The sequence below is a fragment of the Styela clava genome, chromosome 4 (assembly GCF_964204865.1).
Source record: "Styela clava chromosome 4, kaStyClav1.hap1.2, whole genome shotgun sequence".
Classification (NCBI taxonomy): domain Eukaryota; kingdom Metazoa; phylum Chordata; class Ascidiacea; order Stolidobranchia; family Styelidae; genus Styela; species Styela clava.
Genome location: NC_135253.1, coordinates 5525822 through 5597910, shown reverse-complemented (window position 1 = coordinate 5597910; position 72089 = coordinate 5525822). Strand labels below are relative to the sequence as shown.

The window sequence follows — 72089 nt, the reverse complement described above, 5'->3', positions numbered from 1 at the left end:
GCATGCCGCCATTAGTTACATCCATCAACTTTTATCAACTATTTTCTTGACACAATGATCAGTTCAAATATGAACAGTTTAGCATAGCAATGAAACAACAAAAAAAATTATAGGAAGGTTCTGTGCTCTGGAAAATATTCAGAACCTCTGGCCTGAACAAATTAAATCAGCTTCATAAGTTGTACACATTATATCTTGCATATGTTTTATTAAGAGGTTAATTCCAAAGGTTGATTTTTCAAAGTATGATTTCCAAGGTTGATTTTTCCCAGTAATCTTTTCAGCAGTTAAGAATGTATGCATTTTGATACATTTATGAGTAACACAGCCCCTCTTTCCAATTTGTGTAAGCATTCATGCACTATTCTCCACGAAGAGCAATCATTTTACTCTGGAAGAACTCTGACCGTAGGATAGATGATACATTCCATCAAGATATATCACCATCATTATCCTTGAGAGCTACAGCACCCTTCCGACTTGGAATCGCTCTGAGCAAAGCTGACTTCCAGTCTTCAAGCTCGCAGTATGCTACAATAATGTCAAACACTGAAAGAGATAAAACACTTTAAAAATTGGGTGGTTTTTCAAATCAGATATATGTGTTACCTAAAATCCAAGGACTGTCATCTGAACAGAGCTTCACAAAGTTGAAATAAATATGATACATGGGCAACACATAAGCATGTTTTCAATGAATAATAAGTTTTGAAAAATGTAAGTAATTAGTTATTCATATTATTAATTATCAAATTTCTTGATATGGCAATCATTTCCTACCATGGTTTACTGTCAGAACTTTCCTTGTTTTCATGTCAATATGTTCCTCAAGTGGCAAACGTCCAGTTTCTAAACCATTTTCAATGGCTAACTTATTGGTCAAACCCTGCAAAACAATAAAGCCCATAACATACCAATGTAAATTTACTTTTATTGGACATATTAGTTACCTATCTATTACCAATGTATTCATACAAGGTTACGTTTTATATGTCATAAGAATATTTCAGTTACCTTGTGTTTGTTATGGTCCACGAGACCACCTATAACATATACTCCTCCCGCTTTTATTTCTGATATAACATTAGGAGAGTCAGATGTTAAATATACCATGTCCGCCTTACTGAATCGTTTATAAATATTGTCATCAAAGTGAACCTGAAAATAGTTTAAAATTGGGAATTATTATTAGATATTCAAATATGAAATAAGGTCAGAGGAAGAGCATAAACAGTCTTCAAATATTACAATAAAAGAGTCACATTTATATTCTAACAAGCGGGAGTGGGAGAGTAGAGTGGGATTGTATTTGCAAAAGCACTTTCTCAGTTATAAACAAATTCATACAACTTAAATTTTAAAAATGACAAAATTGACCAATCCTACTTACATCCCAATTAACATAAGACTGATCCATGCCTTCCTTCATCCTTTCCGTCAATCCACAGATGTGATACTGGATAGAAAGAATTTCAGAATAATGGGAAGTACCAGAAAAAGCATACGAGTGGTAAGATATACATATTTCTTTTTCAGTCATTAGTTGCTTGCAAATAAATCTTCTGATGGTGAGATCTTCACTGATAGCTCGTAACTTGGCCTCGAGCTGCCTTGCATGAAAAAATCCCACTTGCCAAATTGACACCATACATTTAAATGTTAATCACAAAGATATTGATTACAAATTTTCTCGAGCTCTTTTATATGACGTTTATTTATGTCATTCGCTCCAAACTAGGCCATGCACAAGCATCCACTGACACAATAATTATTGGAAGGATCTGAATCTTTCTTGTTCTGCATACTCAATTTATTACAGCTTGAGTGAGGCGATTGGCAAGGAAGTTGAACTCAACATAGTCAAGTCTATCGCTTTAACCACTTGGCCATCGCACCCATCAAATTACTGGAAAGACTGAATAATTAAACCCTACCTGCACAGGATGGGTGGATCTTCTATTCTCTTTATAACACCAAGAAACTTGTTTTCGCAACTTTGATAAATCAAGATTTGTCATGTAATCATCGAAAGACAAATCAACAGCAACATGAACATGTTTTTCAAAGTTATCATTTGTTGTTATCTTTTCCTTTCTGGCCTTTTTGAATTTACTAGCATGATTTGCTGTATCACTAGAGTTATCAGGTGTATCATCAGTTTTGATTTTGCGTTTGAAAGCCTTTTCTTTCTTCTTCTCTTTACGTCTCTCTCTGAAACAGGTTGAGTTTGAGAATATATACCCAATTAATCTCTAAAAATGCAATAGCACAATTCTTATGTTACTGAGGGTGTTCCGTTATTAGAATATTAAAGTGTGGATTTAGAGCATATGATTCCGATGAATTGGTTGTGTAACGTTACGGTTTGTTGCTACCACATCACTGATTACCTTGCACATGGGTTCATGTTTTGTGGAGAATGGTTCATGAAACAAGGGGTGGGCTAACACATTTTCTATCATTTATATTTATGCATCTGGAAAAATTGATTGGTTGTATACGATACGGTACTTATTTTAAAGCCCGAACAAACTGGTATATTGTTTATGGTGGGATAAACATGAAATCCATCTCTTGTATTCATGCAGAATAATAGAATAGTAAATAATTGAATTTCATATTAAAGTGATTAACCTTCTATCTTGAACATTTTGCAACCACTTTATTTGTTTATTTATTTTTTTCTTCTGATTTTTGGAAATATTTGAATCATCCATTAATGCTTTCAAGTCTTCCAGTTTCATGCCTAATAAAATATTTGTAGACATAAAAAACAAGTTCAAAATTTTGGCTTGAGGGAGTTTGTTTATACGACTATGGATCTGAAGAAAACATGCTGAACATGAACTATTGTATCATTTTTCTGACTATGAATAAATTGAATTTAAAGAATTATTGAATGATAGAAATCAAGACCGCTGAGATGGGAAAATCTTCAATTTGATTGTGAAAAATTCAAAATTATTGACTTCCCATTTTTTGATGCTTTTAGTTCAATAGTTTTGAGTAAACAAAAATCAAAAATGTAAGATTTCAGCACTTCAAGCAGTCAAGTCTCAATAGAATTGAAAATATGATCTTGGTCATAATACCATTAAAAGGCACTTCACAACGATCAGCATCAACTGTCAACCAATGCGATAAGTTATTTGAAAATAGGTAAGTGTAGGTCTACAACAGCGTACATGCTACATATAGTCAAAAGTAACCCCAAACTAGTTCATGGCGCAGCGGTGTGGCTCAACGGGCTAAGCGTTGGGAATACGCTCGCCACCGCACCTCTAATTACTCTGCGTGGGTTCGCAGGTTCAAATCCCATGCAGGGATGGTTATGTGCGAGAGGATTGCTGGACTCCTCGCCGTCGTTGGGTGGTTCACGTAACCCAGTAACCGCTGGTCGGTTACGGCTTCCTCCACCACCAAGTCCATGCTTCCGAAAACAAACAATACAGTAAAAACTAATCCCATACCCGACTTGGAATGGTAACCGGACGAGAGGCCGTGGTTCGCCATATGGATAAGCCGTCTTATCGGCTTTCCTCTCCCCCGGGATAAATATGTAAATCCTATCCTATCCTAACTGGCAAACAGTACCGGTACCGGTACCGTATGTAATAAGCTACCGTATGTCAAGTAACACTCACTTCGATATTGGTGTTTTAAAGAATCCTGAATATCGGATGAATCTGCCATGTTGTTTAACGATTCCCCACTGTACAGTATAGGCTACGTAGAATCGCTAAAAATCAAACCCAGTTTCGTGACCTCTGGTAAACTCTACAATCTGCATTGTCAAACGTGACCCGAAGTAATCTATTCAGGACCTTTGACCCAGATTGCCATTGGACTTCTAACGATCGAGTACTCAAGGATGTAATTAATTCAAAACCGTTATCTTATCAATAAACCTTTTACGGAATTAGTGAATTCATTATAAGTAATGATTCGCGGGATAATATGCATACATATAAATGTGTTTTCTCATTAAAAAATTAAACATCATTGCAATAAATTTCGATTGATTTGATAATATCAATACACATGTAAAATTTATCAATCAAATTCGTGCAATCAAGTTTTCCAATCAATTTCTGATGTGTCTATTGCAGAGTAGTATTCAATGGGTATCGTGATATAAATACAACTTTACTTTATAAGTATAAGTTTATATCGAATCCATAATCAGCATAATGGACGATAAAATAATTGATAAAAACAAAATAAATAAAAATGATTTATAGAATCGAGAGAGCAAACGAAACCTCAAGTAGAGTTTGGAGTGTACAGATTTTAGATGGGAAGGTTTGATAAAAGAAGTAGTACGTGTTCGCTCACTTTACTTCTCAAGGTTGAAAATTTGAAACAGATGTGTTGTAAAGAGAAATGATATTTGTGTCTATTGTTCATAAATTAGTATTCAAGGTGCGTAATATACTCGCTCTTCGGCTACAAAGATCAGGATTGCTTTTCGAATAGTCGTGTTTGTGTAGTCGTGTATGAAGTTGACGATTTGTTTTCAAGATTGCTTTTATCTGGACCAATGAGGTTATATATTCCCATTGCCCAGACGCAAAATTAAAGTGAAAAAAAAAACTTCAGCTAACTGGTGTCACAGAGGGTGCTTAAACCAAAGCCCGGATAGCCTCCGAAAGTAGGGTAGGATTTTCATAATTCGGGGAGGGAGAAGCCGATGAAATAACTCATCTATAACGAACCACGGTGTCTCATCCCATACCAGTCGAGGTCGATGAATAGCTAATCGGTCAATCATCCCGGATACACGAATTAGAGTGCTAGAGAAACCCTGAATAATCATGGGTTACAATACGCGCTATGCAAGATTCGTTTTATTTCAGTCATCACAGAATACCTTGGTGCGCTATACCGATTGAATCACTAAAGAAAAATATATATATATATCAAATTTATGCCTGTGTCTAAATTTCACAGGTTGTGTTAAACATATCTTCTAATTGAAAACACAATGAAATCTTTGTTCTGGACAGCACTCATGTATGTGTGTCTTGCACTTCTCACCATGAAGCATTTTGTCGTAACTCAACGTGCAGTCAGACCCAACGATGTCACTGTCACCAGCGACGATGAGCCTAGCGAGAGGGATGGGAATGAATACATCGGAGTTGTGTAATTATACATTAGTTATTTTTTAGCATACTTTGAAGGAAGTTAGTTGGTGGCAATGAGAATATAATCAGAGCCGAATTTAGACGATAGCAGGCTATGCCATTTGTCAAACCCCTCTTTAACAATGAAATTTGACGTCATAAATAAACTATTAAAATTGCGCGAAATACGAAATTCTAGATGCGGGCAATGTACGTAAGCTGATCACACAAGTATATTGGATAGTAGGCTGAATTTAACGTCATAAACTTAAGCCTGTAACGTCATGGCACCAGACAACCTGATGTTTAATACCTGTTAGTCGCGGTTAGGGGCATGATCCCAATTATGGACGAATAAAACATAAGTAATTACGGTAATGATACTATCGTTGCATGGCTACGATAAAAATCGAAAATAGTAAAAAAAAAAATTTTCTAGATGCGTTGTTGCTTAGATAAATTAGTATAGCTATATATCGATATTTTTATTTTTAAATAAAGGCATTATTGGGGTAAATACTGTCTGTTCATTTAATTCAAATAATTTAGCTTATCATTTTTCGTTTTGAAGGGTAATGGTGCATTCTGTTTCAAAATTAGACGAATTCATTAATATATATTCAAATTCATATTTTCTGTTATTACAGTCAAACAACGGAGAATCAAAATAGTGGGTACTGGGGGCGAAAGAAAAGATCTTTTAAATCGGATGGGGATGATGACATGATGAGTGAGTATAGGCTATTATACCAGTGTTTTCAACCCATGGGTCGGGTCGCAAACCAAAACTGGATAGCGTAAAAATTTTCTTGGGTTGCTTATTTTATCAACAAAAACCTAAAAGTTACGTATTTTATTTCCTATATTCATTTTCATTGTATATTTCATATTCGGTATTGAAGTGTTGCACAATAGTAGTTATATATACGTGGAAAGTGTCACAGCGTAAAAACTTGTATTCATTTTGCTCAAGTAAAGACACACCATGATTTCAAACCCTCGCTCAGGGCAAACAAGCGTAGCTTTCTCACTTATAGATAATTTACAGGGAAATAATGTTATGTAAAAATGATTGTTTTATATTATTCATTTAATTTTGCGGCCATAAAAGTATTACATGCCATTTGGTATTTAATAATATACTTGGGTCGCGAGATTTTACAAAATTTATTTTTTTAGAAAATTTGGGTCGCTTGAAAAAAGTTAAAACCACGGGCTATTTGACGGTATAATATATTTACCATATATATATATATTTTTTTAATGTTATAAAAGCTTGTGGCGATTTACAATCACGTTTATGAATGATTAGCACTTTATTATTTTGTTTTTCAGATAAAAAAACTGCAGCATCTTTTGACATATATTGAAATATTTTGCTTGTGCTCAAAAACACTACAAATGTGATTGTTTGTACGTCTTTGCTTATATTTATTTTTTCATTCAACAATTAGGTTTATTGCGAGGAAAACATTTCGACATTCTTATGTTTACTACATGAAGGGAATCTCCACAACTATGTGAAAAACATCACATTTTGGCATTGAAATATGATAATGACTCTAAAATCTTCAAACTCTTTATTATTTACTCGAACGCTGGTAGATGAATTTCCTGTCACTTCCTATCAGAAGATAGTCAATATCTGGAAGAATCCTTATTTCGACGACAGTACAACAAGAGAGTGCAATAAACTTTAATTTCACAGAAAGGACAATTTCCAGTTATTTAAAATTATCGTTTCATTTTTAAAATAACGAGAATACCATAAAAGAGATCCGAAATTTTTAGATTCGTTAAATTAGTATCTGCAGTTGTATACCGCTATTTCCTTATATTTTTCCTTTCAAGAAATAAAGGCATTATTACGGTAAAAGCTATTCCATTAATTTAAATCGCCATATTTTATTTTTGAGATTAAAGATTAAGAGTTTTTAAGATTGATTCAGTTATTCGATCGTATTTAACTTTTCAACTGATACATATTTGGATAAAAAATTATTAAACTGATCGAAAATTAAACAAATATCACATTTATATAATTCCAAAACTTTTTTATTCTGAAAAAGCCCTCACAATTTAAAAATTCAAATACGAATTGAACATGTCTCGTCTAAAATGAATATTAGTTGAAATTAATCCTCGTCGTCTCAATAAAATGTTGTTTACCAAACCGAACGTGCGAGGATATATATTTGATTGAGAACTAGATATAGGCGGTAATATTGATTGCTAATGATATATGATGTCAAAATGCCTTTTTATTCATAAAATTAGACTTGATTACTTTACGTGAATGAGTGACGCAAATTGGCTATGAAATTTATTTGAAAAACAGTTTTATATTAATTAATGTAAACATAAAACCAATCACCCCGAATTTTGAATTAAAATGCGTGAATTGATGTTTTAATTAAAGCAAAACTTTATCGTAATATCGTATTGTAAATAATATAAGGACAAAAACACCGGTTATCCGATAAGTGGCGGCCCCCCTTAACGTGGTTGGAAAATAAGTCTTCAAAAGTACTTATAGTTGATGAGTAATTAAGGGATTAGAGAGAATATAATAACGTGACAAAATTTTTCAGTCAAAATAAAATGCGATAAAATACATTTAGTTCCCACTTCCCAGTGGGACCAATATTAACTTAAAACAGAAAACAACAGCAATAATACCTATATATACAAACTAAATGTAAAGCATGTTTGAAATACAAAATATTGGCAAAATTTCAATGCCTGGGAAAATTCTTTTATTCCCACGTAGGGGATGGGATGCCTATTCCCCAGTAACAACTAGACTTTAAGGGTTAATGGTAATGTAGTTCAAAAGGGAAAAATGGGCTTTTACTATCCAGGCCTAATTGAAACATTCGAGTCGCGACAACATGATAAATTTCTGTCAAAGCTTGATGAAAATTCGTAATCCTGTTGAATCGATAATTTTGCATAACCCAAAAAAATATCATGTCAATCACAACTATAACCAATACATACATCTATTAAACAAGTGAAATTAATTTAGAAAGACTTTTGACAGTGAACATAAAATATTTAACCATCTTACTGAAAGGATATATAAAAAAATAACGTGATTTATATAGATTATTCATGAATAGTCTTTCGGGCAGTGGTGGGATCAGGGGGTTCTGGAATGTCTTGGTTATCAGCGAACCTGTTCCAGTTTTTTGTTTTAGAGTTAGACGTTAGACAACCCCAGCAAGTTGGTAACGTGCATCGCAGCTAATGACTAGCGGTATATTTAGCGCTACGAAACTTATGTATTAGATTTGTGTAAAGCGTGTCATTTTAGTGTGGCTTACGTAGTGACGTACGTACATTTTCTGAAGTGTGCGATCCTGTTGTTGGTAAGTTCAATATGAAAGAGAACCTTTTCTAAAAAATTGAATCCCATCGCTGGTGTCAGGTGAAGTATTATGTCATGTCAATGTAAAATCGTGGGTACTCCAGTAGTGTTTACTAGGTTAGGGTTAGGCCATAATTTTATTCTGGTTTCTTATTTTAGTTCTATTACGAGTTAGGGGACTGTTTGTGTTAGCCAAGTAAATATACATACTCCTTGTCCATATGCTTCCTTCCCTTAACAAAACTTGATGTAAAGTAGGCGAACAAAATTAGTTACCTCCATATTGGTACACACACTTCTGGGGCGCCAAATCTTATAAACTAATCTTTTTGAATTAAAAGCAGCATTTATCTTGAGCTGACCATGTAATAAATACCACGCTACTTTAAATTTATTAAACTATTTCTCAATCGAATCTGTTGTTTACACGATTTATTCTAATGATAATAATTACGCCAAATGATTGACTGTCTGATTGAAGTGATTTGTAATAAAGTTGAACATTAATATCTAAGAAGGAAATTAAACTAAGCAAAACACTTCGAATTTACGTCATATTATACCGTCCACAGGATACGCTATCTCCGTACGAACTGTATTATTTCAGTTTTTATCTATTAAGTAAATGACGCTATAATTTGGGCCAGTTGTCCAATATTCTCAAGTGCATGATTGGCAATGAGCCATTTCTTTTAATGAAAGTAATTCCTTATTATTATTGCAGCTGAATAGTACATATAAGTACAAAATTATTGAGTATTGTTAAAACCAAATTCTAGTACTCGTGACTTGTTTTAAGGATTGCAGAGAGCAGAAAGTCAAGACAAGACTTTTGGTTCTTGATAGTCTTGTTGTTATTGAGATAATTGTTGTTGCTGATAAAAAATAGCTTTTCATTCGCTAACAAATTTGAATTGAATTGATTGAAACGGCTAGACGGCTTATGCAGCCGACTATTTTATCCCAAAATTTCTGTTTTTGATTGAACTAAAGGGGAACAGTTTTTCATTCCATGGTGTACAACGGACTTCGATGTAAGTTACTTACTTCCGTCCTATCCTCAGTCGTTTGACCTTCGTGCTTTACATCAAGTTGTGTAAAGACTATAGAGACTGAAACCCATGTGCAGGTGTTTGTTTATTCAGGTGGCTAACACAGACATTCCCCGAACTCGTAATAGAACTAAAATGAGAAAAATCGGAATAAAAGTATGCCCTAACCCTAACCTGGTACACATACTACGGGAGTACCTCTTCGTGTCCATATATTTCAATATTGATTCCTTTTTTATTACTATATTTATTGTCACAGATTTAATAAAATTCTATTAGTATTCTACAACTGAATTATGAAGTTGTTCAATCTCACCGTTATATTTATATGCTGTCTAATTCTCTTGATGCATACCTTGACCGGAGAAGCAGCCACTGATCCCCCACCTGATTCGGGAGACCACGAGTAAGTGTATTGAAGCTTTAGACTTGGAAAAATGCATTTTTTTGCATTCCACAAGAAATAACGTCCTCAATTTACATCGCCTAATTTTAGAGTCATGTCAATTTATTATTTTTGTTCACTAGTTTATTGATTGCCAATTTGTGTCGGTGTAGGGTCTTGTAGCTATGATAGCTGTTTGTATTACAAGATATGAAGGTTACTCAGTATAGTTTTCAGTCGAATTCAGAAAATCTCCATGCAAAATTATTGATAACACTGATTCCGACATAACGTGTTCGTGGTAACAAAACAGAGAAAATACATCTTTTCAAAAAACATATTTTCAATATTTAAAGCATGACTACACATAAAGGCAACGGAGGCAATTGGGGACGAAAGAAGCGAGCTATATTGAGACAACTCGATATTTTAAGTAAGTACTTCTAAACTTTAATATCGTGGTGATATATTTTGCCATAATTGCTTTCATCTAAATTGCAAATATTTTCAGGAGAAGATGTCAGAATGTTTGACCAACATAGCGAACATAGGAAGAAATAATGAAGTTTGCATGGTCGCGGATGCAAACAATGACGTGGCAGTATATACCTTATTGCCAAGACGCAAAGTTACTTCTCTTAATATATATTTTTTTTTTTTTATAAAACATAATTTGTATTTTTCACATTAAAAACAAATAAATATTATTACGCATATTTACTTTTGTGTAGTTATAGCTGGATAATGTCAGAGACTCGTTTTGGCTGAGGGAGGGAATTCAGAGTGGATTAGTAGATTGAACTTGCTTGTCCCCTATTCTCGTATGGAATCTGATAAAAATGTTAATATGATCTCATTTCATTTAGAATTGACATCAATCGTTCAAAAATAGGGAGTTTTGAATTTTAATTAAGATCGAATGAAATAAGAAATTTACTAAAATCGATTGTAAACAACGCTTTGTCGTTCTAGTTACTTTACGACTGCTGACAACATTAGTTGAAGAATATACCTTATTTATGCGTAGTAATCAGAGCTGAAGTGTAAATTAGAATCGTAATTGAGAAGAGTCGACTGGTCTCCTATAGACTAAGTTTATAGATAATTAATTAATCGATATGACCTCCGATACGTATATGGCACAATACTGAAGTATATAATTGGTCCATCCGTACAGTATCTTTTATACACGAAGAGAGAGATATTGAAATCTTCAATAAAAAGAACATTAAATTTGTTCAAATCGAAAAAAAGACGATTAATTTTTTTTTTAAACTCAAAGGTTACCAACAGAGTCACTCATATAATACAGGTTCAATACGCAAATTCATATTTGCGACTGAATATATTATCAGTAGCATGTGAAATCATTAGCGTTGGTGCTCAGTTCTACTGACTTTACTCTAAATTGCTACTAAAGCATTTTGCAAAACGAGGTGCTGTTGCTTAATTTTTACTATGTCGTTGTTGTAGTCCAGCCCAACCACCAATCCATCATCGTTATACCGTGAACAAAATATGCCATTGATCTTCGTGTTTTAGGCATATTATTTGCATCGGTAGGCATTATCACGTGGTGCACCAGATATTTCTACGGCCGGCCAGCCTAAAAACACACCGTTTTTACAATATTCATCAATATTGTACCATCGCTGATTACACGTCTCAAAAATTCCGTTAATACCAAATGAAAGCGAAAGATGTGAATCAGGGTCGTATAAAGAAAAGATACAAGAATACGACATGTCCAAAATCCTGTCCAATTCTGATGTTTATGTCCAATTAACTCTGGTAAAAAGTCTCATTTTCCAAAGTCTACTATAGGAAAACTAATAATACAGATATGCAGAATGTGTAGTACTGAATGGATTACATGAAACATCGACTCGTTCTGTTTTAAGAATGTTTAAGTTATTTAAATTGAGAAATTAACTATAAAAACAATATTAGACAGTACTGATATACAGAGCAAAAAGATTGTGATTTTCAACTCTTTACTCAGAGAAATTAATCACTAATGAACATGTATATCTGAGGTGATCTCTGAATCAGTAACACTTACGAAAATCATGCTTTGTAACCCCTATAGTATCTAAAATTACGTTGTTTACACGATTTATAATAATAATAGTAATTATGCCAAATGATGGATTCGGATTAATTTAAGCTTTAGTCCGGCAGAATCGGGCCTTAACATTGTTTTGGGACATAAAGTTTTTTTTATTGTTCAGATATAATGTATATGACATATATAATGATACCCAGGTGGGTGTGGAGTATATAATGTTGAGCAATTTTTTTTAAGTGGATTTAAAGTATTCGGTCCAAGATGACGCACATCCTGAACCCTAACCTGGTAAACATACAATGTTCAGGTTGTGCGCCATCTCGATACGAATACTTCAGGAGCGCCTTTTTGTTAAAAACAATTATTTCATAACTACATGGTTTAATTTTGCATACATAGTAACATTGAATCTCCTTACAATGTCAGAAATTTAATTTCAGTAGAATAAATGGTAGTTTATTTCACTAATACAAGCCAAGATCCATCGACAGCATCTAGCCACTTTCTATTGCGCTCTTCAAACTACATTTGCGTTGCCGCGCGCATTTCGTTTTCCTAGTTTAAGCTTAGGGACTTGGAAAATATTTAATTAGTTGAATTGGATTGGAATATTTGACCTCGTTTTTCACTCCGAACAAGGCCATGTAAAACCATCCACTGGTATCTAAAGATGTGTAACGTGTTTTCTTTTGGAAGAACCGCAACCTTTCAGTGCTGCATTGACTTTGGCAAAATTAATATATCCTTGTGGAGATAGAAGGTATGCGTATGCGAAACCGAGATGTGCACCTGTTATGCCAATATAGTTGAGTCGAACGTTTTGAATACTAGTATATCACACACATTTTCCTGCGTGCTTCGGTTGTACGTAGTAACGCGCACATGCATCAAATTTCACTTGATTATTGAGCTATAGGTTTTTGACGAACTTTTGTGTATGGTTCCATTCCAAAGAATTTGTATGCTGTTCTAAAGAATACTAGTTTCAGCTTTTTCATTCCTTCAAACCGCGTGTTGAAAGTAAGTTTTGTGATATTGCGTGTTGGTTTCCAACATCCTTAAATCGGGGATGCCAGTAAATCTTTAATACAAAAAGATCAGTAACATCTGCAATAAAAACAGCAGTACCCACTCAAATGACAGCTGGGGGATGGATACTCTTAGTATCTGCTCCATCGCGTGTCTATTTAACCAGTTTACATGAGTGCCAATTGGTATCTAAGCTCAGCCATATAGACAAAAAGTTTCGGACTGCAGTTGGCGTGACGAAATGTTTTTAAATATATATTCTACAATAAGATTATTTAATTGCATACTACTGAAGTCTGAAAGTTCCGCCTTATATGTGTTTTCCCATTGTACTATTCCTTTACTGATATTCAATAATATGACGCTCATCTGACATAGTTCAAGTGTGTAGATGGGTATATTCTTTCCCACGCTGCTCAGATGGTAATGCGCGAATATATATAAGAATTGCTAATATTGGGTTTCAATGCGATGAAATCCCATCTTGGCATTTCTGCCTCTCGCAATTGCTGCGTATACTTATCGAGGAAGTTCTGTGGCGTGGTTATCAAATGAAAAAAAAACATGGAAGTATTTGTTCTACTTCTCTACTACTATCAAACCTTGTCATTTTGTGAAAACTTTTTTCCATGCAATCTTTTTTTTGAAACATCCCCAACAACCACAATTAATTCTGTTATTAAACTTCCAAAACAAACACATAAAATCATCAACAGATGCATATCACCAAGTAGATATTGCTGAATTGATCTTTATTTTATCATTTTTCGTATAATTCTTTTTGGTAAACCTGTTATCTATCGTAAATACAGCACTTTTGACAATGTTGTAGTGTGACTTTTTTGGCCTCTCATTTTTGATATTTGTAGTTAGAGCTCTTTGGGCTCTGTCAAACAAAGTTACATACAAAATATTGGTTGTAAATTGCAAAACATGATCATGTTGTTGGAATAACTTGGCATTTTACCACCCGTATATCATTCATTGTTGAGAATATTAATAGAATTATAAAATTTAAAAATCCGTTTTCGTGAAATTTTTGTTGTAGCTGAATTCCAGGGACAGCATGGCAACAGGCAAGAGAAGCACGGTCGCCTCTTTTAGTTTATGACAGGGTTTCTTAAAAGGGGACCCCGTCCTCCTTGGAGGCCGCTGATCGGTTATCTGGGAGCACGAACAAACAGATGGAAATGCGAATATATAATAACAATGTATTTTTATAGAAGAGAAGGAGCAAAAGTGTTGAAAGTCTTTGGTAATTTGAAAAGCATTGGCATGGAACATAAGAATGAACTACATTCTTTCCCATGGATATACTATAAAATGTAGCAATTTTCTCATTCTTGTTCTCGTGATATCATTATTTTTCCCTGCGTCGTCGTGATCATCCCGCTGCATAACAATTCTCACTAAAAAATAATTGACTGTCCTCCACCGGGTGTATATCCACTTGAACCACTGGCGACTGCATTAGCAAGCTTGTATTGATAATTGCAACAAAAACGGGTTTTTTGAAATAGTACTCTTTATTTTACGCGTATGTTTCGACAGTATTTCCATATACTGTATATGGGTCGCGACCCAAAGCTGGGCTCAACAAATACCTAAAAGTTATTGATTTTATTTCTTAGTAAATTTGGTGTTTGCGTAGTTTGTGCACAACCTGAACATAGTATTGCAACAGGGTATGGTTCAGGTTGTGCGTCATTATGATGCACATGTTTGACGGAAAACACTAATACAAATATCTCAATAAATACCTAAAAGTTATTGATTTTATTTCCTAGTAAATTTGGTGCTTGCGTAGTTTGTGCACCAAGATTGCGCACAACCTGAACATAGTATTGTAACAGGTTATGGTTCAGGTTGTGCGTCATTATGATGCACAGGTTCGACGAAAAACACTAATACAAATATCGAGCCGTAAAAAAAATTGCTCAAGGCTGCAAACTCCACACTCATGTAGAAATGATGGGCAATGACCCTAAGATGAATAATCACAAATAAAAAAAACTCTATGTCTGAAATTAAGCTTGGGCTAAAAAGGTCCCCTTATCTGCCGGACTACTTGTAATAAAATAAAGTATCGACTTAAGAATAGGAAATGAATAAAAAAAATGTCGAAGATTTAGAGATGTTTCAGGAGAATGAGTGGTGAATGTTCTTTTATCTTTGTTGTTTAAAGGTTCAAGTACAGGTTCGTTATTTGTCAGATTTTGCAATTCATTTTTTAATTCCCAGTTTAAGTTATTGCTTTTGCAATCTTACAAAATATCATCAATCCTTTAAATTTTGATTTGTCTCGGAATTTATATTTGGTAATATTCCTCAGTGTACAAAAGACTCACACATACACAGCGGCGGAGGTTACCGATGAATCAATAATCTTTAATAACTTTTATTTACTTCAAGAATGCAAACGAAATTTAACGTTTAGACAAGTAGTCTAAAATATGGTGTATCTGAGTAAACTTCATATTTGTGTCGCGTGATAGACATGTACGTCGTGATAACAAAAACACCTATATATAGCAGCGTCACACATTCTATATTCAAACGGCCCCAGCATTAAATCCACTGCTGCATTTTTATTTTAGTATTTATGCTCGTATTGTTCCTCAAGCCGTCGAGGACTTCAGAAGTCTTTCAGCTAAACGTTTCAGAGTTTAGAAACAGCACGTTCTGAAAATATTTCACACGCCACAAATAATGCAACCATGCGTGGTAATGATTCTGTGGAAAATATGGCGCTTTATAGATGCAAAATCAGTTATTTCGCATATAGCGTGTGTTTACCCGTTATATAATATGGCGTCACTCAGACATGGCGTGTCCAACTGTCCACCACATTATCGAAGTTGGACCCCTTCCACCTCTACGTGTTGCTGGTGATATTAAGCTTTGTTCGAATGTTGAAAAACTTCAATCGTAATTCGTGACATGTCAGATCAATGACGATGAGATTTAAACTGATTAATAATAAAATTAAACGAATTGATCAGAATTTCGTTTATATAAGTGGGTAATTTGAGGAAATGTTAGACGCACGATTTCTCGAGAAATTTAATGAAACACCCCTCGGACAATGAAAAGAAAAATCGTATAATTACAACACTAATCTCAAAGTTTAATTAAAGTGTCAGATTGTAAACAGAAAAATTAGGTACAAGTTCACGAAAAGCAATATCAAGAAAGTGAAAGCTAATTACAAAGTAAAATTAATGTTGATCGCGTCAAAAACATTTTTGTTTATCAATCCACCTTAATTGAATAAGGATTACAATTAGTAGGTTGCAAAAAGGATTGCTTTGTCGAATAATGTCGATCTATAATTTGGACAAGTGTATGTGACAGTAGCAACGATTGAGAATGTTTCCCACAAATTAATCAAAGATTAAGTTTTGACACGATTTTGTAATTTTGCACTAATGATAACAATTATCTGAAATGATGGACATACAGTTTAAGTGAGATTGTGGGAAACAAAGTTGTCTATTTACACCAAATCCGGAAATTAATAAAGTATACCCATCTTAACGTCCTCGATATACGTCATGAAATGACGCTCATAAATGAAAGAATTTCCATGTAAGTTGATTGCCAGTTAGCCATCAAGCCGCCCCCAGTTTTTATCAAGATGCCATAGGTACTGCAGAATAACACTTTTGGTGGACTTGTTGAATACATTGATTTGTTTCAAATTGCGCATTTAACATTCTTAACAAGGCTATTTATCCTGCCATAGCAAGTCAAGTTATATTTCAACAACATGTTTTTACAAATTACTTATTTTATGTACGGAATTAAATTTATTTGCTCATTGTTGTAAACAAGATATGCTTGGGATTCAAAAGCCATGCCCACAATTTCTTCCATAGGATGTAACAAATTGAATCTGTTATTAGGGACATGCCCTAACAATGTGAAATCAATTGTTCCATTAATTCCGGAGTAGCGGATTTTTCGCAGAAACAACAATAATCACCCGAATAGTGATATGAAAAACCAGAATTTCACAAAGCGATTCATATGTTGGGGAAGGTGGGGCACGTTGGGACATGGGGCACAGTGGAAAATCAGCTGTCACACTGATACTATATCCGCAATCCTGCCCGCGGTTTGATGTTTCAATCCGCCCTTCGGCGAGTTACAACGTCCCCACGAACGGACAACGGACGGGTAGAGCGGCGCAAGCTATGAGGTGAAAATGGTTTTGGGAGGTTGAAACTAAAATTTCACCGTTTCAGTTTTTTCTTTTTTCTACTTTAGCCTTTCCAACATGACAAACCACCGTATGATATTTTTCAGCTTTAGTCTACTGTAAAATATTCATGAGGTTGGCGAGTGGATGTGCGCTCCGAATTTCGCCGTGGGATGGTCTGAAAATATATGTGTTTCCTATGAGAAACAATGGACCGGGGTTCAGCGGGACATGCCCTACAGGGCACAATTCGAGAGTGTTCGATACAATAAGTGCTTAGAGACCTAGAGATGCGTTATATTTTGTGTAAGATTATGGTTTCTTTCGACCCATGGCCCAATATGGAATATATTCGAGAATCAATAATATTTCCAGATTTAGATTCGAGGAAGGAAGTAATCAAATTTGTTTGCGAAATTTTTTGTCGAAATATCTGAACTATTTCAGTTGAACATTTATTTGAAAATAATAAATCTTCAAATTTAAAGTCTCCCTGTTCATTAGATGATTATGCCTATTAATTGCTTATTTTTAAGGGCACACTTCGTTGAATTTTGACAGACTGACCCATTGTGCCCCAGGGTCTGTCCGAATGTGCCCCACAAGTGAAGTACAGTGGGACACTTGACAGACGTTTCTCAAAGCATTTTGGTAGTAAGATGTGTGTCGCAATAGAATTTCTTAGTCGCTGAATATAAACTACATTTACCCTCTCTGCATTAGTCCCTCCAAGTCAAGTGAATATGCAAAATTAACGGCTCAAAATATGCAAAAGAAAAAAGTGTCCCAACTATCCCCACTTTCCCCTACATTTCGTGTCCATATATGCTAATGATTTATGACTTGTTCACGTAGCTCATTCAGGACGTCAACAGGGCACCTAAACAGTACTTCTAGTAACCTTACACTACAGCGTCATTGGTAGAACGGGTAGTCAATGTGGTAGTCATATATGTTTAATTTATACGAAAACTTTGTTCGCTCATTTAACACGCAAATGCGGAACTCGCGCTTCCGATATTAAAAGCCTAATCCCCTCACACGATAAATGCTCCTATATGACATCATACTTTAATCATTTTTGTTCATTTTATTCAACTAATTGCCATTTCTCTTTATTGATAGTTCAAGTAAGCAAGAAAGGAACTGTAATTAATTAATCTTTTTTAAAAGCAAGATTCAATTCTTTTTGCATTATGGCATCAACCGACAAACAGACTTTTGAAGTGACCCAATCTGGTGCAAAAGGTTGGGTATACAAACGTTCTAAGGTGTTTTTAGAATCTTTTCTGCCTTCTTCTGATATCCTTTACGAGACAAATGACACAATAAATTTTTATTTGCAACTAGTGTATTCATTCTAATTTTGTCAACAAAGTAAAAATGTAAAATTGTATAAAAGATGATACAAAATTGTGTAATTTTCAAATTTGTTTCAAAGCACAAAAACATAAATATATTTACACCATTGATTTAATTCAGAAAAAAAATTGTGTTGAAATGCATCAGGCGCAGTAACAATGAAAATAATAACTAACATTTGAGAAAAAAACTAATAATTCAAACGTCCAATTTCTTCCGCGTCTAGAAATCTCAATATTTCTTCAAATTCATCATCTGAAAAAAATAATGAGAATATAAAAAGTCTGACTTATTCGTATTGAAAACTCTCAAAAGAGCACATTATATTTCTTCAAAAAAAGTTCCATAAAGTAAAGTCACAATACAAAAACTATAATTCATATTTATGTAAACTCATGTATCGTATTTCTCCATATGATTGCTTAATAAAGCTTACAGACCGTCCACCAATATATGGGCTTTTTTTATTCGTTCATAAAATAAGTTAAGAGCACAACCAATGCGACCCGATAGATGAGTGATTATTGGCAAATGAAATAAGTTTACCGGTATGATTCTCCTCTTTGAATTGTGAACGCTTCTTCCTCCCCCAATTTCCGTTGCCGGGAAAACTTGTTGATTGACTAAATATGTAAAAATATTGTTTTATCACTAGAACATTATGCTAACTATATATTCTAATATAGGTAATAATAATAAAAAGAATATCTGTTTCTATAAATACGTGGAGTCAAGTGTGCTACGTTTCATCCAAATAAATATTGTATGTATACCTGTTACCATTATATACAAGGTGGCCCAATACTAGGTTCGCAGTTATTAATAACCAATATCCACTTTATTCAATTAGTTTAGAAACTGTCAACCTATTTTGGACCGGTATATGATTTTTATATCCACCACAATTTTATCGTCTTTCAATTCCACCGCATAGTAAATAGTAGTTCTAAAACTGGGCTTCAAATTATATAAATCTCTCAAGTTGGAGACTACGGCTCCAAATACCATACCCCTTACTTTCATTAGGTGTAATAAATTAGGTTCGTTATGTCCAATTGGAGAATTTATTTTTGTTAGCTCCGTATATAATATTAGTTGATTAATGTTTGCTTGCCCGGAAAGAATATGTGAAACATTTTTTATGAAAATTGTGGCCCGAAAGTCATCACACTTTTTTCTCTTCACCCATATTGAATTTTTCAAAGATGGAGTAAAAAATTATACTCACTTATCATCAGTTGGATCTTGTGATTCTTGTGCAGTGATGAGGCATGTTTCAGAAATAAGGATGACACACATCAAAGCAACTAACAAACCACGCATTGTCATGTCGTCTATATATCAAACGTTTAGATACAGAAGCAGTTTTTATATTGCAATTTATATATTTACGTTTTACTTATTCTACCCGATGAATGCTTGTGTAATACTGAAATAATCTGAAATCAACCTCTTTAATATAGCAATTCGATCAAATTTAATTACATCTTCCACTTAATTCATATCCTTATCGCTCAATTTAATTGCAGACATTAACTGTTGTAGTGAAGGATGATTACCAAAAGATATTTAATTTAGTTTTGAAAACATCACAGTTGGTGACAATTTCATTTAATACTCTTGAACGTTCTGATGTCATTAAATCTTTACTTTTAATGCGTAAGTTGATCACGTTGGTGTAACATTGTATATTTAATATTTATATTATGTAAATAGCTGTTTCAATCTTATTTTATTGAAATAAATAGTATGAAACTCAGGTTCCTTCCATTCTACAGTAAAATATATTTATGCAATGAAATCTTAGTTACATTACTATGAATATAAAGCTCTAATATCTGGGTCATTTTCCTAATTTCAATATCCCGGCAAATCCATGGAATTTATGATAAAATAGCAAATGATTTCATAATTTGTTCTAAATAAAGAATCAGGAATGTGTGATGAAAAGGGATTCTAGGAAATCAACAAGCTGAAAGTTATTACTGAATACGATATTTTATTCTCCCAGAATAACAATAATGTTCTGGTAGTTATTTATAGTGGAATATTTTAGGACAAAATCGTTTTTCCCAGTGCTGAGAAACTGTGTGAGACACGGAGGACATAGTTTTAGGAATAAAACAATCAGGTATTATCAAAATCATGCCACAGGGGGTGATGTGTACAAGTTAACAGTAAAATATTACAAAATATATGAAGCTGGTGATAAAAGTTATATGTTAGAGCGTATCAATAAATCAAAAACGTGTAAAAAATAATCTAATTAATAAGAAACATAAGATTCACGTCCGAAGGCCAAACCATAATATATATTTTATCCACAATTTCACCAAAACCTTACCCTGAACGAAGCTGGAACTATGAAACGGCGATCGTTCCTGTGGGTCGAATGTAGTTTAGTACCACAAGTAGGGGGTGTGGCGTGACAATTTTTGTTTATGTCATTACTGACAGAATATGGGAAATTAAACGTAAAAGATTTCATTTCAGCCTTCATGACCATTTTTGTTAGCATTGCTCTCTTGTATTTGCCGGTAATCTTTGTTCGTATCCGCCGATTTTTCCAGCAAACTCAACTACGTCCAAGACAGGTACCGCACCAGTGCCAATACCAAAATACTCAACAACTTCATATATCTGTTCGTTGAAAAGCAGACAGCTTCTGGCTCGTGTTATACAAACGACCACAGCCATCCATTTCATTAGACCGGTTAACAATAGAACAAAACATACTGTACCGATAATAATCTCAATTCAAATCTTTGTCATTTTAGTCTCTTCAACCACCGTAACCAAGCACCAATTATATGCTAATCATGCTCTCAACTCCTATTCTATATATGATCCATGTATGGCAGATGGTACCGGTGCTTCATAGATTAAAGACATCAATTTAATCATTTTATCACTTAAAATGTGACAGGTTACCATTTATCACATCTCAAATAAAGAAGATATTTTGACATATTCTTTATTTGTGTTCGAATGTAACACAATGTACAAAAGAAGGGTGTGTCCAGCTTTGGAAAGGTTTCAAGTGTTAATCTGTAGGTTTACATTCGCGATGACAAAAAAGAAAGAAAACTTATGTGGTTTCATTTTTCATTTCACAAACCAAGCAAACGCAATTTTTAATAATATTATTTATCACAGATAATAGAAGTTGAAAGCTCCATCAGCGATCACTCCACAAAGTACACTATTCTTTGCCTTAGCAGATAACGAGTTTGGTTGAAGTTATTTATTTATGGTTATCCCGATATTAATTAACAGAGCGGGGGGAAATCACATGAAAGTGGAACATCTGGAATTTATCTGCTTGGCAGTATAAGCTCAAACTATGCGCAAAAACAGATGTACATTTATCAAGTCTCAATGAAAAATTCATTCTTATAGATAAGGGCGTTAACGCATATTGACAGGAATACCTCCTTCGTAAAAAAAGAGTTACACTTAATGAAAATGAAATATTTTGTCCATTGCAATTTTTTTTAAAACTTTTATACTCATGATCAGCAAAAAAACTGGAGCGGGTGGGAGTAAGCTATAAAAAAGTTTCACTAGAAGCTATTGGAAGTGCGACTACATGCGAAACAATTTGGGATATCATATGCAGAAGTAGAGTATATATATATATATATATAAAGAATTAAGGGAAATATGAAAATGTAACTGGCTCGAAACTGTTTATTAGGTTACGAAAAGAAATTGATTTTAGATTCCAATGTAATAGATATTTTAATCTAGATACATAAAGTTGAGTACCGTGTCGGACTCGTGTTGAAACTCGAAGCCAAATTTAATATCAAATTCAAAATTAAAGTACACACTTGAAAAGGGAACAAGGGGTGATTTGTGAAGATTATTATTAGTTTTCTCACTGTTCTGCTTCATCTTGTGGTTTTGTGAATCATTGTTGGTTGGCTTCTATCGAGAGCTATATTAGAAGAGTTAAAACAAGTGGATTTCAATGCTTAAAGCTATAGGCATCACTTAATTAAAATAGTGAACATGGATTGGCGTGATTTTTGTATTGTGCAAATCACGAAAACTGTTGGGGCTGACGAGTATTTAACTATAATCGATTATTGTTGTTGCTGAATTAAAATTCGAAACAAAGATGAGAAAAACGCAACACCTTCTGAACCGAAAGATTAGGTTCTTTGATTGAGAAAAAGTGTCGTCGACCAATTGTGTAGGATAGAAAGCTTTGTGGCGTATGACCTTAATGGCACGGATATCCCGCACCTGTCGTAGGAAAGTATCTAATTTCGCCGGATTTTTAAAGCAGATAGGCGAAGCTGACGAGTAGTCTTAAACAACATTTTTATCTTTATTATTTTCTTTGGGATATCGTAGAAGCGTTGATGTACAAACATAGCCAAACTAAATTTACTCACATATGCAGATTTATGATACTTCCGTTATCTGCTTAAACTTATACATGAAATATTTAATGCATTTTTAAAATAATAATGTTCGGTCGCCATGGCTCATAACTCACTTGGCGTATCTAGGCCAAGACACGTAATATTCAGTAAATTCTGTATTCAGTATACAACAATATTCAGTTAATCATTCTTGTTACAACTGAAAATCAAACAATAGTGAGGAAATAAAACTGAAGTGTTTTGTTTTGATTAAATATTGTGGTCACATGTCTGAATTTCGGTCAGAGGTTGACGAAAGGCAAAACAAACATTTCAATTTTGGCGTAACAGAAGTGTAACTCTAAACAAATAGTACTTTAGTCACTAGGTATTTCTTGTTGAAAGTTAACACTCACAAATGATAACCAACTTATTCAATTCCGTTTGCGAGCTTGCAAAATTTGAAATATCGTTTTTACATGATACATATCCTGGACTTGTCCTAATTCATTGTTCATATTTGAGAATGTATGGACTATAGGCAATGTTTATAAATAATCAATTTATTTCGCCTTTCGCCTAGTCGCTCCCAGTTAGTAACGTAAACCTCTATGGCCTCAACAAAGCCTGATTACGTCGAGTTGGTCATTCTGTCAGAAGACAGAATAAACTTTACTCAATTTGTTGTTTTAGTATTTTGGCAAAGTTATCTATATTTCCTCAAAGCATAATAGTACCATACATGAGTAGTGATAACTCGTGAGTCTGTACAGATAGATAAAAGTTTGATTCTATTAAATCGGCACAAGCTGTAAACATGTTTTCTATTTGAAAAGCAAACGCAGTTACATAATGAAAGCGTGTCTTGGAATAAAGATTCAGATTGTGGACGGCAACGAGTTCAGTTAGACTCGAACGCATGCAGTATTGGCGTACTGGTGGGTCTTTACTTATAGTTGGATAATTTTCCTCGCTAAACTAAAACATTTTGAATATTTTTTGATCCCGCTCTGTGTTTAACCGGAAAAAGTAACGAAGTAAAAGTAAGAAAATGAGTTATGGAAAGAATGAATATAGCAACGGCGCTTCCTGTATAGATAGACTCTATGTCGCTGTGTGCTCAGTGGACAGATAGCAATAGAATAATTGTAATAGATCTAGATCGGCGACCTACTTCGGCTAGTTCCTTCACCCTATCTGGTATTCGCCAAACCAAAAAACAGCTACTACACGGTGTTTGCAGTAGTAGTTTTGAAGGCGCTCGGGAAGTATTCGTACCAAGATGACGCACAACCTGAACAATCCTAACCTGGTACACTACTACGCGCCATATTGGTACAAATACTTTGGGAGCACCGTTTTGAATGTGTATCGTAGCTATAAATAATTACTTCTGATTTTCTATTGTAGTCGGATCCAGTTACTACTCGGTGTTTAATAGTCTGAAAAATGTTTGCCAGAGCAAATACGAAGTCATATTATTGTAATGAACCGCTTTACGAGAAAATTAAACATCCATTGAGCCAATTTTTCGTCTCTGAAAATACCGCATTTGTGAGATAGAAATTCGGGAGCTGGCATCTCATCTTTATTTCTTTGCGTTGTTTTGATTGCACGCAGAGGTGGTCGTTTTACCATCAGTGTCTACGCAGATGTTTTGTACTGTGTGGTAAATTTCAATTAGTTTGAAGTGATTTAAATTTAAGGCTTGCTTAAGTAAATAATATTATTGGATAAAACGTTGCATGGTAGAAGAATGATTTATATAAAGTCGAAAGAGGTTAAGTCGCCATATATACTTCTACTTGCTAGCGAAGTCGCTTGTATACAGATAGATAAAGTATCTTGAACCTCAACTGTTATGTGCACTGTGTAAAAAAACATCTTCCAAGTATTATAACTTTGAATTCCAATGTTTCGAAACGTTAAATATATATTTAAAAAAAATATACTGTATATTTTCGTATAATGTTTTTACTGGAAAATGCTGCGTGGCAGTATTGCCGACACTATAAAAGAACTATTTTCGGATATTTTGTACACAAAAGAAGCCAGCGCGTAAAATAAGAAAATTAGTAATTATCCAGTCAGAGTTAGTGTTAGGAATGCAGATTGTGCTGGAAATTCTAATTTTCAAATCATTCGCAACCCTAGCTTGATAATTGCTAAGTTGTTATTTTAAAACTTGACGTGTGTCTTTTTCTTAAATCTTACATTTTTGCATTAGTGGCGGGAGCGTTGTACGAAAGATCCTTATTTTCATGTTATTGTTTTAACAAAGTTTTACGATAATCCCTGGCCTTATTCAGTTGGTACACATTGTCGGTCGGTCGCTTGTTATCATTTGGCTAACGTTATAGACTCTCAATTTTTATTGCCCACTATTATCTTGCGGTAGCCGAGCGCATTAGAAATTATTGAATTGTCACCGCATTATATCTACTTTAGGTGCTTTTAAATATTGTGCGCATATTCAATTGAGAAAACGCCTTTCGGAATCGTTTAATGTGGTCTATCTTCAAATATTTATTGTATAAAAACGTTTATAGAAGACATTGTGAAATGTATAAAGTGGTAAGTTGAACTAATTCTCATTGATGTTAACCACGATTAACGTACCCTTTGTGTGGCTTTGTATGAAATGTGTGATGCTAAGCCTAAAATTGAATATATACACATGTAACCAGTTTCAGTATTTTGTCTGGAATACTCCAGTAACTGCACTACTAATTTCTCTATCTGTACTACCGAGCATTCTTACTTTAAGGACTATTTAGCGTCGACCCGTATTCTGCAAACTTGTCATACATAGGTAGGCATCAAAGCGTCGCATTTAGCAGAATGACTGAATAATAGTTTTTTTTTCACAATTTGTATCAGATAACTCACATCTAAATTTTATTTCAATTTACGAAAAGTTTTTATAGCGATAATGGAAACCGCATAAATTGAAGTGAAATGTCATTAGCAATTGTTAGGAATAAAATCATATTGAACACTTTTGCGTAATTATACCTGTGTATATATAGTTTATTTGAACAAAATATTTACAATTCTTTCATACCGTTAGGCAACTGGAGGATGAGAAAAAATAAAAGCGATAGGCATTTTCTCAATCTTTTCGAACAAATGCTACTGAAAAACTTCGAGGTATAAATATCTCGGATGATTTTGAAATAATCTCAACATTAGCTTGACAACGATTTTGAACATGTTGGTCCATAGATTCAGTGTCCTATCTAGACTCTTTTTTTTTATTTCGATGTTACTTTTTTATCCTCCGTTATTATGTTCAGTTATCATAAGTTAATGTAAAAACGTATAATATACTCTAAAATAAAAATGAGTACCAGCACTGAGTCTGTCTCCACGACTGGGAATGGTCATATTCTTACATCAAGACTTTCGAGAATTTCGATGGATATTACTGCGACTCCGTTCGCCAGGACAAGAAAATTAAACAGGTAATCATTGAATTTTTTATTGTCATTAGAATCATTAGCTCCACTTCGTGTCCAATAAGCCACAACAATTCAACCTTGACAAGTCGGAACGAGCTGATTTCTATAGAAATTTATGCTTTTTCGGTCACATCATCAACAAAATGTTTGAATCAGATTTTCTGGTTCAAGTTATAGCCTGCTAGCAAATAATAACGTGGTACTTTGGTATAAGTTTGCAACAATGCAACACAATTTTATTTTTGATTAATGTTTGAACTTTGGAAGCTTTTGCTTTACTTATTTCTTCTTACTGCACCAAGATTTACAAATCAACGCAGGGCCAGCATTGATATAATTTAGTTCTTTCAAATAAAATGCTTAATTAGCATAAAACACATTTTTTTTTATATAAAATGGCGTCCCGGAAAAGCGTAAAATTTGCTTTTATTCGATTGACACATATTCTTATATTTCGAGTCCATCCCAAAACAATGCTAAGGAATTTGGATTAATGTTCCTCATCGGTATACAATGATAAATACAAACACAATTTTAGAAACTTGTCAACTGCCAGCTTAATTGGAATTGCGCCAGCAGTAACCAGTCCAACTGAGCCTCTTCCAAGCCCTGGACGAAAAATATCGAGAACTGGACAACCACCTTTGTTGAGAAAAGCGTCACAATTACAAGGTGAGACTTTGTGTAAGAATTGGTGATAATAAATTAATTGAAGTCAAAATTTGATCATCAGTGATTTAGGCATCATGTATTGGAAGTTTCATAAATGGTACGTGATTTTCAGTTTCTGAATACATGGAGTAATTGAATGAATAGGTATTTGAAGTGTATATTTCGGCAATAGAAGTAAATTTTAATAAGTACCGGTACTTGATGAAAATGTTAAAGTATGATATTGGTAAGCGTAAGATTTCATAATATTTTAAGAAAAGTCTGTCTGTCAAGCTCAACGTTTAGGCTGCGTTTTCTTGTTTGCATAGTAAAGTGAGTCTATTGTTTGATATTCATTGTGACTATACGTGACATTGTTGATTCTAAGCAAAATACTTCCAACAGCTGAAAAAATATAACATTTGGATCAAGTCCCCAATAAGTTTAAATTTTCATTGCACTCAAGTAGTGTCAGAGCATGACACTACATTCTCAACAATATAATTCAAAGATGAATTGCACGTTTCAAACCATAGGTTTCGAAAATCAATACCAACTCTTCTATTCCGAAAATAAATGGAGCTTACCTCATTATTCAAAATATCCATTGAAGTGTCACAATGCAGTCTCAGTGCCATATTGAGGTTGTTCAGAATAAATGATGATAATTTTAAGAAAAGCCCTGCAATGAAATATTCTTTGCAACAGATTTATCACTTTGTGAAATTCAACCACGCTCTCATTTTTTATATTCATCCATGTACACTTAGTTTCTATCTCATACTTGTCGGTGAAACTGAATTACATTTTATAAGTATATAATGAACAAGGTGTCGTTCACGCAAATATTTATTCCAAAACTCGAGGTTTTTCATAACAACCTAACATATTTCGTTCCCATAAGCAGGAAGCATCAAAAAGCGCTACTAAGATATTTTATGAGTTGTTTAATTAAACGTGTAAGTTTGTATATCTGAAATGAACCATAATTTTTTTGCATAATTAGTAGACTGAGTTATAGAAAGATTTCATGCTATGCAACTGTTTCAGGGGACCTTCGTCAAACCCCTGGAACAGTTCGACCAAACCCCAGGGGTTTGATCGAACCTAGGTTAAAAAATTTGAAACGAAAAAAAAACGGGTTAATACGGCTGAACCGACCAAATAATACGTAGGGAACTCTAATATCCAGAGTGTGTGACGTCATATTGGAAACCCAAACAGACTATGTCGACTGTGTTGCAACAATGTGCGCTTATTAACAGTGAGTCTCTGAAGTTTTATTGGAATTGAGTGCGGTTAATTTAGGATTATGGAGAGCGTAATAATGCGCTATAAGCATGAATATGCGCTAAAATGGCGTATGACTTCAATTAACAGTCTAGTTGTTATCGATCATTTTACTAACTAAACGACAAAATATCTTCACTATTGTTGATGTATCCGAGTGTTGTTAAGAAAAACATCAAAACACCACTTAATCTGTTATTTTGTCTACTTCACAGATCAATTGTAAAACAGAATAATATTTTTATTTTTCTAGCCGTATGATAATCACAATGATAAACCACTATAGAGGAAAGTGCGCAAATGAATTTGTATTCTGAACTAAAACAAACAAATTATAGTAGTGATAATAAATAGAAAAATATTGTAGTCTGGAAGTATTTTGAATTATAGAAGTGTTTCATATGTATGTATAGATGAACCGGGTTCCAATTGACAGATTTTTACAGGACCATAAACACCTTTATAAATAAAAACAGTTTGTTTGAATGACCGTGAAAAATATAATAGAAATGTAGATAACAGTTTGGCAAATAGAATAATATAAAGAAAGTCATACATTGCTGTGACGTTCAACATTTTGGATAGCGTACCCCACGCGGTTTTAGTTTGTTTTTGAGGTATACTCCTGCAGAAAGTTGTACTACATTACATTTTGTATGACCTGTATATGAACGTTGTTGTAAAGAAAGATATAGATATCGTCCATGTTTGAGAGGTAGCATTATAGTAGCACTTTCATTGTAGATCCTGTTTGTCTTGGGTCACGTCTGTTGCCGTCAAACCAAACAGTTCAATGTTGATTTATTTAAATTCAACCATTGTTCGCCCACTTCGACCAAAATTCTATTATTCGCCAATAAAAACACATTATATACGTACATGAATATATAGAATGCGGCAATGTGTAAAAGCTTTATAGGAAAGGTTTGCGTTAGTATACACGGAGTTCCAGGCGTTGTCGCACTTTGAAAATTCAATAACTCAAGCTACTAAAGAAATGGAGTCGAAAATAGTTTTATCTAAGGAAGTGTCAGGTTGATATAAATGGTCGCTCCATTCTATGTGCTTAGACTGTTAATATTTGCATAACTCTGAATAATTGAGATTTAATAAGACGATAAGGTTGTACAAATACGAACCCAAGCGTTTACCATCCGACTTTCAGTGAAAAACCTTTCATCTTTTTCTTACCAGTTGTACTTGAAGTCTCCATGTAGATAGAATGATATATTAGATGTCCAGCACAGGCCAAAGCGGATTTTAAATATAAAAAAAATGAATTAAAATTATTTGAGTTAACAGTCACGTGATTTGTGCTGAAATTTTAGGTATATACTACTTCAGGTATATTGTACTGCCAAATGGTTTATTAAAACTTTTGTTTTATCACACTGTATCGTGTATGTAGTTTTTAATCAGACGTTGGAATGAATATATTTTTCAAATGCCTTAATAGTGTAACATGACACACGAGATATCCCGTAATGCAGTAATAAATAAAATATGTTGTTTTCTCAAATATATTTTACATAGCTTTTTATAACTCAAAAAAATGATAAAGGCAGCAGTGGCATCTGGTAAGTTTGCGTCCATATAATAATAATTTACGCATTGCATTGTTGAACACATTTGATTGGTTTTTGATGTGTAGTGCAAAATTTCATAAACGAGGTTGGGTAAAACTACTATCTTCCGCAGTCACCACTGGAATCTATTACTTCCTTGTGCTTTCCCCGCAGCCGTAGACCCTGCCTAAACGAGAGAACCCATCTACTACACCGTGTTCAAAGCATGGCACGAAAAAACAAACACTGCTTAGATTAAAATTGGGGTTGGTAATGTGATATATCCATAATATGCATATAAAGCTTACTTTTATATATATATATATATACTTGTATTATCTGCACTGCAAAAAATATTTCAATATTTCAAAATATTTTTTTATCATAGTCAGCAAGGTCGGACCAGTAAATTCTGGAAACAAAGTTGCAAATGGGGGAAGCGCTGCGATTGTGTCGCCGACAGAAACGGGCACAACCGTTTCGACTCTTCCGTCGATAACAGAGTCAAAAAGAATGAATTTAACTGATGTAGTGATTTGGAGAAGATTTACTCGAGCGCTAAAGCAGAGAGTGCAAGATAAGAAGTCAGAAAAGAGAACTTTTTGCTGGGTAATTTCGATGTGTTCTTGCATACGTCATTGACGTTTCAGTCTACATTCTACCGTTTTTTATCTGCAACCAAAGCAATGTATAAATACGCATAAATATGATGTACAACAAGTCTACTCTACTAAATTGAGCTTTTAATAAAGCAATTTTTAAAGAATCTATCCTTAATTCCTGATCGAAAACGGTAAATTGATAGGGTATCTAAAATAGATGAAAGTAATATTGTTAGCTAACGCAACTGAAGTGGCATTGTAATTCATTTAACCAATTTACAGTTGGATCGGTCGATGTCAACTTATGGTGGCGGCGATGGAAGCGGACAGGGTGAGCGAACGGCCGAGATGGAGCCTTCATACAGGATGGAACCAAGCAGTAAACCTAAAAAAGAAAAATGCACAGAGATGATCGAAAAATATTTGGCAGAAAAACTAAAAAACGTGACATATGAGCCTGAGTCGTGTGGAGAAGTATCGAAGGAGATTACAGACGATATAAAAAGAGAAGCAAAAAGACTCGAACTACTCCCACCCCGTTACAAATGTGTTGTGTATGTTGTTCTCGGTGAGAAAAAAGACCAGGATATTAGGGTGAGCAGCATGTCAGCTTGGGATAAAAACACTGACAGTTTTGTGTCCAGTAGTTTTCAAAATGGGTCAATATTTTGCGTGGTCACATTCTTTACGGTATATATGGAATAGGCAACGTCACAGAACCACTGATAACTACACAGTAGTCATATAAGTGCGGTTTAATTAAGCAAGGGTCTGCACATGCAAAATGTGGCTTAGTTGGTTATCTATTACGGACATTCTGTTTATGACGCGCAAAACGAACTTGTGTCGACTATAAGTGAAGATGGTAATATCATATTCACATAAAGCGACAATATGCATGTTCCGCTAACCCTCGTCCATATATGTATATATATATATACAGATAAATGTGTGTGATATCAGAGATACCATTCAATATTCCAAAACATGCACCATCCATTATACATGTTGCGAGAGGTTTATTATGGTATATTCCAACTCTCTAGGAGAATATAGCCATGTTACTCCTGTTAATTTTATGTCTAATATATATCATCGTTAGTGATCAAAATGATAACTGTGAAATATATTTAAAATATCCTATGTTCCAACTTGTAGTGTGATTGAGAAATCACGCAATCAGTTTCCTCATTCCACTTGTAATAAAAATGAAACGGACTGCATCTGCGCAACGATTTCGAAAACTCAGAACATTATGTTGTTGCATAAATGAATATGACACTTATATATATATTTACCTTCAGATTTTAAATGTTGTTTTATTGTATATTTGTATTGAAGTTATGTCAATATTCAATGCACACTACTTGATTGGCTATTTGCGCATATTATACTCCGTATATGCAAGGCAGTTCTTTCGAGTTTTTCTCGAATTGATTAGAAGTAACATGTGCTTCGTCTACATTCTTGTCTATCATATAGGTAATAACCTTTCTCTTAAATTATAAGCATTAATGTAAAGTAGTAGCCAAAATATAAAATAGTTCCAGACACATTTCATATATATTTTTTCTAATATATTTCATATTTGTCCGTTTCAAAGTGCTTATTTATGCCCTCTTTGAGATCAGGAATATGGAGCGGTATTTAGATAAGGTAAACATGCTCAGCCTCATTTTATTTAACAAGTTAGTAGAAAGATCACCACACAAGACCAACAACGGTAAATCGCTAATCTATTCTAAGACTACTTAAGAGTGAATAGCGAAATGAAAGCTGCATTAAATAACACCCCCCAGTCATACATTACCTTTACACAAATACTGAAGTTTTTCGGGTTTCGATCAGGGTTTCCGAAATTTGTCCCGCCAGGAGCAGAGTTCATCAATAGGTAGGCTACTATTCTCCACGATTACTTCATGTATAACTCAAAAGTAAATTGAATGCAATTTGCTCGATTCTTTGACTGTATTGCATTCCTCCTGCATTTTTATTGATAGACGCCATATATACAGACAGACGGCTTGCTGCATGGCTTATCAGAAATAATGTGACATACAAATGTGCTCGGCTGGGCCCTTCAACACGCATGTCAAGAAAGAGTTGCATACAAACAGAATTGGAATACTAAAGCCAAGTTTGATGTATATTTACAATGTTAAAGAAAGCAGCTAACAAGGCAGTAATGTACAAGAGTGATCTAAAACAAAATACAAAGTACTCTATGCTAGTACAACTGCCCTTTCAATCAAAACATTAGAAAAATGTTTCCGAACATCAAATTCCTAACATAATCGACTATTAGGATATCATGAGTAGCTAGAGATGTTTGAAGATATTACCACTATATTCTGAAAGCCCAAAGGCTACACAGAATTTCTAACTGAAATCAGTCACCAGTAACATAATATCATACTTGAAAAGGTTTCAAGCATAAAGTGTTAATCATAATCCTCAGAATCCCATCACTTCTAGAATATGAAACAATGGTTAGTTCAGGTGATAAGAGAGACACCAGAATGACACTTCAATTGCGAAGACAGGTTAAGAAATTCCATTTTGTCCATACCCCCAATGTATTCTTAGGAAGGTTCTGATATTATTTCTAATGTGTTGAACTAGCATTCTCTGGCGGACTTTTCTGATAAAGAACCTTCCATATTAACATTCCACCAGAAATTCTGTACTGTTATGTATTTACTACAGTTGTATGTACAGGACAGGATTTACCAGTCCATGTCGGGTATGGGGTTAGTTAGCCAGTGATTTTGTTTTCAGATGCATGGTCTTGGCGGTGGAGGAAGCCGCAATACAACACAATTCGAAAATTTAGAATGCTAAAATAACTATGAATTCAAACTTATGATTTTAAATTATGAGTCCAATTCAAAATCACTATAGCTGAATCGGTAAAATGATATTTGTTCACGGATCTCCATTTTTAACAGTTTCTCCATTTGTGATGACAGCTGTTTTTGTTTCAACAGTCTGTTCAATATTTTCTTTGTCAGCCTTGACAGGAGTAGTTTTCTCACCATTATCAGTTTTCTTGTCATTTCCTTCATTCTTCTGAAAAAACAATAAGCAACAATTATTACATAGTTATTAGGAATACAGTGAACTCTAATATACGACAGATAACATTCCAAATGACAATATAAAAACACAATATATATAAAAAACACAAATACCTATACAATTCCTTCGACTTCTTTACCATGTAAGAACAAGACTGTGTACAAGAGGTATTGAACAGTGGGAAGATACAATATCTTTCTGGTTTTGCATATTTCATACAGCTTGTATGTAAGTTTGAGCCAGGGTGGAAAAAAACACCATTTCAAAACCAATATAAGATGATCAGCCGGGACAGAAATTGTGATATGATACATAGAAATAAACTGATCTGTCCTATTTACACCACTAATCACTTTGTCACATGCTGAATTATAATTTTCATTCATGTTGTTGTAGAGACGGATATATTTGTGTATCAATGTAATGTTTTTAATGTTTTTGAAACAAACCTTTTCCTTTTCATCAGCTTTCTTCTCTGCACCTTTAGATCGACTTCTAGATCGAGACCGTCGTTTCCTCTTACTTTCTCTGCTTCTGTCACGATCTCTGTCTCTCTTACGATCTTTCTTGTGACGACTACTCCTATGTGTAAAGTGCAATATAATAAGCAGGTTAGACGGATTAATCTACAAAATGTTATTTAAAATCTTTGATACTTTGATGCAGTAATTAGCAACATTAATTTCTTGAAAACACCACGACAAGCTTTTTTATATTCTTCAAACTTACTTTTTTCCTGGTGACTTCGATCTTGACCGAGACTTAGATTTATCTTTGTCTCTCTTTCTCGATGGGGAACCTTCCTTTTTTCTTGACGAGGAGCGATCTCTTTTTTTTGAGGATGAGCGATCTCTCTTACGACTTCTGTCACGCTTGCGACTCCGACTTCGTGATCGGCGATGGCGTTTCCTGTTATGAAGTAAGATTCCCAATTATGCTGAAATTTAGTGCCCATAAAACTATACAATATGGCATTAAGACAATTCAATCATTAGAAACTTAAATTGAGAACATTACCATAATCTTTTAAATACAATATACAGCATTGATTGCTTTTACCAACCCTGTCATTAGAATTCTGAGCTTAATTTGCCATATCTTAACCATTTATATACCATCACTCAAGATTGATTTCATATTTGGGAATCCAGAATTACTTCAAAGGTAGTTAATTAGAGATAGCATTTGCTATTGACTAACATATCTACCTTACACAATGGCCCATGGGCTGTTATAAAATTAAAATACAAATCTTATATGAGCAGATGCACGTAATTACCACAGTAATAAATAGTTATCCGAGACCAGTAAGATAAAATTTATTATCTTTTATCTTTCAGTCGCATTGCAAACTTTTGTTTGTTTGGTAAGAGCAATACATCAACCAGATATCAAATTAGTTTTGTGCAAACTAAACAGCAAGTACATCATAACACTCAATCAGTATGTCTAAAATTAAAAAACAACTTACTTTGATCTGGATCTCGATCGTCTGGATCTTGATCTTCCAGCTGACCTTGAACGTGACCGTCTGCGTCTCCTGCTTCGAGAATTACTACGTCTTCTTCTACTACTGCGACTACGAGATCTTCTATGTCGATGACGAGATCTCGATCTTGAACGAGATTTCGATCGACGTTTCTTTTCTAAAAATTAATATCCAACATACACGTATACAAACACTTTGTATTTATTTGTGGAGTCCATGCATAACCTGGTTACACTGCACCTAACTTTATGAAATCGTTGCAAAATCAGTAATGCTATAATACTTCTTCAAAATAACAGGTTGAAAGCAGGTCCGACATACGCTTGGCATCACATCTCTGATTATCCTGCATGGGATCGCAGGTTCAAATCATCTGGGGGATAATCATGTGGGGCAGGATTGCTCGACTCAATGACGTTGTAGGGTGGATTGCTCGACTCAACAACGTTGTAGGGTGGTTTATTTAACTTCCATCATTAAGTCCATGCATCAGAAAACAAATAACTGGCACAACACATAACCACATGAACCTAACCGAACGAGAGGCTGTGGTACTCCATATGATTAAGCTGTATTATCCACTTCCCTCTTCTCGCTGAGATAAATATGGAAATTCTATCTTAATTTGCCAAATTATTCACCTTTAACTTCTGGCTCAAGAGCTTTTGAAATGAGTGATTGTGCTTCTCTCACTCTTCTCATTGCTTCCTCAATTTCTTTAGCATTCGTTTCCTGAGTTTTCCCTTGTGGTTTAACAATAGCATTATTTGAGTGATTGACCCTGCAAAAAAAATATCAATAAGATATGCTGCACAGAAATAAAGTTGGAGCAAAGCGTAAAAATTTGAATGTGATAACTCATCATTAAATTCCACACAGTCAGTCATTAACTTATCTTAATAAAGCCATCTAGACGAGTGCTTCTCTAGGTGCGCAATATCGCCCTCAAGAGGGTTAACGAGAAAAAATATGGGGTTAAATATCTGTCAGAAATATAACTCAGAATCATCAAAAAAATTTTTTTGATCATGTGCCAATTATTTGTCCGAAATCGGAAGCTCAAAGTTTTCCAGTTATGGGTCGATGATGATGTATACAAGTACTGTAAAGGGGCAACACTAACAGTACCTAAGTCTTGAAAACCAAAGATTTTATACTATATATTCAATCATTTTAAAGAGTGATAACATGCAGATGAGGTTATATAGGCTGCATATAAAAAGTTCAATTATGAGACGAGAGTCTACTCTATGAAACCAAATTGATACAAAAAAGCAAAACATAAACACAAAATTTAATTAAATATTCTTTTTTGAAAAGTTCCAAATGAGGTCCCCATTAGTAATGCGAACGATATCAAAATCAAATCACCAAATTTTAGCCATCTTAAAAAGTTTATTCTTACTTAATAGGTCTATCACCAAACAGCATTCCATTTAGTTGCAAAGCATTTTGTACGGCCGCTGTATCTGCGAACTCGACAAAAGCGAAGCGTGTCGGTTGCGTTTCATCTCCTGCCATACGTACAAATCGTACTTCTCCACATGTTGTAAAAAATGTTAATAACTGTTCAGCCGTTGCATTCTGTAGAGTAAATAAACATATTCTTGATCTTACAAAACACAGTAAGCAACTACATTATGTTTAGAAAGGCATATCAGTAATTACAGCAAAATACTACACAAGACTCACAAAATGCAAATCAGTTTTCATTCAGAAGAGAGGCGAGAATAAAGATTCAACCTTTTCCCTACTTTATAGAGTAAAATGGTCGAAAACCACCAGTAGTCAACTAGCAAGGTTTCAATACACAAAAAATTGCTAACACTCCTTTTTATACGAAGATTGCAATACACATATTAATACTGAGATAATATCAAGTAAACATTAATGAATGCAAATTTTACAAGAAAAAACTTAATAAACAGCTCAAAAGAATTTAATTGTACAACCAATAAAACTGCAATTATTTAGGAAATGCATTAGAATTCAAACAAGTGGATTGGTGGTTGAAACGGTTGACCCAACTATGACGCCATCACAGTTTAAAATCTTAAGTTGACCTCACCCAGAATGTAGTGAATTTGATAGGCAATTTAGGAACCAAAAATATTCTTCTCCTACCATCTATAGTAGCTCCTTACCGAGTAATTGCTGCTTGTTCAGACCAAACGACGAAGCAATGAATGTAAAAAAGGGTATAAATATACAGTTATATTGAAAAAAATTATTAGTAAGTACCTTTGAATCCAGATTTCCCACGTATATAGTTCTTTTAATTTCCTCGACTTTATTTGGATCAACATTCCCTGGTATCTGATGCTGCAAATGGTTGTAAAATATAGCAGGATGAAAGATACCATTTATTTGATCGAACCAACACAAAAAATGAAGGCAGAAAATAGGTTGTAGTAAAATTGATGAAAAAAAAGTTATTTAGCAATATACCGTCTCAAATTTATGTTTTTTCAAATAAAAGATAAATTGAAATGTTGGTTGTTTGGTCACGCAAAGCCAAAGACACTTCCTAATAAAACATACCATGACCCAGTAAAATGTTGATATAGTGGAATTTTATCTGCACACTTTATGGCCCACCCTCTACTCTTGTGTTAGATTGTCGATTTACATAAACGATAAAATCGAATAAAAACATTTGTTAACTTTGAAGCTGGCATGAATTCCATTTTTAGCTTGATAAATAAAAAAAATCAAGGATGCTAAACTTACTCCAGATTCAGATTCACTTGTTGCTGGTGCAACATATTGCATTGCGACATTCTCATCAGGTATGATTCCTGTTAATTCAAACACAACAATCAGAAAATACGATATTGGTATACAAAAGAATGGGTGAACACAAAGAAATGGATTCTTTTTTGGATATTTCATACATTTTTATTGAGAACTAGTAGCCAGTCATAAATTAATATCAGAGATATAAAATCGAGGTTGCTATTTTAATCTACAAAGTATATTTAGTATAAAACGATCTAAATAACTGCAATCAGTCTGCTGGCACTCTTTGACTTACAAAACTAGCTTTCACTTTCTGAGGGAAAGTGAATTTATCGAAAAACACTTTGGGTATCCAGAGGTTCACTTGATATAGAAGAGAAAGTGAAGACATCCATCCTCCACTCTGTGTGTGGCTAGAACGTGCACAAATATAAAACATAGCACAAAATGCCATGAAATTTCCCGAATCACAACATTATAGATATAAAACACTTAATTAACGCAGAGAAAACAACCTGAAAGGGATCATGGAACATCAAGATTTTGTTAAAAAAAATAGTAAGATTTCGAGAACGTACAACAGAGCTGTTTACCGCTAATTGACACAGTTATCACAGCTCAAAATGGTTATTGATGAACTGACAACTTATTCGATTTACCACTTTCTAAAACATACAAGTAAGAGATAAGTTAAATAGTTAATTATCATATTGTCTTGTCTGAAAAATATCCCCAGCTGACCCCAGCTTTGATATTATGTTTAAAATTACCAGATAATAAAAGCGATCATATTATAAAATATATTTTAATTTAATTTCTAGATTTCTGACGCAAGTTAGATATGATATTTAGGCAACGCCACAAGCAACATTTTTAAGTCGAGTACTGCATTGTCTCCTCTCATCGCTGGTCATGCAAGAATTGTAGTATCTTTCAGGCCGTTATCTCATTCTTGTGCAGTAGTATGTAGCCACATAATATTATAATAATGCACACAAAGAAAGAAGAGAAAACAGAATATGACTTATAATATTTGATAACAATGGAGGTGTATGCAGTATATGGTATTTTGAATACAAAGTATATGGATACTTTATAAAATTCTATTTTACAACTTTTTTATTTTTACAGGCATGAGATTATACTTTTCTAAGATGACTAAAATCAGTTAAGCGTATCAAAAAAATTATAAAGTTGCAGGGCCATTTAGGTGATGCCACATTCGATAATGACTTACAAATCTCCAAGTACGCAAACGGACTATTTTAGTGTTCCAGACTCATGGCCCACATTATAATTAGGGCTGGGCAAAATATTCGAATAACGAATAGCGAATCGAATATTAAATTATTCGAATGGCATTTTACTATTCGAATATCGGGTACCACGTGATCTGCGCCGCCTCGCTTAGACACAGAACGTCTCTGAACCGATCGTGAATTGCGCGAGAATTCACCTACAACGCTCGCTAACAGACAAAAGCGACAAATTTGAAAAATCATCTTTGCGTTGTGGTGTTATTTGTTTTCTTTGCGTTTCAATCGTTCATTTCAATTCCATATTTTGCAAAACAAGGTACCGACACCGTTCCCTAAATTTAGAAACGTCAAATCAGATGAGGTATTTAAAATAAATATCCCAGATTTTAAACTCCGTACGATTGGCGGCACGTGATTAGCCGTTTCATGCATGAACCAAACATAATTTGTTTAACGAAAATTAAAAGTTTAAATAACTTTCGCATGAAACCATACATAGTATAACACAAACAAGCTATGACCAGTAAAGAAATGGCAGGACATAATTCTTTTAATGTACTTTCAAATTAATTCTTTAGTGATCCCTTTCATTCTTGACCAAGTAATGTTTCGAAAATGTAAACATTTCACTCGGGCATGCATGGCGGGTGGAGTGTAGAAATCATAACGTAAAATCAATCGTGAATTTCGATGTAACAATGCGTCTCGTTCACGAATTGTTGTATCGTCGGAAACGATTACATTCGTTATATTTTGAGCATTTTTGCACTGATAAATAGGGCGTGACATTATCAAAATCGTCAAGAGAAGTAGAAGTGGACTCGCAAATTCCGTAAATAAAATTTTGTATTACTCGGTAACGATATTAGCTATAATGATAGCGGGGGTTTCTTGAAAGAAAATGTCGGACATTGGAAGAGTTAGTTATAATTACCGCCTGGCCATCTATTAGGTACAAAAGCGCAATTTCTTTCAGCAATAGGTCGAATATGTAAATTATTATTCAAGAAGCGCTGCTTATTAACGTCATCTCGTCATATGGCCACGCAGAAATGCCTTTATTGTCGAATTATTTAGTCACTATTATAAATCAACATTCGGGATTGACGCAATCGCAGCTTTGCGAGGTTTATCTATAAAGTAACATAGACACCATAGAAAAGCATAGCAAGTTAATTACGGTATTGTCATAAATATCTGCATCTCGGTATCGATAATACAATTACCGTTCCCTTAATATTGTGACGATAAATTTACAAACGCTGATAAGTAATATGAAAGCCAATGCAAATGATAAAAATTAGAATAATATTAATTAGGGGGTTTGAAATTATTCCTTAATGGTTTTAACAACTGGAGCCGACGTGAACGCACAGGTAAACCCGAAATATAAACTTCGATGTCCGCCGACCCGAAAGAATTAATACTTGCAAAAAACATAAAGGGCGGTAATATAGATTATATATCGCCGCAAAAACGTTCACCTGACAATTACAAAAACAATCAGCGATTATAACAAAATTAACCAGTAAAAAACGCTTCGTAGCCAAAGGGAGTATCGACCGACGTTCTGGACCTCCTGTTGTGTATAAAAATATTCGTTATTCGACTATTCGGTATTCGTTAAAAATATTCGAATTATTCGATTCGAAAAAAATATTCGATTTTGCCCACCCCTAATTATAATCATAATAAAATGATTTAAATTGAAATGCAAACTCGTATAACGTTGACATAATGAATGCTTTGTTATGGGCTAAAATCATAGTACAAAACAGCAAAATGAATAAATAAAACTTTTTCAAAGCTAATAAAACAACCTCTGTACCTTCATTATAAGCCACACAAATCAATGCTTTGTCAATGAATACAGTATGTGAAAGATGTTGTCCTGTTGCGACTGGTGATGAACTCTGAAATCGAATAAAAGCTACTTTCGAGCTTACTGGAATTGTGTTTCTGTTAAAAGAAAATGAAACAATTACAGCCAGTTTACATTAGAACAAATTAGAAGACGCAGTGGGAGTTTCAAAGTAAAATGGTTACTGAGCATTACAGAATGTTTATTTCCAGGGCCGCGAAGATTTCGAATTCTTTGACTAGACTACTGATTGAGGTCGAAATTTCTGGCATATACTAGAAATAAATTAAGTTGAGTACCGGTAAGCATTTTCAACATATATTGTTAAAGACAGTGTGCATAAGCCACAGTTTTTGTGGTCAAACTAGATTTTCAAACATTTGGAAGCTTGATAAAGCTGTAATAAGATAAGCTGTGTGAAATGTAGCTTTTCTCAGACTTGAGTGCCCTGTTTTTTTGAAAGTTTGTACTTGGTGGAACGCTTCATCCTATTCATATTTTAATTTTTTATCTTATATTTCTAAGACATAATGTGCAGAACTACATCCAGACATCATTTACATTTGATTATTCACTTTGTTCAGCTGTTTCTTGAAAGAGGGCATCTGGCACGATGGCAGATGCATCAGATCATATCCTGTAAGTATGGATAATAATATAAACCAACAGCGACGTGCGTCGTCTGTCACATGCCAAAGTTGCGTTTTTTGCTTAAAGTTGGGACACTTGTTTGCTTTTGGGACTTTCAGGACTTTATGATGAAACAGTAAAATGTCGAGAGCAGCAAAATAAATACAACAGATTTTAATATTTAGTGAAACAAAGAAAATATTACGATGAAGGGTACATTGTTTTTGATTTAGTTTGATACAATCAATAAACAGTCGTTCTTTTTATCTGAAGATCAAGCAGTCAAGTGACAAAACTGTAAAAGGAAGTTACGAAAATGCAGTAGCCTAGCCTATATCATATTCTATGATGCAATGATTGTACAAGTACCGTACCTAATTACCGTATTTTAGTACCAGTATTCGAAATGGTAAAGACTTAGGTCTGAAGGTAACTTACGTTTTAGGAAAAACTTGCATTTCATCGATGGGTCCTAGGAAACTGAACAAAGTTTCAAGCTGTTCCATAGTTACAGAAGGTGATATGTTCGTCACCTGAAGAACTTTAGTATCAGATGCCTCCATTGTATCGTTTGAGGTGGAAATACCCTCCACTCTGGGACTCTTCACAGCAAAAATAAAACTCGACTACTCTGCCAACTGAATCGCTGCTGAAACGTCTGAAAGTTGACGACGAGCCAACCAATGGAGAGAAAAAATATGCATTATTCCCATGCGGAAAAATCATTTAGTGTAATGTATTGTAAGGAGTTTCGAACACATAATCTCCGAAAAACCCTATTACATACGCACAAAAAAACTCATTTAAAGTTATTATCTTCATCATTTCTCCAAGATCTCATGGAAGAGCCATTGATTTAAGATGATAAAGCGGAAGAGGAATGGATTTAGTTTAGTAGAACGGATGTCAGGGCAATGCATAGGAAATTTATGTAAAAGTATGTAAATATCTATGGTCAGGGACTCATCGAAATTCAGGACTTTTTCTAGTATGTAGATTCAATGACATTAAACAACATGATGCGCAACTCCGGCATTTTTGGCCGAATATCGTATTCGATACGCTCCAATGCACATACTTGACGATACGAAAACGAGCGGATGTGTGCTGCTTTCAAGACATAGCATGAATGGTGTTCGTGCCTGCTTTGACAGTTGTTGTCGATTTTAATGATATTTTGGAAAGTTGAGGTAAAAGGGTAAGGTAAATACTATTGTTGTATATCACACCCGGGCATCGCACTGTTAAGTACATGTGGGAAAGCCAGCCTTTGTCAAATACTACGAAGTTATTGATTCAGTACGGTACGTAGTTGCCCATTTGCCGAAATAGCATATTTACTTACCCCTTATGGTTTCAAATAGTTCATGTACCTCCATTTAGATTTTTATAATCAGTGAAGATATATAGTCATTGCCTATTGCTGCTCATTGTAACATACTATTGCGCATTTACTTTTATTTGCGTATTGAATCAAAGTGTCAACAAGTTCACCTAACATTTCACTCATACCGGTCTATATTGTATAGTCTGATCTCTCAAGTATTTGGAGCCACGAATGCTTTTAATTTTCTGACTAAACCCTTTTATTAGTTGGTTTATATACCAAATTCAGTAAAACATTTTTTCACAAAACATGAGATATTGGATTTATTAGCTTTTCCATTCTAAATCATATAGACTGCTTTATTTGTTCTTAACGCGAAAATTAATAAATCTCCTCTCTTACTTCAGATGTGAAAGTTGTGGACAAACCTGTCTAAGCAATGTGAGACCCCTGCAGCACAAGAGGCAATAGCAAAAATAGTAAGTATATCAATCAAGAAATTAAGCCGACATAAAGCAAAACTTTCAACTATTCGTCTAATCTCAATTTCCTATTATTTAGTCACAGGACAATTATAGCAGAAGGGGAGATATCAGAAGTCTGGCGACATATCAGTGACAAAGTGATTCCAAGAAATATAATTAGAGTACTCCATAAATGTTTGCAATAGAAAAACAACCTATGGAGGCATGCAAAGACATTTGACCCTTCGGTAGAGTTGTGTATGGCTCCCACATCCTGCAGGGCTTGAGGAAAATACCTAAAAATTCCAAAGCGTAGGATTGCATAAGCGGTCTTATTTGTAAAAAATGCACAAAACACGCAAGACATACTTAAAACAGCTATGGAAAATGAGGATTACGGGTAACTCACTGCACCTGTATTATATTTGGTTCATCAACTTTTGGTAGTGCTATAGAAGAAATTCCGGAAGGGGTGTAATCATCATTCATGATAAAATACTGTTATATATATTTTGGACAACTTCATTCTAGACCAGGTATGTCAAAGTCGCGGCCCCAGAGAACTTCCAGTGCGGCCCCCGAACGCCTAACAATAATTGTAATAGTATTTTGGAAGTTTTTTTTTTTTATCTAAATGTAATAGATTTTTCAAAACCTTTTAAAGTGAAATTGATTATTCACACAGAAAACAATTTACTGAAAGTAGTTTTGGAATATTAATTTTTTTCGTCCACATTTTGACCTAATTAAGAATACACATCAAGCTAGCAAAAGAATTCTTAAATTAAATTAAAGTACATGAAGGTGGCATTTTCGAAGAAAATGGGAGTTGCAATATTTCTGCATTGCACTTCAGTTAATTCTAAAGCACATTGTTTAATTTGTCATATTTCCATCAATACAATGAAAAAACACAATAAGCTCAGCAGTCAATATGACAAATTCGAAGTCCAACTTCGAACAAAAAATTTCCATGTGTTTGTGTATTAATATAATTATACAACGACTCAGTTAATAAAAATCAATATCAATAATAAATCAAGCAATCCTATGCCACGCAATGTGGTGCGAAATGTCTTGTCGAAAAAATCTGTCATTTGTTTTTTTACTGATCTATATATGAAATGATAAAAGTAACTTTTTTGCATTACTGGAATTAATTAAATATTCGCAAAGATCCAGATTAACCCATGATCATGTGACCTCGTTAGTTAGAGTTGGTACTATAAAATCATTTCAGTCTGGCCTTAGTATGCTGGTGACACAAAAAAAGATGCCAAACGTCAGGACAAATGTAATTAAAAAAAACATTAAGTTTATACTGTAGTATTTTAGTTAATATTAGGTTCATATATTTAGATTAAGTCATTTTTAGTGTATGTATTATTCTTTTCTTATCCAAAGCTTGTTCAAAAATGATTTTGATGGTTGTACATAGAATTTTATGATTTTTTATAATAAATACAGTAACTTGCAAATGTTGCAATAATAGTGGAATGCAAATATTAATATGTAATTGCATTTGAAATTGGAGAAAATAATAAAACTTAATCCAACTGTTTAGTTGCATCACAATATATGTCACAAACTAAAACTATCTTAGAAATATCTTTCAAGTATACATTATCAAAAACTGTTTGCGGCCCTTTTTACAATTACCAAAATGCAATGCGACTCTCGAAAACCCATCAGTTTGACACCACTGATCTATTCTAAAAGATTCAAGCATTGCTTTGGGAAATAATATCACTTCAATAAAATTGAAAAAAATCCCGCTATATTAAATACAAAATCGTTGCTATCATAAAGGTAAACCAATTCAGCCACTCGAAATATATTGGGCTTCACAAAGCAATGGAGGCAAAATTGGGAGTTTATGAGCTATGAACATTTGTTCTTTTCTTTGTCTTGAACTTTTCATATTCCACAGCCTCTAATAATTTTTTTTAATTTTAATTACCATGTGATGGTCATACATATCTTTAACTTGTGTTTTCTGTCATGATGTATCATCACAATGTGTCAAACTATTAATTAGTGTGCATATTTTGCTTCCAGATGACATAAATGTATTGTCTTGTTTATTACCTCTGCTTGGAGCAATGACATTAAACAACATGATAGGCAACTCTGACGTCACTCCATAAGACTACAGGCAAAACATTGTATTTCATGATACGCTCCAATGCACATATTTCTCGTCGCCTTTCGCGTCCGTTTTCCGCTCGCTTTTGCTACTCGGCGTCTTTTTTACGTGTAGTACCTGCCTTTTTGCGCCTGTAACGAAACAAAATAATCTCTATATCTAAGAAGTTTTGCTTACTTGGAAAGCTGGAATAACAGGCAAGCTGTAAAGAGCAATTCTGGACATCATAGACGTTTTTTTTTATCAGAGAAGATTACAAACGCGATAGCGGAAAGATTTGTGTGGAACATTTTGCAGATAATGACAAAGTTCAAAGTTAGTAATTTTAATGTTTGCGCTTAATCATTGAAATTTCATTTAAAGAGGGTGTCATACAAAACTGTTCTGCGATACAATTCCATAACACAAAGTTTGCACCTATCGAACTTGCTTTTGTAGGTGAATTTATTAGACATATTACATATTCAGTTAATCGTAGGTAACATTGCTGGTACATAATGCATCGTAGATAGGTTTGTTTAAATTTAAGAATTTAGCTCATAGCCCACTAATTAATATTATCTTCTATGCAGGAGGTTGCAGGGCTGAATTCAACTTGCAGCCTTACCGATCACCTGACGATGCTCATTTAGTTTGGCTCGAGCAAGTCTTCTTGAAATGCTTGTGTGGATAGAAACTACCTATATTTTTTGACTTCCTCCGATTTTAGACAAATTTATTCTGAGGGATTTCGCATATAATTCTCACTGATTGTTGGTTGTTTATAATTCCTATTGATTGTGAATTCTGATTATAACAATGAGTTGAAAATTTTTTTACCTAATTTACTGGCACCTCTTTCTTGTCAATACTCCAAGCTGAGGTAATAAACATGACAATACATTTATGTCATCTGGAAGCAAAATATGCACACTAATTAATAGTTTGGCACATTGAGATAATACATCATGACAGAAAATACAAGTTAAAGATATGTATGACCATCACATGGTAATTAAAATTAAAAAAAATTAATAGGGGCTGTGGAGTATGGAAAGTTCAAGACAAAGAAAAGAACAAATGTTCATAGCTCATGAACTCTCAATTTTGCCTCCATTGCTTTGTGAAGGCCAATATATTTCGAGTAGCTGAATTGGTTTACCTTTATGATAGCAACGATTTTGTATTTAATATAGCGAGATTATTTCAATTTAATTGAAATGATATAATTTCCCGAAGCAATGCTTGAATCGTCTAGAATAGATCAGTGGTGTCAAACTCATGGGTTTTCGAGAGCCGCATTGCATTTTGAAAATTGTAAAAAGAGCCGCAAACAGTTTTTGATAATGTATACTCAAAAGATATTTTTAAGATAGTTTTAGTTTGTGACATATATTGTGATGCAACTAAACAGTTGGATTAAGTTTTATTATTTTCTTCAATTTCAGATGCAATTACATATTAATATTTGCATTCCACTATTATTGCAACATTTGCAAGTTACAGTATTTATTATAAAAAATCGTAAAATTCTATGTACAACCATCAAAATCATTTTTGAACAAGATTTGAATAAGGAAAGAATAATACATACACTAAAAATAACTTATCTAAATATATGAACCTAAAATTAACAAAAATACTACAGTATAAACTCAATGTTTTAATAATTACATTTGTCCTGGCGTTTGGCATCTTTTTTGTGTCACCAGCATACTAAGGCCAGTCTGAAATGATTTTATAGTACCAACTCTAACTAACGAGGCCACATGATCATGGGTTTATCTGGATCTTTACGAATGTTTAATTAATTCCAGTAATGGAAAAAAGTTACTTTTATCATTTCATGTATAGATCAGTAAAAAAACAAATGACAGATTTTTTCGACAAGACATTTCGCACTACATTGCGTGGCATAGGATTGCTTGAATTATTATTGATATTGATTTTTAGTAACTAAGTCGTTGTATAATTATATTAATATACAAACACATGGAAATTTTCTGTTCGAAGTTGGTCTTCGAATTTGTCATATTGACTGCTGAGCTTATTGTGTTTTTTGATTGTATTGATGGAAATATGACAAATTAAACAATGTGCTTCAGAATTTTGTGAAGAGCAGAAATGTTACAACTCCCATTTTCTTCGAAAATGCCACCTTCTTCATGTACTTTGCGTTTAATTTAATTACTCAAGTGTTTTATTCAAGTATTCTTTTGCTAGCTTGATGTGTATTCTTAATTGGGTCAAAATGTGGACAAAAAAAATCAATATTCCAAAACTACTTTCAGTAAATTGTTTTCTGTGTGAATAATCAATTTCACTTTAGAAGGTTTGAAAAATCTATTACATTTAGATAAAAATAAAAACTTCCAAAATACTATTACAATTATTGTTAAGCGTTCGAGGGCCGCACTGGAAGTTCTCTGGGGCCGCGAGTTTGAGATCCCTGGTCTAGATTGAAGTTGTTCAAAAAATATATGATAGTATTTTATCATGAATGATGATTATACCCCTTCCGGAATTTCTTCTATAGTACTACCAAAAGTTGATGAACCAAATATAACACAGGTGCAGTGAGGTACCCGTAATCCTCATTTCCAAAGCTGTTTTAAGTATGTCTGGAGTGTTTTGTGCCTTTTTACAAATAAGACCGCTTATGCAATCTTACGCTTTGGAATTTTTAGTTATTTTCCTCAAGCCCTGCAGGATGTGGGGGCCATACACAACTCTACCGGAGGGTCAAATGTCTTTGCATGCCTCCATAGGTTGTTTTTCTATTGCAATTTTCAATTGCATTATATTTCTTGGAATCACACTGTCACTGATATGTCGCCAGACTTCCAATATCTCCCCGTCTGCTATAGTTGTCCTGTGAATAAATAATAGGAAATTGAGATTAGACGAATAGTTGAAAGTTTTGCTTTATGTCGGCTTAATTTCTTGATTGATATACTTGCTATTTCTGCTATTGCCTCTTGTGCTGCAAGAGTCTCACAATGCTTAGACAGGTTTGTCCACAACTTTCACATCTGAAGAAAGAGAGGAGATTTATTAATTTTCGTTAAGAATAAATAAAGCAGTCTATATGATTCAGAATGGAAAAGCTAATAAATCCAATATCTCATGTTTTATTTAAAAAATATTTTACTGAATTTGGTATATAAACCAACTAATAAAAGGGTTTAGTCAGAAAATTACAAGCATTCGTGGCTCCAAATACTTGAGAAATCAGACAATACAATATGAGTGAAATGTTAGGTGAACTTGTTAACACTTTGATTCAATACGCAAATAAAAGTGAATGCGTAAGAGTATGTTACAATGAGCAGCAATCAACAATGAGTATATATCCTCACTGATTAAAAAAATCTAACTGGAGGTGCATGAACTATTTGAAACCATAAGGGGTAAGTAAATATGTAATTTCGGCAAATGGGCAACTACGTACCGTACTGAATTAATAACTTCGTAGTATTTGACAAAGGCTGGCTTTCCCACATGTACTTAACAGTGCGGGTGTGATATACAACAATAGTATTCACCTTACCTTTTACCGATTTCTTTTTACCCCAACTTTCAAAAATATCATTAAAATCGACAACAACTGTCAAAGCAGGCACGAACACCATTCGTGCTACGCCTTGAAAGCAGCACACATCCGCTCGTTTTCGTCTCGTCAAGTATGTGCATTGGAGCGTGCTATCGAATACGATCTTCGGACAAAAATGCCGGAGTTGCGCATCATGTTGTTTAATGTCATTGGCTTGGAGTATGGACAAGAAAAAGGTGCCAGTAAATTAGGTAAAAAAATTTTTAACTCCTTGTTATAATCAGAATTCACAATTAATAGGAATTATAAACAACCAACAATCAATGAGAATTATATGCAAAATCCCCCAGAATAAATTTGTCTAAAATCGGAGGAAGGCAAAACATATAAGTAGTTCCCATCCACACAAGCATTTCAAGAAGACTTGCTCGAGCCAAACTAAATGAGCATCGTCAGGTGATCGGTAAGGCTGCAAGTTGAATTCAGCCCTGCAACCTCCTGCATAGAAGATAATATTAATTAGTGGGCTATGAGCTAAATTCCTAAATTTAAACAAACCTCTCTACGATGTATTATGTACCAGCAATGTTACCTACGATTAACGGAATATGTAATATGTCTAATAAATTCACCTATAAAAGCAAGTTCGATAGTGGCAAACTTTGTGTTATGGAATTGTATCACAGCACCGTTAAGAGAAGTAAAAACGTTTTTGCTGTTTTGTATGACACCCTCTTTGAATGAAACTTTAATGTTTAAGCGCAAACATTAAAATTACTAACTTTGAACTTTGTCAATATCTGCAAAATGTTCCACTCAAATCTTTCCGCTATCGCGTTTGTAATCTTCTCTGATAAAAAAACGTCTATGATGTCCAGAATTGCTTTTTACAGCTTGTCTGCCATTCCAGCTTTCCAAGTGAGCAAAACTTCTTAGATATAAAGATTATTTTCTTTCGTTACAGGCGCAAAAAGGCAGGTACTACACGGAAAAAAGACGCCGAGCAGCAAAAGCGAGCGGAAAACAGTCGCGAAAGGCGACGAGAAATATGTGCATTGGAGCGTATCATGAAATACAATCTTTCGCCTGTAGTCTTATGGAGTGACGTCAGAGTTGCCTATCATGTTGTTTAATGTCATTGGTAGATTCGATTTTATTCATCCTGTCCCCGTAGATGGGGGTGACTTGGTCCCGCAGTAGCTTGCCCCGGTTGTCAAAATGACCACGCGCCGCCATTGAGGCCTATCCAACATAAAATAAGCGGAGGAAGTTCGTGGAACCACTTTCCTGTTAAAGCTTCATCTTGCATCAAATACCTACAAACTTTAGCATGCATCCCTCGACGTTATTACTCGGTATGATCTAAATGTTCTGTCAAAAATTAACCCATAGGTAGGTCTATTTAGTGGAAGTCTGCTCTCGGTAAATGGATATAATATCAGAAAATGACCAAATAAAAAGCTTTTAATTTGAACAGATTTATGATATCCAGTGTATAGGTAGGGCATAGGCAATGTCGTTCATGTTAGCTATATAAGTGAGCTTATCATAGATTTAAAACAAAAAACAGGGATGTGGGAATCGGGCAAAGCTTGGTTCGATTCCGAGACGTGGTAATATCTGAAACATTTATTTTACCATTGCAGGTAGAAACAAGACATCAAAATCGCAAAATGATTTTATCTATGTTACTCGAACATCAGAAATTTTTGTGCATATTGACAACAAGACCAGCAGTCGTTCTCAAACTTTTTTGCTTGCGGCGCACTAAGAATATGAAAACAACGTTGCCGCACACTTGTAAAAAAATAAAGTTAGATTTAAGCAAATTTTTTCTGGAAATGTTCATGTGATAGGTGTGTTTTGAAGAATAAATAGAATTGAAACAACAATTTCAATTTTATTTCTATGTAACGGAGTCCTGAAAAAATAAATAATCAGACTAAATGCTTTTTTGTTAGCCTGTATATATGCTCAGTGAGTTCAACCATTCAATGACAAAATGGGTAGCACTATAATGAGTTGACATCGTGCAATATCCGTCACGCGGCATACGAAGTTCTGATTACGGAAACCTGTATTACTAAATGTTTTCCTAATTTAATTAAAAAATTTAATGGAATGTCTCGAACGAAACGGAAACCATTTCAGGGCAATAGACTTTGCGCGTAGCAAAGTCGTGCAGTCATATACGAAGAATAGGTCAGAAAAATATGGATATAGAAAACGTCCATGAAACATTGTTGATTGAGAATAAAATAAAGCTTCACGGAATAAGATGGTTTGTGGGATTTGTGCTGTTCGTCTGTGGATTTCTTGTCATGTTTGCATGGCATTTCTTTGGAGTTATCAACGAAGTTTTGTCGGAATACTTCCAAGTTTCTGAAAGTACTATAGACTGGCTGACAATGTCCGCAGCTTTTGGAGAGATTTTTGGAGGACCAATCATTGGATTTCTATTTGTTCTGAGACCGACTGTCGTAAAAATGTGGTACATAGTTATGATCCTTACTACAGTATCAGCATTTGTCATATTTGCAATTGTGATATATATTAAGAAGTATCTCATTCTTTGCATGATCGCTGAATTTGCTGTCGGAACTATTACTATGGTGTTTTTTGCTCTGCTTCCTTTAACAGCAACAGTGTGGTTTGGGGAGAGAGAACAGGCGACTATCATGGGTATTGGCTGGCTTTCAATGATGATTGCGGTGTTAGTTGCCTCTATTGTACCAATGGCAATATTTTCTGAGAATGAGAATTCTGAAAATGAGATGGCACACCTGTCTTTACTCCTTGTCGGCATTGCAGCGGTTGGAATCATTTTCCTGGGATGTGTATGCCTATTCGTTCCTAACGCACCAAAGATTCCTCCTTCGTATGCTGAATTACAAAGACTGAAGATAGCCGAAGGTAATAATACCGGAACGTGTGCGACGGCATTATGGAGATTTGCAAAAGAAGTCAAATTCATTTTAGTGGATAGAGTAAGCGCAACTCTTTTTGTAATATTTGCCGTTGTTGACGCGATTTTTGTCGCAGAATATATGCTCGCACCAGCTAGTTCACGGATTTTAGAGTATCAGAATATTACCGTCCAAGTGAGCCTCCACGAGACCTCCGAAAGCAGAGGCAATGTATTACTGTCATATTCCGTTGGTGGGTTGATAGGATGCGTAGGGATGGGTTTCTTAGCTGATAAGATGAAGGCATACAATCCACTCGCAAACATATTGGGCATTTCGATATGCGTTAGCGTAACAGCATCACTTCTCGGCTATATATATCGTGCCAAACTACTGGAGTACACAAGCAACTTTTTGTATGGATTAACCACATTGGCGTTTTACCCATTTATACAAGAAATAATCAAGCAGCATGTTTACCCTTCAGTGCAAGAATCTACGCAAGGAATTTTCGTCGTGATGATCGGAAGCGTTTTATTCGTAGTAATTCCGTACGTGATGAGAATAGCGATGATGAAGTTTGCAAAAGTAGCTTTCTATGCAATTTCTGTCTCCATATTCATTATCATTGAAATGCTTATTATCAGCATTAAACCAACGATGAATAGATTTATATACGATTCAAACAAAGAAAATTCGGCAGATAATGATTACAACCATGACGAAGATTAACGGGCAGTTTTGAAACACTGACATTTCGAAATAGAATCGATATTTTGTTCTCAAAGAGATTTGAATAAAAACAATATCCAATTTTAGGCTATTTATTTGTGTTTGTTATCAGAAATTGCAATATCATTATATTTTGTATGGGTTGTGTATCGCTAATATCATATATCGAATGAAAGCCCCGAATTTTCCAAAGTAATAACTGGGCAGGAATCTAGAGAGCGATTCCCAAGTTATAATTAGTTTCGTATAAACAAATTCAAAAGCTGCAGGATAACATGCTTTGTTGAGTACAATAACAAGAATTGAGCTATTACGTTTTTATTAATGCTTGCGTTAAAATGAGTATAAATCACTCACGTACACGAGTGGGTCGGTCGCTCTGGGCGTCTGATTTTGAATGGACCAATAGTGTATGAGAAGTTATTGGACACGTAGTGGACATATGAGGCATTTGGTTATTATGTTGTTGTTCTTTTTCATGTTATTTTTCGGCGCTCCAGAAGTATATATGTGTATTAATATGGAGGTAACTAATTTTGTCTGCCTGTTTTACATCAAGTTGTGGTAAAGAGACTGAAACCCATGGTTGTATATTCACTTGGCTAACACAGACAGTCCGGAACTCGTAATAGAACTTAAATAAGGAAAATCGGGATAAAACTATGCCATAACCTGGTACACATACTACAGGAGTACCTATTTTTCTTCATTATGTTACGAAAAAAATGCTTTTCTTTCTAATTACTGAACCAATGGCTTTGAAATTTTCTGTCGTTGAAGATTGGGGAATGGTAGACTGCGGAACCCCATCTAGTAATACCAAAGTGACTCGGATCACTTGGTCTTTCCATTAACGTTGAAACTGGATTATAAAGAATGGATCATCGTCACGGGACCTATAGAAAAACTATGACATACAAACTATGACGATTATTCGCTGTTTAAGTATGCAGATGTTAGTGTAACCTTTGGTTAGAATTGTAGTACTATAGCCTGATACCTTCGATGGTTCCCGTACATTTGAACCCACGTACATTCGAACCCACGACAATTGCACCTGCATACCATTGTACCTATAGTATTTTTTTGGTTTTACGGATATTTGAACCCATACTAACCCTAACCCATGGGTTTTGGCATCCGCATATAGATTGAACCCGCCGATATAGACATGGGTTCAAATGTACGTGGGTTCAAATGCACGGTCACCACCTTCGATACTACCGTACTATCATACAACGAATTATAACTTCATTATTATTACTGAATTGGATTTTGTCCAAATTACCACATTTCAGTCAATCTTTTACACGATACCGTTTATTTAACCTCTATCAAGATGAGTAGCGAAGTCCAAAACCAGCTACTAGCCGCTGTCCCATCAATCCAGGACACACAAAAAAGCTGCTGGAACGATCAGACAAACAGTCAGCCACGAAAAATCATGATACCAGATCTGAAAATATCATACCAGCATGATTTAGCCCAGATCTCCTTTAAGATCGAGGAGGTTTTAAAGAGGCTTGAGATGTGCGAAAAACAGCAGGATTACTCAGAACAGTACAGAAACGGTATCATTTTTTATGGCTGCAAATCCTTGCCAGAAACGAAAAGTTTGAAGACTTTGTTGTAAAATTTCTAAACGGCAACTTAAAGCTCAACTACCCGATTGTCAAACTAGATGTCGATATCGAAGCATAAAGTGTCAACAATGAATGGGACTATATACGCGTACCTGGATAGAAAACGAGTAATTTCCTGTTTAAACGATATTAAGATTCTCTCTCGCCCCTGTACTCCAGGGCTGCTGCTCATCAAAGGGACTCAACAAATAGGCTCACTGAAGCACCCTGGTCCTTTGGGTAGAGTGGTGGCCTACAAGAGTGAGGAGGAATATATACTAACCTCCAAATTTAATTTTCTCGGTTGAATAGGCCAGTGCTTATCTAACTTGAAGTTTTACATCTTTGTCTGGACATTTTTTGCCGCAACCATAAAACATAATATGTTGAAATACTCATGTAGAAAGTGCCACAAATCAGTCCGAGCTATAAACCACACACTTCTAGCAGATGGAAATGGGGAGTCTATTAGAGCAGAAGTTTATTCAGCGTTTTTTAAACGCTGCAAGTCTTTTTGTTGTCCCTTTTATATATATGATTGTGTCGAATTTAGTGACTATTTAATATTGAGTGACATCCTGTATTTTATTTTTCAAACTTTGTTGTTCCTTTTTGTGATTGAGTCTAATTAAGTGAATGTTTAGGTAAATTTTCGTCATATGATGGTGGCGAGCGAAATATATAAACACCAGGTTTCAGAATATCTGAACTTTAAAAATAATATAAACTTAGCAATGTTAGCATCCCTTAGCAATGCTCACATAGGCATTAGGATTAAATATAAGAAGATGTTTTCTGCGCGTTTCCACAAAGCAAAAATACCTAAATTTAAGATCTCGCAAATTTGTGAATATATCCAAACAGCTAGATTTACAGCATATTGAAATCATGATTTTTGCCAAGTATTTTCAAGGTGTGTTCCGCAGTAGATTAATGTAGCGCAGGTGATTTCAAAATAACTGAACCAAACAAAATTTGGAGTTATGACAACTATTACGAACTCTAGAGTCTGGACGGTTCGAATTTCGAAATAGCAAAAAGAATATCTAATATTGAATAATTAATTCGGAAAGACAAACCGAAAAAGAATAATTTTTTTTCTTAAAAAGATTTAACAGTGTTTTATATTTGAGTGGCGAATAAAGACAAACATTCCACGCATTCTGAAACAACATCCTGGAGATGGGCTACGTTTTTAAGGAACTGACTTGTGATTCAATTTTATATGCGTAATTCAACTAAAAAAAGAGTGACTTTTGTAGCCAATTTAAACTAAGTAGCTAGCTATCAATTCATCGGGCAAACTGAGCACTAGGAGGCACTATTGTTTCAGTAAGACTATAGATGCAGTTCAACTAATCAATGACAAAATTTTAAAATCGATGGCACTTTAAAGGTGTCGACATTGCGTAATATCCATTACAGACATACAAGTTTTTGTTTATAGATTCCTATAGAACTCCTAATTCAATAAAAACATTTGATTGAATGGCTCGCGCGGAAGGGTTAAGGCAATAGACTTCGCGCGTAGCATATTTTTGCAGTCACCAACGAACAATATCTCAGAATACGTCAGAAAACTATGGATATAGTAAACGTCCATGCAGCACTATTGACTGAGAATAAAATAAAGCTCCATGGAATTAGATGGTTTGTGGGATTTCTGCTGATTGTCTGTGGATTTCTTGTCATGTTTGCATGGCATTTTTTTGGAGTCATCAACGAAGTTTTGTCGGAATACTTCCAAGTTTCAGAAAGTACTACAGACTGGCTGACAATGTCTGCAGCTATTGGAGGGATTTTTGGAGGACCAATCATTGGATTCCTATTTGTTCTGAGACCGACTGTCGTGAAAATGTGGTACATAGTTATGATCCTTACTACAGTATCAGCATTTGTCATATTTGCAATTGTGATATATATTAAGAAGTATCTCATTCTTTGTATGATCGCTGAATTTGCTGTCGGAACTATTACTATGGTGTTTTTTGCTTTGCTGCCTTTAACGGCAACAGTATGGTTTGGGGAGAGAGAACAGGCGACTGTTTTAGGTATTGGCTGGCTTTCAATGATGATTGCGGTGCTGGTTGCCTCCTTCGTACCAATGGCAATATTTTCTGAGAATGAGAATATTGAAAATGAGATGACACACTTGTCGTTACTCTTTCTCAGCTTTGCAGCGGTTGGAATCATTTGCCTGGGATGTGTATGCCTATTCGTTCCTAACGCACCAAAGATTCCTCCTTCGTATGCCGAACTACAAAGGCTGAAGATAGCCGCCGGTAATAATAACGAAACGTGTGCAACGGCATTATGGAGATTTGCAAAAGAAGTCAAACTCATTCTTGTGGATAGAGTAAGCGCAACTCTTTTTGTAATATTTGCCGTTGTTGACGCGGTTTTTGTTGCAGAATATATGCTCGCACCAGCTAGTTCACGCATTTTGGAGTATCAGAATAGTACTAACCCCGTAAGGCCCCACGAGACCTCTGAAAGCAGAGGCAATGTATTATTGTCATATTCCGCTGGTGGGTTGATAGGATGCGTAGGGATGGGTTTCTTAGCTGATAAAATGAAGGCGTACAATCCAATTGCAAACATATTGGGTATTTCGATGTGCGTCAGCGTAACCGCATCACTTCTCGGCTATATATATCGTGTCAAACCACTGGAGTACACAAGCAACTTTTTGTACGGATTAATCACATTGGCGTTTTACCCATTTATGCAAGAAATAATCAAGCAACATGTTTACCCTTCAGTGCAAGAATCTACACAAGGAATTTTTGTTGCGTTTATTGGAGGCGTTTTATGCGTAGTAATTCCGTACCTAATGAGAACAGCGATGACTAAGTTTGCAAAAGTCGCTTTCTATGCAATTTCTGTCTCCATATTCGTCATCATTGAAATTCTTATCATCGGCATCAAACCAACGATGAAAAGATTTATATACGATTCAAATGAAGCAAATTCAGCAGATAATGAACAAAATCATGACGAAAATGCAGATTAAAACTGGGCATTTTTGAAACACTGGCATTTCGAAATGGAATCGAAATTTTGTCCTCAAAGAGATCAGAATAAAAACAATATCAAGCTTTATGCTATTTATTTATGTTTGTTAACAGAAAAAACTATATCATCATGTTTTGTAGGAAAGACCAAGAGAAGCGCATAGGTAGATATAATCTATAGAATATCTATTTCCTCGGTGCTTTAGTGTGGGTTGTGTATTGTTAATATCATGTCTAGGATGAAAGTCACGAGTTTAGCTTGAATCGATTTTTTTGTCACGCTTGGTTTTTTATCACGACACATTTTCCAAGGTAATATCCGGGCAGGCATTCAGAGAGCAATCCCCCCATTTGTAATCGGTTTCGTATATGTAAACAATGTCAACAGCTGCACGATAACGGACGTTGATGAGTCAAACAACAAGAATTAAGCTATTACGTTTGTATTGATGCTTCGCGTTGAAATAATTATAAATCCCTCACGTAAACGAGTGGGTCGGTCTCTCTGGTCGTCTGAATTTTATTAGCCCAATTGTGTATGAGAATTTATTTTATCGATCTTTTATACAATTTAATTTTGGGCGCTCAATTATGTCGTTTTTATGAGCTAAATTGTCATTAAATGCTTCGGTTGAGTTATAGTTGGTTACAATAGGCGCGGCATCCCGACTATAGCTCGGTCCAAATTATTAAAGCTGCTTGTAAATTAACGCCAGTTATAGAGAACCGTAACAAAAACACCACGTATATGTATATATAACTTTTATTATATATTCTGCAAAATAAGATTCCTTTGGCCTTCACTCAAGAACAACTTTATATTTTACTTAAGCAAGAGAAGACACGCACCATCTCAAACAAAAACTAGGCGCATGCACATAGCTTTTTTTAGTTTTTCTTCTAGTGTCAATAAAACATTATTGCCCCTCGTCTTTTTACGCCTTCATTTAGCATTTTGATAATTTATCGTCAGTGTAGTTAATGTTGGTTGTTAAATTTTCGCAATCAACATAAAATACCTATGACATAACAATATAGCACTTTTCTCTCTCCCCCTCTCTGAAGTGGTGAAGTGTGTCGTGAATCAGGGATAAATTCAAAGTTTTCCTGACTATCATGCTGCATGACCGGGACTTTAGAGCCTATTGTCCCAGCTAAACCGGGATGTATATATATATTGAAATCCGGCCCGCGACGCTCCACTGAATTATGATAACAAAACAGCTGTTTTGACGATTATATTCCTTACGTAACAGCATTTATTATAAGACATGTGTAGACTAAATTATATTATAAACTACATGTATATAATTCACAACTACTCGTTTAATGAGCCTATAATTAGACAAATGGCAACAAAACGCAGAAAAGTTGATGCTAGGTGCAAAGGGTTCAATGGCGACGAAATATTCAAATGGGTTTTTTGAGATGCAATGCAACGAGGAAATAAAGCTATATTCAAGAGATGTATCACTGCTTGTTTTTATTATAAAAAGTATTATCCGTTCAGTTTTCAACTTTCTAGAAATATATGCGGTCCGCCAATGACTTGCAACCCTCAATTTCGGCCCACGAGCGACAAAAGGTTGCCGACCCCTGCTGTAAGTCAAAGATGTTTACGTACAAGGATTTCCCAAAAATTGTACTGAAGCTCGTCCTATCTAACGCATTTTGGAGACGGTTATGGTCGCTGTGGCTAAGTTGACGTTTCGAAAACGCATACAATCGCTTTGTATGGTCTTCATCCACACGTTCGTTCCGAACTAGGCCCTGCACAGGCAACTACCAAAAATGTCAGGGTGTCCATGTACTCAGAGCTAGGCTCAGTAGAAGTTACAACCCAAGATGTTCAAGGCATTCGATGTGAACTAAGCTCTGTACAGGGAACAATTAAAAGTATGGTGATGTTTTTGGACAGGGCGAGACATAATATCTCCCGCGTTTCATTTCGAAATGATAGACAAAAATAGCCTTCAGGTATATTTTTATTACATACATAACAAGGCGTTGGTTGTCATTTTGCGTGATTTACTTTTTGAAAACAAAGTGTTCCAGATGACCCGATACAGCTATAATACTTTTTGCAAGCATATCATGAATATTTTAGCATTCTTTGAGTCATTTCTGTAGAAAATGGCAGCTTTAGAGGTTGTTAGTCGGTGCCTTTTTTTGAAAAAAAGGATGGACCCCAAACTCCAAAACTTGCAACTGCACACCACACTGTTACTCGCTCACTATGATGAGTCCTTTTATGAGGCTCTCTAAGATTGCTTTCTGCCCAGTACCGAAAAGTTTGCTTATTGACAAAACCAGATAAAGTAAAGTGAGCTTCGTCACTGATAAGCATAATATCATTAGCTGAGATTTTCTCAATTCCACAATAAATGCAATAAATAGCCTGATTGAGAATAAAATAAAGCTTCATGGAATTAGATGGTTTGTGCTGTTTGTCGGTGGATTTCTTGTCATGTTTGCATGGCATTTCTTTGGGGTCGTCAAGAAATTTTTGTCGGACTACTTCCAAGTTTCAGATAGTACTAAAGCAGGGTGGTCCAAGGTTGTGGGCTCCGCGGGCCACAAAATTATTTTGGCATTGGCCGCGGGCCACAATAGTACCAAGAATAGGTAAATAGTGCAATACAAAACAACCATTTTTATTGTGTAAACACATAGTTATCAGGCGTTGCCAACCTAGGCTAATGGATTCCGCATTCGATATTTTAGTTTTCTATTATGCCTATATTGTTAGCATATATTCCCGACCAAAACGATAGAAATCCAGGTAACAATTTAGACTGCCCATTGCCCATCACATCATTCAACCTCGCTAGTTGCTTCAGCTAGCCATCATACTAGTCAATTCAGTCACAATAGTGATATAACAACAATATGTCAAACGATTTTTCTGATTTATTTTATGAGAAGAAATTTAAATACGATATTTTGATTACTCTCCGAATGGGCGCGGGCCACTGATAATGAAGGGGCGGGCCACATTTGGCCCGCGGGCCTGAGTTCAAACGACCCCTTACTAAAGACTGGCCAAATAGCCATATTTAAGCATCAAAGATTTTTATAAAATTCATAATAAATCACTTGGTATTTAAATCTCTGAAGGAACTGAAGACAAAATGACAGTCCATTAATTAACAATATAAAAATACTTAAACTAATTGAATAACTGCAACAACATTTGTATGGTAGGAATTTAATCGCCCTGACAAACTAAAACATACAAGTAGGATAACCATTGAAAATATGATTATTATTGGAAAATAAATTTTTGAACACCCGGCCGATCTGAATTAACTTTATACCAATAGTTACTCGCGATTATCGTGGTTTTTCATGGGCCTTTAGTTTATTTACTGCCTTGACGACTATCTTCAAAAAGAACTAAGATAATCACTCAAATTCTTGGCCACCGAATGTTGCCCGTGAATCACACAGCGAATCGTCAGCATATTTTGATTTTCTTCTTTAGAAAGTGTAATGATGCCACGGTAACAACCAATAATAGCTCAGTTACACACGCTATGTCATACCATAGCGGCTATGATATTCGTCGGAGGAATTTCTTTATTTTCAAAATGCTTTTTGACCATGCGAAACACTGTTTTGCCTCGAGTGTCTGATTCCAGCGATAGAGCCATTGCTAGCTTTTTGTGTAGGACTCCATCGTGCACTAACCGAACATATCCAAGTAGCAATGACTCATTTCCTGGCAATGTGGACTTGTCTAGTTAATTAAAGACTGAACCTTCTATATCAGATGCCATCTCATTAACCCGTCTGTGTACTGTATTATTGCTTAATGGAATAGACTTGATAATTGTAGATTGCGCCTTGTAATGCAAAACTGTTTCCAAAACTTCCTTTACTGTTGGTAGAATCAATTCTTCACCAATCGTATGCGGTTTGCCTTTTTTTCTATCATCATAGACAAATTGTAAGATGCAGGTAAACCAAGGTTTTCCGGGGTAAATTTGGAAAAAAAATTCCATTGGTTTTTATCTACTTTGAATTACTCCAGAGTTTCTGAAAAAATGTTTCATTTTTGTCTGCTTCATCCAGATGAATTTTTGTAAAATACTAAAAAAGTCTGGACGGTTGCATGGCTTCATTAGGAAACGTTTTATTACACAGAAAGCACATTAGTTGCGAATCAGAATTCGGGGCTGGAATGAATCCATATTGGAGATAACTTGTACTATATTGCCTACTACACTTCGGTAAACTCATGCTGGTGCTTTGAAATTAAGGTTAATTAATATACTGTTCTAATCTAAATCAGTTAAATATGCTGCTTAGTTCACTGTCTTCGAAATTAATAACTTTCAATAATATATCCACAAATTTATTTACCAGATTTTAATTGATCATGAGAAATTATATCTACTTAAACTCTAACTCCAAATCCATCAAAACTGTATTAATAAGAAAACATTCCAACTTACCCAATTTTTTTCACCATGAGGGACAGCACCGTCTTTACGACCCGCCTGTCGCGGTTACGGCAGCAAAATTTTACCTGCCATTGGTTTTCAATTTGCTGCCGCGGTAACGGCAACTCGTCATTGGTTTGTGGCAGCTAAAAAGTCAGTCGCCATAGGCCATGGTATGGAAATACCGCCATGGTTTTGCGGCAGCTGCAGACGCCACAGAATACTTAAAACTGCACTTGTGAAACTTTGTCGTTTGTCAAGTCAATGAGCATATATACAATGAGTGGAAACTTGCAAAGATTTGCTCATTTTGGTATTGTTCCCTGCATTTTTACGTCGTCCAGCTAAATGGTTCGTTGCATATTAAGAAAACGCATTGCTCGCTGCCAAAATCCCTTGCTTCAGCCGAGTCGGGTGCGAAATTGGCCGTATTGAGGACTGTAATTCTTCAATACATATTTGGTTTTGGGTTTCGAAGTATGGTACGCTGAAAGCATACAACTATGAGCATATGCTTATTGGGAATGCATATCTATTAGGCAGAAAACGTATCTACAGAACCGAATATGAACCAGTCGCCGAGAGGGGTGCGGTTATTTATGTATTTATTCATTGATATAACATGGGATTTACATATTTATCCATGGGAGAGGAAAGCCGAGAAGAATGCCTGAATATATGGCGAACCACGGCCTCTCACAATCATAGCTCTGTCCTCCATATGAATCACATGGTTCTGCGAGCTATTCGTTTACCTATTAAAAATACTGATTTTAACTATAAATTACTCTGGGATATCTTGCCTTTGAAAACAAAAGCCAGAAATTGGAAGAAAATCAGGGAATGAAATGTGTGTATTATGTAATGGAGAACCTGAGTTTGTTTCACATATTTTCATGTATTGCTGTATTGTAAATTACAAAAAATATTTATGAAGAATTTGTTTTAGATATATTAAAACTGATTAGAATACATTTTGTTATCAATTTGATTCTTGCATATCATTTAATTTCAACGATCCTTTATATAGTCATATAGATACTGTTGATTTGGATGCAATTATACTTTTGTTATCAATAGTGAGAAATATTTCAGGACTGCTATTAACTATGTGAGCTATTTTTTCTGCAATGCAAAATACATCTTGCGTCTGCTATTTACTATGTGAATTAATTTTTCTGCAATGTAAAGTATTTCCATAACTGCTTTTACTATGTGGGCTGTTTTTTCGGTACTCTTGTAGTATGTGTACCAGGTTAGGTTACGATTCTCCTTATTTTTGTTCTATTAAAAGTTCGGGAATTGTCTGTGTTACACAAGTGAATATCCCCTACCGATAGAATTTAGTCCATTTACACAACTTGATATAAAATAGGCGAACAAAATTAGTTACCTTCATATTGGTACACATACTTCTGGAGCACCATTTTTTTTGTAATGTAAAATATTTAATATGTGAACTAATTTTTTTGGAATGCAAAATATTTTCTACAGCTTCTGTATTTTTCATATGTCACTTTTCATTTCATCGATAATACACATGGTCTGGCACATTGTTCATTCTTTGTGGAGATTTTGGTAAATTTACAGATGGAATAAGACCGACATTCAGCTTTTTTCTGTTTTACAACTGTAATACAAATTGAAGTATGTAAACCCAGTTGGTAGACACCGGAACCATGTGTACCAGGTTAGGGTCTACTACATACAAGCATTCCCAAACTTTTCAAGCCGCACCCCCTTTTTAGAATTTGTGAAGTCTTGCGCCCCACCTAACAATAATAAGCTACAAATAACAGTAAGGCATAAGTACGTTTTATTGGAAAAACAGTTGAAAATACATGGATGGAACGAAATAAATGACAAGTTTTGATATGCAAATATTTACAAGTTTTGATATGTATAAAATTAGCCAAGTCCAGAAGTCAGTATTTTAAACTAATAGAGAGAGAGAGTTTATTTCGTTCGTCAAACCATGAACATATATGAATTATAATAAAAAAAACAGATGCTCAGGTGTTTGACTGGGAGACAACGTTACAACATTTGGGGTCATTTAACAGGTTCGGTGTTAAATTCTTCAATAGCTCTGATATACCGTATTCACTATATACATTATTCACAAGAATTTTTGATTTGGAAAGTACTAAATAATCATGTTTTGTCCTAAGATCATCATTTATTCAGCTGATAAGTTGACATGTATTGCATATCAACTGCATAAAAATGGGTTAGCAAGGATACCTATTATTTGGAAAATTTGTCTACTAAAAATTAATGTGATAGGACATGGGTTTTTTATGAGCAAAGATGAGGAAAATTCTATTATTATAGCACTTTAATTATAAACATTTGATAATAGTAATGAAATCATGAGTATATTTCTTTATACACTATAATTTGAACACATCAAATTATAATACTTGATTATGACTGGCAAGTGATTTGGAGGATAGTGACACACATTAATACATGATCAGGATTTGACCCTTCTCCAGCAGATATATATATGAAATAAAGTGCTCATGTACATATCTATATTCGGCTACAGAGCACGTATCATAGAATGAATTTTAAGGCGAAATATTGATAATATACTGAAATAGCAATGATAAACAATAGGTTATTTTTAAATAAGTATTACCGGTACTAAAAAATAAATAAAGTGCTCATATACATATAGATATTTGGATACAGAGCAAGTATCATAGAATAAAATTCAAGGCAAAAAATTGATTAAATACCAGAATAGCAAGTATAATAAACATTAAGATACTTTTAAACGAAGTATTACTAAAAAATAAATAATGTGGTCATGTACATAGATATTTGGATACAGAGAAAGTGTCATAGAATTTAGGGCGAAATATGGATGCAAGTATGATAAACAATTTGATATTTTTATAAAAAGTGTTACTAACAAATAAAATAATAGATTATGGAGTTCCAGCAAGTGTGCTCATAACAAATAAAAAGATAGCAATTCATTTACCACAGTGAATTAAATTCATTACACATTACTACTTGCTATAACACGGCGGGCACATGATACTCATCGTGTTTTAAACTTTTTTAAAGGTTTTGCTCGCTCTCCAGAACTCTCCATTTTTTATTTGTTTGTATTGTCAGATTGTGGACTTTTCAAAATAAACTATCTATATCAATGAATACAATATCCCAGGTCACCACTTGGCTGGTTCATATTCTGTTCTGTAGTTAAGTTTTCTGCCTAATAAATGGTATGTATTCCCAATAAGCATTACAGTATGCTCATTCGTTCACTCATTGAGTGATTTTAATTACGGTTAATATAAATAAGTTCATATTCCATGTTGCATCCATGATTCAGTATTTATTTTGTTCAATTCCAGTAGTAATCCATACCATAATTAGGTTATTTTAATAAATGCATTGATATAAAACAATAAAAATGAAATTAGTAAATATAAAATACATATCATAAACATATAATTTTCTTTTTGAAATAACGCTTTACATAAATTTTTCAATTCCCTCTCAAATGGGTTGTTTATTCTATAATTCTCTATATTTTTCTACATATTATGGCCATTTTTATCTGCTTTTTGAGAAAGGCAAAATGGGGTGTTTTATTTTCGAATATAATAGAATTTCTCATGGTCGAAATTTTATATCTCACTATTGATTACAAAAGTATAATTGCATCCAAATCAACAGTATCTATATGACTATATAAAGGATCGTTGAAATTAAATAATATGCAAGAATCATATTGATAACAAAATGTATTCTAATCAATTTTAATATATCCAAAACAAAATCCTCATAAATATTTTTTGTAAATTTACAATACATGAAAATATGTGAAACAAACTCAGGTTCTTCATTACATAATACACACATTTCATTCTCTGCTATTCTTCCAATTTCTGGCTTTTGTTTTCAATGGCAAGATATCCCAGAGAAATAGTTAAAATCAGTATTTTTAATAAGTAAACGAATAGCTCGCAGAGCCATGTGATTCATATGGAGGACAGAGCTATGATTGAGAGAGGCCGTGGTTTGCCATATATTTAGGCATTCTTCTCGGCTTTCCTCTACCCTTGGATAAATATGTAAATCCCATGCGCGGCGGTGTGGCTCAATGGGCTAAGCGTTAGGAATACGCTCGCCCCCGCACCTCTAATTACTCTGCATGGGTCCGCAGGTTCGAATCCCATGCAGAGATGGTTATGTGCAAGAGGATTGCTGGACTCCTCGCCGCCGTTGGGTGATTCACGTAACCGCTGATCGGTTACGGCTTCCTCCACCAACAAGTCCATGCTTCCGAAAACAAACAATATAACTAATCCCATGCCCGACTTGGAATGGTAACCGGACGAAAGGCCGTGGTTCGCCATATGGATAAGTCGTCTTATCGGCTTTCCTTTCCCCCGGGATAAATATGTAAATCCTTATCCTCATTATCCTAATAAATACATAAATAACCGCACCCCACTGGGCGACTGGTTCATATTCTGTACTGTAGCTACGTTTTCTGTCTAATAGATATGCATTCCCAATAAGCATATGCTCATAGTTGTATGCTTTCAGCTCAACTTTCATGCTTTCAACTCTTTTTGTATTGTAAATTACAAAAAATATTTATGAAGAATTTGTTTTAGATATATTAAAACTGATTAGAATACATTTTGTTATCAATTTGATTCTTGCATATCATTTAATTTTAACGATCCTTTATATAGTCATATAGATACTGTTGATTTGGATGCAATTATACTTTTGTTATCAATAGTGAGAAATATTTCAGGACTGCTATTAACTATGTGAGCTATTTTTTCTGCAATGCAAAATACATCTTGCGTCTGCTATTTACTATGTGAATTAATTTTTCTGCAATGTAAAGTATTTCCATAACTGCTTTTACTATGTGGGCTGTTTTTTCGGTACTCTTGTAGTATGTGTACCAGGTTAGGTTACGATTCTCCTTATTTTTGTTCTATTAAAAGTTCGGGAATTGTCTGTGTTACACAAGTGAATATCCCCTACCGATAGAATTTAGTCCATTTACACAACTTGATATAAAATAGGCGAACAAAATTAGTTACCTTCATATTGGTACACATACTTCTGGAGCACCATTTTTTTTGTAATGTAAAATATTTAATATGTGAACTAATTTTTCGGAATGCAAAATATTTTCTACAGCTTCTGTATTTTTCATATGTCACTTTTCATTTCATCGATAATACACATGGTCTGGCACATTGTTCATTCTTTGTGGAGATTTTGGTAAATTTACAGATGGAATAAGACCGACATTCAGCTTTTTTCTGTTTTACAACTGTAATACAAATTGAAGTATGTAAACCCAGTTGGTAGACACCGGAACCATGTGTACCAGGTTAGGGTCTACTACATACAAGCATTCCCAAACTTTTCAAGCCGCACCCCCTTTTTAGAATTTGTGAAGTCTTGCGCCCCACCTAACAATAATAAGCTACAAATAACAGTAAGGCATAAGTACGTTTTATTGGAAAAACAGTTGAAAATACATGGATGGAACGAAATAAATGACAAGTTTTGATATGCAAATATTTACAAGTTTTGATATGTATAAAATTAGCCAAGTCCAGAAGTCAGTATTTTAAACTAATAGAGAGAGAGAGTTTATTTCGTTCGTCAAACCATGAACATATATGAATTATAATAAAAAAAACAGATGCTCAGGTGTTTGACTGGGAGACAACGTTACAACATTTGGGGTCATTTAACAGGTTCGGTGTTAAATTCTTCAATAGCTCTGATATACCGTATTCACTATATACATTATTCACAAGAATTTTTGATTTGGAAAGTACTAAATAATCATGTTTTGTCCTAAGATCATCATTTATTCAGCTGATAAGTTGACATGTATTGCATATCAACTGCATAAAAATATTTGGATACAGAGCAAGTATCATAGAATAAAATTCAAGGCAAAAAATTGATTAAATACCAGAATAGCAAGTATAATAAACATTAAGATACTTTTAAACGAAGTATTGCTAAAAAATAAATAATGTGGTCATGTACATAGATATTTGGATACAGAGAAAGTGTCATAGAATTTAGGGCGAAATATGGATGCAAGTATGATAAACAATTTGATATTTTTATAAAAAGTGTTACTAACAAATAAAATAATAGATTATGGAGTTCCAGCAAGTGTGCTCATAACAAATAAAAAGATAGCAATTCATTTACCACAGTGAATTAAATTCATTACACATTACTACTTGCTATAACACGGCGGGCACATGATACTCATCGTGTTTTAAACTTTTTTAAAGGTTTTGCTCGCTCTCCAGAACTCTCCATTTTTTATTTGTTTGTATTGTCAGATTGTGGACTTTTCAAAATAAACTATCTATATCAATGAATACAATATCCCAGGTCACCACTTGGCTGGTTCATATTCTGTTCTGTAGTTAAGTTTTCTGCCTAATAAATGGTATGTATTCCCAATAAGCATTACAGTATGCTCATTCGTTCACTCATTGAGTGATTTTAATTACGGTTAATATAAATAAGTTCATATTCCATGTTGCATCCATGATTCAGTATTTATTTTGTTCAATTCCAGTAGTAATCCATACCATAATTAGGTTATTTTAATAAATGCATTGATATAAAACAATAAAAATGAAATTAGTAAATATAAAATACATATCATAAACATATAATTTTCTTTTTGAAATAACGCTTTACATAAATTTTTCAATTCCCTCTCAAATGGGTTGTTTATTCTATAATTCTCTATATTTTTCTACATATTATGGCCATTTTTATCTGCTTTTTGAGAAAGGCAAAATGGGGTGTTTTATTTTCGAATATAATAGAATTTCTCATGGTCAAAATTTTATATCTCACTATTGATTACAAAAGTATAATTGCATCCAAATCAACAGTATCTATATGACTATATAAAGGATCGTTGAAATTAAATAATATGCAAGAATCATATTGATAACAAAATGTATTCTAATCAATTTTAATATATCCAAAACAAAATCCTCATAAATATTTTTTGTAAATTTACAATACATGAAAATATGTGAAACAAACTCAGGTTCTTCATTACATAATACACACATTTCATTCTCTGCTATTCTTCCAATTTCTGGCTTTTGTTTTCAATGGCAAGATATCCCAGAGAAATAGTTAAAATCAGTATTTTTAATAAGTAAACGAATAGCTCGCAGAGCCATGTGATTCATATGGAGGACAGAGCTATGATTGAGAGAGGCCGTGGTTTGCCATATATTTAGGCATTCTTCTCGGCTTTCCTCTACCCTTGGATAAATATGTAAATCCCATGCGCGGCGGTGTGGCTCAACGGGCTAAGCGTTAGGAATACGCTCGCCCCCGCACCTCTAATTACTCTGCATGGGTCCGCAGGTTCGAATCCCATGCAGAGATGGTTATGTGCAAGAGGATTGCTGGACTCCTCGCCGCCGTTGGGTGATTCACGTAACCGCTGATCGGTTACGGCTTCCTCCACCAACAAGTCCATGCTTCCGAAAACAAACAATATAACTAATCCCATGCCCGACTTGGAATGGTAACCGGACGAAAGGCCGTGGTTCGCCATATGGATAAGTCGTCTTATCGGCTTTCCTTTCCCCCGGGATAAATATGTAAATCCTTATCCTCATTATCCTAATAAATACATAAATAACCGCACCCCACTGGGCGACTGGTTCATATTCTGTACTGTAGCTACGTTTTCTGTCTAATAGATATGCATTCCCAATAAGCATATGCTCATAGTTGTATGCTTTCAGCTCAACTTTCATGCTTTCAACTCTTTTTGTATTGTAAATTACAAAAAATATTTATGAAGAATTTGTTTTAGATATATTAAAACTGATTAGAATACATTTTGTTATCAATTTGATTCTTGCATATCATTTAATTTTAACGATCCTTTATATAGTCATATAGATACTGTTGATTTGGATGCAATTATACTTTTGTTATCAATAGTGAGAAATATTTCAGGACTGCTATTAACTATGTGAGCTATTTTTTCTGCAATGCAAAATACATCTTGCGTCTGCTATTTACTATGTGAATTAATTTTTCTGCAATGTAAAGTATTTCCATAACTGCTTTTACTATGTGGGCTGTTTTTTCGGTACTCTTGTAGTATGTGTACCAGGTTAGGTTACGATTCTCCTTATTTTTGTTCTATTAAAAGTTCGGGAATTGTCTGTGTTACACAAGTGAATATCCCCTACCGATAGAATTTAGTCCATTTACACAACTTGATATAAAATAGGCGAACAAAATTAGTTACCTTCATATTGGTACACATACTTCTGGAGCACCATTTTTTTTGTAATGTAAAATATTTAATATGTGAACTAATTTTTTGGAATGCAAAATATTTTCTACAGCTTCTGTATTTTTCATATGTCACTTTTCATTTCATCGATAATACACATGGTCTGGCACATTGTTCATTCTTTGTGGAGATTTTGGTAAATTTACAGATGGAATAAGACCGACATTCAGCTTTTTTCTGTTTTACAACTGTAATACAAATTGAAGTATGTAAACCCAGTTGGTAGACACCGGAACCATGTGTACCAGGTTAGGGTCTACTACATACAAGCATTCCCAAACTTTTCAAGCCGCACCCCCTTTTTAGAATTTGTGAAGTCTTGCGCCCCACCTAACAATAATAAGCTACAAATAACAGTAAGGCATAAGTACGTTTTATTGGAAAAACAGTTGAAAATACATGGATGGAACGAAATAAATGACAAGTTTTGATATGCAAATATTTACAAGTTTTGATATGTATAAAATTAGCCAAGTCCAGAAGTCAGTATTTTAAACTAATAGAGAGAGAGAGTTTATTTCGTTCGTCAAACAATGAACATATATGAATTATAATAAAAAAAACAGATGCTCAGGTGTTTGACTGGGAGACAACGTTACAACATTTGGGGTCATTTAACAGGTTCGGTGTTAAATTCTTCAATAGCTCTGATATACCGTATTCACTATATACATTATTCACAAGAATTTTTGATTTGGAAAGTACTAAATAATCATGTTTTGTCCTAAGATCATCATTTATTCAGCTGATAAGTTGACATGTATTGCATATCAACTGCATAAAAATATTTGGATACAGAGCAAGTATCATAGAATAAAATTCAAGGCAAAAAATTGATTAAATACCAGAATAGCAAGTATAATAAACATTAAGATACTTTTAAACGAAGTATTGCTAAAAAATAAATAATGTGGTCATGTACATAGATATTTGGATACAGAGAAAGTGTCATAGAATTTAGGGCGAAATATGGATGCAAGTATGATAAACAATTTGATATTTTTATAAAAAGTGTTACTAACAAATAAAATAATAGATTATGGAGTTCCAGCAAGTGTGCTCATAACAAATAAAAAGATAGCAATTCATTTACCACAGTGAATTAAATTCATTACACATTACTACTTGCTATAACACGGCGGGCACATGATACTCATCGTGTTTTAAACTTTTTTAAAGGTTTTGCTCGCTCTCCAGAACTCTCCATTTTTTATTTGTTTGTATTGTCAGATTGTGGACTTTTCAAAATAAACTATCTATATCAATGAATACAATATCCCAGGTCACCACTTGGCTGGTTCATATTCTGTTCTGTAGTTAAGTTTTCTGCCTAATAAATGGTATGTATTCCCAATAAGCATTACAGTATGCTCATTCGTTCACTCATTGAGTGATTTTAATTACGGTTAATATAAATAAGTTCATATTCCATGTTGCATCCATGATTCAGTATTTATTTTGTTCAATTCCAGTAGTAATCCATACCATAATTAGGTTATTTTAATAAATGCATTGATATAAAACAATAAAAATGAAATTAGTAAATATAAAATACATATCATAAACATATAATTTTCTTTTTGAAATAACGCTTTACATAAATTTTTCAATTCCCTCTCAAATGGGTTGTTTATTCTATAATTCTCTATATTTTTCTACATATTATGGCCATTTTTATCTGCTTTTTGAGAAAGGCAGAATGGGGTGTTTTATTTTCGAATATAATAGAATTTCTCATGGTCAAAATTTTATATCTCACTATTGATTACAAAAGTATAATTGCATCCAAATCAACAGTATCTATATGACTATATAAAGGATCGTTGAAATTAAATAATATGCAAGAATCATATTGATAACAAAATGTATTCTAATCAATTTTAATATATCCAAAACAAAATCCTCATAAATATTTTTTGTAAATTTACAATACATGAAA

General features: G+C 34.2%; 5 protein-coding genes and 3 long non-coding RNA genes across 8 annotated transcripts in view; 5 read left to right on the top strand and 3 right to left on the bottom strand.

Annotated features, from left to right (window-relative positions):
• Positions 1-3808, bottom strand: part of LOC120326210 (tRNA methyltransferase 10 homolog A-like) — a 3852-nt gene extending 44 nt beyond the window's left edge. Inside the window, exons 1-7 of the mRNA XM_039392456.2 lie at positions 3645-3808; positions 2635-2746; positions 1935-2211; positions 1391-1456; positions 1015-1158; positions 781-886; positions 1-549 (exon numbers count right to left, since the gene is read on the bottom strand). The exon at positions 1-549 is cut by the window's left edge and continues 44 nt beyond it. Coding sequence (XP_039248390.2) covers positions 431-549; positions 781-886; positions 1015-1158; positions 1391-1456; positions 1935-2211; positions 2635-2746; positions 3645-3693 — 873 coding nt within the window. The 5' untranslated portion in view covers positions 3694-3808 and the 3' untranslated portion in view covers positions 1-430. The remainder of the gene's footprint in view (positions 550-780; positions 887-1014; positions 1159-1390; positions 1457-1934; positions 2212-2634; positions 2747-3644) is intronic.
• Positions 3809-4936: 1128 nt separating this feature from the next.
• Positions 4937-7002, top strand: LOC120326648 (uncharacterized). The gene is made up of 3 exons (XR_005567438.2): positions 4937-5145; positions 5774-5856; positions 6462-7002. It is a non-coding gene; the product is annotated as an uncharacterized LOC120326648 (long non-coding RNA).
• A 2822-nt stretch (positions 7003-9824) lies between these two features.
• Positions 9825-10639, top strand: LOC144421923 (uncharacterized). The gene is made up of 3 exons (XR_013475044.1): positions 9825-9954; positions 10290-10366; positions 10445-10639. It is a non-coding gene; the product is annotated as an uncharacterized LOC144421923 (long non-coding RNA).
• A 7827-nt stretch (positions 10640-18466) lies between these two features.
• On the bottom strand, positions 18467-20018 carry LOC144422276 (uncharacterized). Its single transcript, XR_013475250.1, has 3 exons — positions 19822-20018; positions 19140-19216; positions 18467-18848 (listed from the first exon to the last, which is right to left on the bottom strand). It is a non-coding gene; the product is annotated as an uncharacterized LOC144422276 (long non-coding RNA).
• A 6240-nt stretch (positions 20019-26258) lies between these two features.
• Positions 26259-32139, top strand: LOC120326067 (uncharacterized). Its single transcript, XM_039392292.2, has 4 exons — positions 26259-26430; positions 26966-27099; positions 30322-30542; positions 30818-32139. The coding sequence occupies exons 1-4, from the start codon at positions 26309-26311 to the stop codon at positions 31238-31240; spliced, it is 900 nt and encodes a 299-aa protein (XP_039248226.2). The 5' UTR covers positions 26259-26308; the 3' UTR covers positions 31241-32139.
• A 515-nt stretch (positions 32140-32654) lies between these two features.
• On the bottom strand, positions 32655-42278 carry LOC120326066 (uncharacterized). Its single transcript, XM_039392290.2, has 10 exons — positions 42030-42278; positions 40929-41059; positions 37833-37900; positions 37344-37424; positions 36508-36686; positions 35744-35883; positions 35085-35259; positions 34343-34522; positions 34063-34195; positions 32655-33604 (listed from the first exon to the last, which is right to left on the bottom strand). Exons 1-10 carry the CDS (start codon positions 42152-42154, stop codon positions 33461-33463), a joined length of 1356 nt encoding a protein of 451 aa, XP_039248224.1. The 5' UTR covers positions 42155-42278; the 3' UTR covers positions 32655-33460.
• An 8995-nt stretch (positions 42279-51273) lies between these two features.
• On the top strand, positions 51274-52698 carry LOC120325839 (choline/ethanolamine transporter flvcr2a-like). The gene has a single exon (XM_078111577.1). The coding sequence runs from the start codon at positions 51274-51276 to the stop codon at positions 52696-52698; it is 1425 nt and encodes a 474-aa protein (XP_077967703.1).
• Positions 52699-55902: 3204 nt separating this feature from the next.
• On the top strand, positions 55903-57333 carry LOC120325838 (putative MFS-type transporter C09D4.1). Its single transcript, XM_039392000.2, has one exon. It carries the CDS (start codon positions 55903-55905, stop codon positions 57331-57333), a length of 1431 nt encoding a protein of 476 aa, XP_039247934.2.
• The last annotated feature ends 14756 nt before the right edge of the window (positions 57334-72089 follow it).

Excerpts from the sequence above, each read along its gene's own strand:
- LOC120326066 (XM_039392290.2), bottom strand. The coding sequence starts at position 42,154 with ATGGAGGCATCTGATACTAAAGTTCTTCAGGTGACGAACATATCACCT. Across the intron at positions 37,901-40,928 it reads TTGTGTGGCTTATAATGAAG|GAATCATACCTGATGAGAAT; the intron begins GTACAGAGGTTG and ends TTGAATTAACAG. Across the intron at positions 33,605-34,062 it reads AAGCTGATGAAAAGGAAAAG|AAGAATGAAGGAAATGACAA; the intron begins GTTTGTTTCAAA and ends TTGTTTTTTCAG.
- LOC120325839 (XM_078111577.1), top strand. The coding sequence starts at position 51,274 with ATGGATATAGAAAACGTCCATGAAACATTGTTGATTGAGAATAAAATA.
- LOC120326067 (XM_039392292.2), top strand. The coding sequence starts at position 26,309 with ATGAGTACCAGCACTGAGTCTGTCTCCACGACTGGGAATGGTCATATT. Across the intron at positions 27,100-30,321 it reads AAAAGCGTCACAATTACAAG|TCAGCAAGGTCGGACCAGTA; the intron begins GTGAGACTTTGT and ends TTTTTATCATAG. Across the intron at positions 30,543-30,817 it reads AAAAGAGAACTTTTTGCTGG|TTGGATCGGTCGATGTCAAC; the intron begins GTAATTTCGATG and ends ACCAATTTACAG.
- LOC120325838 (XM_039392000.2), top strand. The coding sequence starts at position 55,903 with ATGGATATAGTAAACGTCCATGCAGCACTATTGACTGAGAATAAAATA.